General features: G+C 35.7%; 1 protein-coding gene across 1 annotated transcript; it reads left to right on the top strand.

The window, feature by feature from the left end:
* Positions 1 to 21869: 21869 nt before the first annotated feature.
* LOC136042744 (PHD finger protein 14-like) lies at positions 21870 to 49700 on the top strand. Its single transcript, XM_065727708.1, has 6 exons — positions 21870 to 21951; positions 29117 to 29284; positions 37158 to 37246; positions 40126 to 40234; positions 47598 to 47726; positions 49576 to 49700. Exons 1-6 carry the CDS (start codon positions 21870 to 21872, stop codon positions 49698 to 49700), a joined length of 702 nt encoding a protein of 233 aa, XP_065583780.1.
* Positions 49701 to 55463: the final 5763 nt, after the last annotated feature.

Genomic DNA, 55463 nt, shown 5'->3' with positions numbered 1-55463 from the left:
GAAAAAACTGGATCAGGTGACGTCAAAACTGAAAAAACTAAAAAAGGCAAAAACTACAAAAAAAACTAAAAACTAATAAAAAAAATAAAAAAGCTAAAAAACTAAAAAAACTAAAAAAGGCAAAAACTACAAAAAAAACTAAAAACTAATAAAAAAGCTAAAAAACTAAAAAAACTAAAAAAAGGCAAAAACTACAAAAAAAACTAAAAACTAATAAAAAAAATAAAAAAGCTAAAAAACTAAAAAAACTAAAAAAACTAAAAAAAAGGTAAAAAACGAAAAAAACTAAAAACTAAAAAAAACTAAAAAAAAGGAAAAAACTGAAAAATAAGCTAAAATAAAGGTAAAAACCAATAAAAAACTAAAAAAAAACTGAAAAAACTAAAAAAAGGCAAAAACTACAAAAAAAAACTAAAAACTAATAAAAAAAGTAAAAAAGCTAAAAAACTAAAAAAACTAAAAAAACTAAAAAAAAGATAAAAAACTAAAAAAAATAAAAAATAAAAAAAAAAATAAAAAAAAGGAAAAAACTGAAAAATAAGCTAAAATAAAGGTAAAAACCAATAAAAAACTAAAAAGAAAAAAAGGAAAAAACTAAAAAAAAATTTCATCTAAAAAACTAAAAAAGGTAAAAACTAAAAGAACTAAAAAGAAAAAAATAAATGACGAAACTCAAAGAGAAAGCGACCAGGACAAAAGGAATGTTCGATTAGCAATCAACAAAGCACCGGGACACAGGAAGTATAAATGACGACCAGGACATAAGTAAAAAAAAAAAAACTATCTATATATATAAAAATAAGTTGTCTGTGGATCTGTGGATCGTGGATCAGGTGACGTCACCTGAAAAAACTGGATCAGGTGACGTCAAAACTGAAAAAACTAAAAAAAAGGCAAAAACTACAAAAAAACTAAAAACTAATAAAAAAAATAAAAAAGCTAAAAAACTAAAAAAACTAAAAAAGGCAAAAACTACAAAAAAAACTAAAAACTAATAAAAAAGCTAAAAAACTAAAAAAACTAAAAAAAGGCAAAAACTACAAAAAAAAACTAAAAACTAATAAAAAAAATAAAAAAGCTAAAAAACTAAAAAAACTAAAAAAACTAAAAAAAGGTAAAAAACTAAAAAAACTAAAAACTAAAAAAAACTAAAAAAAAGGAAAAAACTGAAAAATAAGCTAAAATAAAGGTAAAAACCAATAAAAAACTAAAAAAAAAACTGAAAAAACTAAAAAAAGGCAAAAACTACAAAAAAACTAAAAACGTAATAAAAAAAGTAAAAAAGCTAAAAAACTAAAAAACTAAAAAAACTAAAAAAACTAAAAAAAGGTAAAAAACTAAAAAAAATAAAAAATAAAAAAAAACTAAAAAAAAAGGAAAAACTGAAAAATAAGCTAACATAAAGGTAAAAACCAATAAAAAACTAAAAAGAAAAAAAGGAAAAAACTAAAAAAAATTTTCATCTAAAAAACTAAAAAAAACTAAAAAAGGTAAAAACTAAAAGAACTAAAAAAGAAAAAAATAAATGACGACACTCAAAGAGAAAGCGACCAGGACAAAAGGAATGTTCGATTAGCAATCAACAAAGCACCGGGACACAGGGAGTATAAATGACGACCAGGACATAAGTAAAAAAAAAATTAACAAAACTAAAAAGAAGTTAAAACTACAAAAAAACTAAAAAGAAAAAAAAAACTAAAAACTAATAAAAAAACTAAAAAATCTAAAAATCTAAATAAACTAAAAAAGAAAAAAAAAGGAAAAAAATAAAGGAGAAAAACAAAACTAAAAAACGAATGTATATACACACCGGTACACCGGGATACAAATGACGACCGGGACACAGGGAATATAAATGACGACCGGGACACAGGGACACAACTACAACGGGGACACCGGGGGAAACAGGGGGATATAAATGACATGTTCAAGAGTCAGTAAACCTTACAATCTATTTATATGCACAGACAATGGGACAGCGAAGAATGTTGTATATTAGCATGTTTTACGTAGTTAAAAACATATATTTATATCTATCTCTATTCACAGGTGGGACACAGGGACACAACTACAATGGCGCGTAACTAATATGGCGCGTAACGACTTACGCGCGCGGGGGAGCTTGGGGGGGCGCGAAGCGCCCCACCAACTAGGTGTTGGGGTGGCGCGAAGCGCCACCCCAACAGCTAGTATATATATATATATATATATATATATATATATATATATATATATATATATATATATATATATATATATATATATATATATATATATATATATATATATATATATATATATATATATATATATATATATATATATATATATATATATATATATGTTTTTAACAACATAAAACTTGCGAAAATACAACATTCTTCACTGTCCTATTGTCTGTATATATAAATAGATTGTTGGGTTTACCAACTCTTTAACATGCAATATGTAATTGTCCATGGGAAAAACAATCCATATTCAGATCTATACCTCATCATTCTAATGATTGCCCTTGAGCTTTGTTGATGGTGATTGCTAATTGAACATTCCCTGTGTCCCCATTATCATTTATATATCCCCCTGTGCCCCCTTGCGTCCCCATTGTAGTTGTGTCCCTGTGTCCCAGTCATCATTTATATTCCCTGTGTCCTGGTCATCAATTTGTGTCCTGGTGCTTTTTTTCTTTTTAGTTTTTTACCTTTTTAAGTTTTTTTCTTTTTAGGTTTTTTCTTTTTTAGCTTTTTTTGCCTCATATTAGTTATGTGCCATTGTAGTTGTGTCCCTGTGTCCCACCTGTGAATATAGATAGATATATATATATATGTTTGTAAAACTTGCAAATATACAACATTCTTTGCTGTCCCATTGTCTGTGCATATAAATATATTGTTGGGTTTACTGACTCTTGAACATGCAATATGTAATTGTCCATGGGAAAAACAATCTGTATTCAGATATATACTTCATCATTCTAATGATTGCTCTTGAGCTTTGTTGATGGTGATTGCTAATTGAACATTCCCTGTGTCCCAGTCGTCATTTATATATCCCCCTGTGCCACCCAGCATCCCTGTTGTAGTTGTGTCCCTGTGTCCCAGTCATCATTTTTATTCCCTGTGTCCTGGTTGTTTTTTGTGTCCTGGTGTCCCAGTCTGTAATTTCCCTTTGAGTGTCCTGGTTGTCATTTGTGTCCCGGTCTGTAATTTCATCAGTCAACAAACAACTTCATGACAACATACAGCTCAATCCTTATAATGATGTCAGTTGACAAACATGACATCAGTCGACACACAAGCATGATGTCACTCAACAGACATAACACACATACAACTTATTTATATATATATAGATATATAGGCCCTATCATGGCATGTGGCAGGCTTCTATTTATGGATTCTCATTGTCCCTTGTGTTCTAACTGCAGACAGTGCTGGGTCAAAGCAGCTTCACTGCTGGGCCCCATCATGGCCTGGCAATGCTATGTCATTTTTGGATTGAATTGATTACATAAATTGGTTTGGTTTTCTGTTTTAAGGTTTTTGATTGCTTTAATCCATTGTCAAAATATATAGAAATATTTATGCAATCCCCAGTTTTTTACATGTTAAGCAATTTAATTATAATTTCTTTTTGACATTAATTGACCCTTTGACAAATTTTCTTTGAGCAGGAAGCATTCTAAACCTCAACAATTTCAGGGGGATATAAATGACGACCGGGACAAAAAAACTAAAAAGAAAAAAAAACTAAAAACTAATAAAAAAACTAAAAAATCTAAAAATCTAAATAAGCTAAAAAAGAAAAAAAAAGGAAAAAAATAAGACCCGGGACACAGGGAATATAAATGACGACCGGGACACAGGGACACAACTCCGGTACACCGGGATACAAATGACGACCGGGACACAGGGAATATAAATGACGACCGGGACACAGGGACACAACTACAACGGGGACACCGGGGGAAACAGGGGGATATAAATGACGACCGGGACAAAAAAACTAAAAAGAAAAAAAAACTAAAAACTAATAAAAAAACTAAAAAATCTAAAAATCTAAATAAGCTAAAAAAGAAAAAAAAAGGAAAAAAATAAAGGAGAAAAACAAAACTAAAAAACGAATGTATATACAGACCGGGACACCGGGATACAAATGACGACCGGGACCCGGGACACAGGGAATATAAATGACGACCGGGACACAGGGACACAACTACAACGGGGACACCGGGGGAAACAGGGGGATGTAAATGACGACCGGGACACCGGGACAGGGAATGGTCGATTAGCAATCACCATCAACAAAGCTCAAGGGCAATCATTAGAATCATGAGGTATAGATCTGAATACAGATTGTTTTCCCATGGACCATTATATGTTGCATGTTCAAGAGTCGGTAAACCTGACAATCTATTTATATGCAAAGACAATGGGACAGCAAAGAATGTTGTATATTCGCAAGTTTTACGTAGTTAAAACCATATATATATATCTATCTATATTCACAGGTGGGACATAGGGACACAACTACAATGGCGCGTAACTATTATGGCGCGTAACGACTTACGCGCGCGGGGGGGCTTGGGGGGGGGCGCGAAGCGCCCCCACCAACTAGGTGTTGGGGTGGCGCGAAGCGCCACCCCAACAGCTAGTATATATATATATATATATATATATATATATATATACTAGCTGTTGGGGTGGCGCTTCGCGCCACCCCAACACCTAGTTGGTGGGGGCGCTTCGCGCCCCCCCCAAGCCCCCCCGCGCGCGTAAGTCGTTACGCGCCATAATAGTTACGCGCCATTGTAGTTGTGTCCCTATGTCCCACCTGTGAATATAGATAGATATATATATATATAATATATATATATATATATATATATATATATATATATATGGTTTTAACTACGTAAAACTTGCGAATATACAACATTCTTTGCTGTCCCATTGTCTTTGCATATAAATAGATTGTCAGGTTTACCGACTCTTGAACATGCAACATATAATGGTCCATGGGAAAACAATCTGTATTCAGATCTATACCTCATGATTCTAATGATTGCCCTTGAGCTTTGTTGATGGTGATTGCTAATCGACCATTCCCTGTCCCGGTGTCCCGGTCGTCATTTATATCCCCCTGTTTCCCCTGGTGTCCCCGTTGTAGTTGTGTCCCTGTGTCCCGGTCGTCATTTATATTCCCTGTGTCCCGGTCGTCATTTGTATCCCGGTGTCCCGGTCTGTATATACATTCGTTTTTTAGTTTATTTTTTCTCCTTTATTTTTTTCCTTTTTTTTTCTTTTTTAGTTTATTTAGATTTTTAGATTTTTTAGTTTTTTTATTAGTTTTTAGTTTTTTTTTCTTTTTAGTTTTTTTGTAGTTTTTACCTTCTTTTTAGTTTTGTTAGTTTTTTTTTTTACTTATGTCCTGGTCGTCATTTATACTCCCTGTGTCCCGGTGCTTTGTTGATTGCTAATCGAACATTCCTTTTGTCCTGGTCGCTTTCTCTTTGAGTGTTGTCATTTATTTTTTTCTTTTTTAGTTCGTTTAGTTTTTACCTTTTTTAGTTTTTTTTAGTTTTTTAGATGAAATTTTTTTTTAGTTTTTTCCTTTTTTTCTTTTTAGTTTTTTATTGGTTTTTACCTTTATTTTAGCTTATTTTTCAGTTTTTTCCTTTTTTTTATTTTTTTTTTATTTTTTATTTTTTTTAGTTTTTTACCTTTTTTTAGTTTTTTTAGTTTTTTTAGTTTTTTAGCTTTTTTACTTTTTTTATTAGTTTTTAGTTTTTTTTGTAGTTTTTGCCTTTTTTTAGTTTTTTCAGTTTTTTTTTTTAGTTTTTTATTGGTTTTTACCTTTATTTTAGCTTATTTTTCAGTTTTTTCCTTATTTTTTAGTTTTTTTTTAGTTTTTAGTTTTTTTAGTTTTTTACCTTTTTTTAGTTTTTTTTGTTTTTTTTAGTTTTTTAGCTTTTTTATTTTTTTTATTAGTTTTTAGTTTTTTTTGTAGTTTTTGCCTTTTTTAGTTTTTTTAGTTTTTTAGCTTTTTTATTAGTTTTTAGTTTTTTTTGTAGTTTTTGCCTTTTTTTAGTTTTTTTCTTTTTAGTTTTTTTGTAGTTTTCACCTTCTTTTTAGTTTTGTTAGTTTTTTTTTTTTACTTATGTCCTGGTCGTCATTTATACTCCCTGTGTCCTGGTGCTTTGTTGATTGCTAATCGAACATTCCTTTTGTCCTGGTCGCTTTCTCTTTGAGTGTCATCATTTATTTTTTTCTTTTTTAGTTCTTTTAGTTTTTACCTTTTTTAGTTTTTTTAGTTTTTTAGATGAAATTTTTTTTTAGTTTTTTCCTTTTTTTCTTTTTAGTTTTTTATTGGTTTTTACCTTTATTTTAGCTTATTTTTCAGTTTTTTCCTTTTTTTTAGTTTTTTTTTATTTTTTATTTTTTTAGTTTTTTACCTTTTTTTAGTTTTTTTAGTTTTTTTAGTTTTTTAGCTTTTTTACTTTTTTTATTAGTTTTTAGTTTTTTTTTGTAGTTTTTGCCTTTTTTTAGTTTTTTCAGTTTTTTTTTTAGTTTTTTATTGGTTTTTACCTTTATTTTAGCTTATTTTTCAGTTTTTTCCTTTTTTTTAGTTTTTAGTTTTTTTAGTTTTTTACCTTTTTTTAGTTTTTTTAGTTTTTTAGCTTTTTTATTTTTTTTATTAGTTTTTAGTTTTTTTTGTAGTTTTTGCCTTTTTTTAGTTTTTTAGTTTTTTAGCTTTTTTATTAGTTTTTAGTTTTTTTTTGTAGTTTTTGCCTTTTTTTTTAGTTTTTTTAGTTTTTTAGCTTTTTTATTTTTTTATTAGTTTTTAGTTTTTTTTGTAGTTTTTGCCTTTTTTTAGTTTTTTCAGTTTTGACGTCACCTGATCCAGTTTTTTCAGGTGACGTCACCTGATCCACAGATCCACACACAGACAACTTATTTTTATATATGTAGATATATATATATATATATATATATATATATATATATATATATATATATATATATATATATATATATATATATATACTAGCTGTTGGGGTGGCGCGAAGCGCCACCCCAACACCTAGTTGGTGGGGCGCTTCGCGCCCCCCCAAGCCCCCCCGCGCGCGTAAGTCGTTACGCGCCATATTAGTTATGCGCCATTGTAGTTGTGTCCCTGTGTCCCACCTGTGAATATAGATAGATTTATATATGTGTTTCAAACTACGCAAAAATTGCGAATAAACAACATTCTTGGCTTTCCCATTGTCTGTGCATATGCAAAGCCGTATGTACTAATAATGACGTAATATACAAACGCTCTTTTTACAAACAAACAAACATGCATCCACATAACTTGTTTTTATATAGATAGATACAATACAAATTAACTGCGTAAAACTTGCGAATAAACAACATTCTTCGCTGTCCAATTGTCGCTGCATATAAATACATTGTCAGGTTTACCGACCCTCGAACATGCAACGTACAATTGTCCATGGGAAAAACAATCAGGATTAAGATCTATACCACATTTTTCTAATGATTGACCTTGAGCTTTGTTAATGGTGATTGCAAATACTAATCGAATTGGGAATTGCAATCTTTTAAATTGAAAAAGCAGATCCGTTGGAATCATGGGAATGCGAGGAATAAGAACAGCCTCACCCTCATAAGGCCCTGTCAAGATTGTGGCCTCTATTAGGTTTTCCATTGTTTTTTTTTTTTTACGGCAAGTCGCGTGCCATTGCAAAGCTTTGGTGGGTTGATATTTCTTAAAAGTATTATTGATAAGCCTATTTTTAGTTGTAGCACGTGTGGTGGAAACCCTGAAGGATCTATGGAATTTAAAAATTCAGATGGATAATTAACCGCTTCATTTGGTTCCAAAACTGTGTTGACTGACTTGTAAAGGACTGCCTGGTCTCGAATCTTGTTCAAAACAATATTGTTGATTTCGTGGACGTCAATGGGGAATTGCAATCTTTTAAATTGAAAAGGCAGATCCGTTGGAATCTTGGGAATGCGAGGAATAAGAACAGCCTCACCCTCAAAAGGCCGTGTCAAGATTGTGGCCTCTATTAGGTTTTCCATTGTTTTTTTTACGGCAGGTCGAGTGCCATAGCAAAGCTTTGGTGGGTTTATATTTCTTAAAAGTATTATTGGTAGGCCTATTTTTAGTTGTAGCACGTGTGGTGGAAACCCTGAGAATAATATCTCGAGGTAAAAACTGATCACCGACCATAACGATGGCCACTTCGTCGATAGTTGGAGCATTGTATCTACGCACATGTTGGCCAGGAGGCGTTTTGTCAGCGGAAATAACAATTTTATGCGTATAAGTAGGCATCAAATCGATGGCTGTTTTGAACAGACGCACTAAATTATTATTTTCGTGGAAAAGATGTTGTAATTGGGAAACGATTGTCCTTTCAATGTTGGGAGAAATTTCGCAACGTGCATTCAATTCAGAATTTCTATCACTGATGAAGTACAATTGTAAAAATTTATGATTCTCGCCTGAGAATGGTAGAAGAGACCCTGCTCTATGATAAATTTGCCCTTTTACTTTGAAAGTAGACATAAATTGATCTGGATTTTCAATTTGGGCTCCAAACGACGTCATTTGGAAACATGAGTTGTATTTTCTGATTCATTTATATTCCTTATGTCCCGGTGTCCCGGTCGTCATTTATATCCCCCTGTTTTATATCCCGCTTATTTTTCAGTTTTTCCTTTTTTTAGTTTTTTTTTTTACTTTTTTAGTTCTTTTAGTTTTTACGTTTTTTAGTTTTTTTTAGTTTTTTAGATGAATTTTTTTTTTTAGTTTTTTACCTTTTTCTCTTTTTAGTTTTTTATTGGTTTTTACCTTTTTTTAGCTTTTTATCTTTTTTTTTTTTTTTTTTTATTTTTAATTTTATTAGTATTCTTTTTCTCTTCTATTTTTCATTTTTCCTTTTTTTTAGTTTTTTTTTAGTTTTTAGTTTTTTAAGTTTTTTCCTTTTTTTAGTTTCTTTAGTTTTTTTAGTTTTTCGGCTTTTTTATTTTTTTATTAGTTTTTAGTTTTTTTTGTAGTTTTTGCCTTTTTTTAGTTTTTTCAGTTTTTTTTTTAGTTTTTAGTTTTTTACCTTTTTTAGCCTAACCAGGATTTGAACCTGGGACCTTCATTCTCCGTTCTGACACCCTCTCTCACCGAGTGACTACTCCAGCATGTTCATTTTGGTGTTTTAAATGGTATATTATTAACCAAATTAATATGTTTTACAATATACTAAGCATCGTCATAACAAAAATGACGGCAACTAATTTCATGACGTCAGCCGAAACATGACGTCACCTGATCCACAGATCCACAGACAGACAGACAACTTATTTTTATATATATAGATATATATAGTACATACTGTGTGTATATACACATCCTTCCTGTGTTTCAGTTTTACTCACATATCAACAGAAAGCTGACTTATAGCTTTCATATATTCAAATATTTAATATTTTGATATAAATAAAAATATTAAATGTATTTTTCTTTTTAATTGCTTGTCAGAACAGAGACCACATTTCAATTTATGTTAACAAATTATTGGTGAAAATTTCACCAAGAAGGCAGGGCTCTTGTTACTAACCTCTCATTGCATGATGCTTTAGTAATATAGAGGTGGTCCAAAAGCCATCCCTATTTTTCTGGAATGCCAAAGAAAAGTGGTCCTTCCCAAAAAGAGGTTTTTTACCCTAGTTCAACATCTCAGTTCAGATTTTCTGAATTTTTCAATTTATTAATCTTAAGCTGTTCTGGAGATAGCCTATTACCTTAATTACCTTAATTTGCACTTCAGAGCAGTAAGGTCCAATGGATCTGTGTTGCTCTGTGAGTGATGATGACTGACATCTGTTACTGATCTTGCCAGCAGTATTTCCAGTTCCTGCATGACCACTTGCTATTCAGTAACTTCTTGAAAGTTATAGGTGAGGTTTGCTGACAGTGTAGACTTAGAGAGGTAATTCTAGTCATTGACAATTTTTTGGAGAAGAAGTTTTGATGCATTCTTGTGTTTACATGGCATTAAGGAAGTTTCTTTGAATGGCCTCTTGTATAGGATTGGTAAGACATATTCAGGTTGAGGATACAAGATGTGTCATTAGAGAGTTTATGGGTAAGCAGCATGTCACCTCGTCTGCAGTGGTACATCAGAGTGGGTAATTTGAGTTTTTTTTTAGTCTTTCATCATAGGGGAGGTCTTTCAGCCCATTTATAACCTTGGTGGCATGCCTCTGCACGCCCTCAAGAACTCTTGATAACCTTTCTCTTTTTTCTTGAAAGAAGCTTGATAACCTTCTCCAATTCTTATCAAAATATTAAAGATTTGCTATTTTGACAACATGGATACAAATAGTGTGCTTTGATTTTGTTTATTGTTCAATTTAGTGTTCCTTGAAAATTTTAACTTAATATCCATTGCCATTCTAGAGACCAATATGGATATGCCCAGATACACCTTTTTGACAAATTGGATGTAATAAGTGTCTTTTAATTTATTGCAACATCCCCTGAAATTTTTAATTCACAATAACCTTAGCAGTACTTCCATAATATCCAGAACATACTCAAGAAGTAAAGTTAGGTTAATCATTATGACATATACCAAAATATGGTTAAAATATACTACTTTAGAAACAAAATTATGGAAAAAACAACAAAGAATAATTGGAAAGCAAGCCACCCATTTGGGTGGCTTGCTTTACCTAGCCATTGGGTAGGTATTTAGTTTATATTAAATACCTACCCATTTCTATATATTAAATATTTAATTAGAATATACCTCCAGCATATTTATTGAAGCTCAAGTTTTGCATGATTTATATTCCTTGCCTGGAAGGGTGTAAGGGGCACAGCATCCTTGGAGGTATAATTGTCAGACATTTTGAACACAATGGCCTTTAGAATTTCTATCAATATTGAGGGGCATCTAAAAGTGCAAGGGCGAATGGTTCTCCCCCAGTCACTCTTCAAGATCCCCCTCTATATGTCACAAAAATTCAAAATACCCTCTGCTATCCCTTAGGTATTGCTGATGCTCCCTCTTGACAACTATTGGGCACATATTGTGTTTTGATTTTGTTTGGCATCCCCCTCAACATTTTCTGGAAGTTTTATCTTGATATGCTGAGTGTTTTTGGAGACCCAGGATCAAGCTTGCCCCCTTTCCCCAGTAACTAACCTTACATATGAACAATGGGTATGTTGCATAACTCACAACCTTTGCCCCAGGGGCTGTAGGGCTTCTGCCTTCTCTAGAGAATTGTTATTTGACCTATAAACTATTTTGGACAATATATCTATTTTAAAAAAATGTGATTAAATGTCTTTGGGGTAGGAAGACTAAAAATTGATCATGGAAGCAGGGGTAGGGGGCTGAATCCCCTCCCACCACTTTTTAACATGCCCTGAAAGATTCAACCTAATAACCTCAGCCACTCTTAAAATAGTACAGATGTGTCTTTTGTTAAACTGGATGTACATAGTGTCTTTTGATTTAGATGATGTACCCATCAATGTCCCCTGAAGTTTCACTTTAATGCCCTTAGCATTTTTGACACACCCAGAATCAGACATTTCACCTTTCCTAGTGATTAATACTGCATGTAAAAATAGACTAGTTGTATAGTCTACAATCCTGCCCCAGAGCTGTAGGGGGTTATTACATCCCTGGAGGCATAGCTATTAGACCTTTCAACTATTTTGAACATAATGGCTCTTTTAAAATTTCCTTAGATTTTGCTGATATGCCTGTCTACCAACATGTTTTGATTAATCAGCACTACCAACATGTACATTTTATGTTTTGATTAAGTCCACCATGATTATGTTTTGTTTACATTTGATTATGTTTAACATGGTTGAATTGTCTCTTGCAAGTAAATGTAGTGCTGATGCTTCTTGACAAATTGTGCTGAGTGAAGTTTCTTATCTGCAGCTCAAATTCAGACAAACGTTAGAGTTGGATGTTTATCATATTGTTCATGCTGAAAAAGACAGAGAGAATAGAGAAAACAATGTCATTGCTTATTTTGTACAACCCTCCCAGGATGACAAAAGAGCTATTCTTTCAATCCTAGAGAATAATTTTGTATAAAATGCAACTCAGTAACCAATGTACAAAGGCTCCTGCCTTTTACCAGATAGGGGTCCATCAGTCATGTTCACAGTTAGTTCCTTTGCACTAAAGCAAGTTTTGCTGAAATCTTTCAAGAAGAAAGGTGGAATACAATCTAGAAACAACATGTCAAAGGAAGACTGTGCCTGCCATAAAACAATTGTAGAAGAGCTTAAAGTCAGAACTGCCACAGTGGAGATAGAGCTAGCCATCTGTGACTTTCAAATTGTGTCAAAAACAGACCAAGCTAAAGGGAAGCACCCTGATTCCAGTTGGTGCCCATGCAGCACTAAACCTGCATAATAGGGGGCTTGTATATAGTCTTATAAATAAAGTGTCTAGTTATAGTGAGTATAGTATAGGACTCAGTGAAAGTGTTAAATACCTATGGCATGTGTATTCTCAAGTGATGATGAGTTATCCCCAACTGCAGCAGATACATCCTTGACATTCGCAACCACCAGTCCTGGTATCATGTTTCAAGAATCTCAACTGGATGCTACCCCCTTTGAGCCAATTGAAGAGAATCAGCCAGTACCAGGTACAAACAGGAGTCAACAGTTAAGTCCAGATTTTTCTATTATCCTATGAAATGCTCACCAACTAACAAACAAATTACAGGAACTTAGGAGTCTGGTGTACCAAAAGGACTATGACCTGGTTTTATTAACAGAAGTGTGTCCTAAGAATTCAAGAACAAGGCTAGAAGATTCTCATAATCATATGCCTGGTTACCAAGTCGTTTCTAACCTTTCTTGTACAGGATGTGAATGTAGTGTTCTAGCTCTGATCAACAATACTCATGCAGTATGTGAGCTGAGCATTGAGGCAAATTCAGCCTCTGTTGAATCTGTATGGTTTGACCTTACTGATGAAGACCAGTGCCAACACTCTCTCAGTGTTGGTTGTATCTATCAAAGCCTGTCTTTACTCTCAGCCATTTAGACTTAGAACACTCTTTCATTAATGTTCTGTCAAGCTATTGAAAACTTTAAAGGCGATTTTATTATTGGAGGTGACTTCAATTTCCCAGAATTGATCTGGAAGGATAGGTACACTTACTACTCTACTGCCAATAGTCCCATTAAAGCTAGACCTTTTATTGAGAATGTACATGACCTTTCTGCCTACCAACTAATTGACCAACTCACTCGGTTTTGCCCTTCCCAACAATCCATGGTATTAGATCTGGTGTTTGTAAACGAAATCAAGGCAATTCAGAAGGTAAACTAGCTCCCACCAATCAGGAAAAGTGACAATCTTGTCATAGAAATAATCACCTCTAGATGTCCAGTGAAAATTAAATGCAAAAGATGTGTTTACACAGAGTATCAGGCAATTAGAAGGGAGCTAAGACTCATCAGTTGGGATGGGCCACTTCAAGGAGATGTCAACAACCAGTGGGAGAAATTTCTGACAGCTGTCACCAAGATTTAGAGTAGAAACTCAACAGAAAGGCTGGTTCCCCTACCAAAGACATTACCAATTATGAACCCCTTGCATTAAAAGGCAAAGAAATTGTAAACTGCACCACTGGAAGAAAAGGGACAAGCCAGGTCACTCTGAAAAGTACATCCAATCTTGGAACAGACTACGAAATGTAACTAAACAACTGTACCAACATTTTGGGCTTGGACTTGCCAATGAATGCAAGTGTAATCCAAAAATTTTTGGAATCATGTGTCCAGTAAAGATCATGCTAGGCGCTGTGTTAAACGCCTCACTACTGATGATCAAAGAGAAGTGACTGACAGCCAGAGACTAGCAAACATACTAAACAACCAGTTGGCTTCCATCTTCACAACAGAGCCAGATAGTGAGTCTCCACCCCAACCTAAATACAACATACCAAGTCCCATGAGTATGGTTTTTATCACTAAACCTATGGTGAAAAAGAGGCTAAAAAACCTTGATACCCATAACTCAGTCAGTCCTGATGAAATCCACCCAAGCTTGCTCAAAGAAACAGCCACCAAGATTTCTCCTGCTTTGTGCCATCTATTTCAGTTTTCTCTTGACAGTAGAATTGTTCCCTCACAATGGAAGACTGCTTATATTATACCCATATTACAAAAAGAGGGATCAATCTAAATCTGAAAATTACAGACCTATAAGCTTGACGTGTGCTGTCGCTAAGGTTTTAGAGAGAATTGTCCAACAATACACTTTCACAATACAAGCATCTTGTTTCCAATAGCATTATCTCAGACAACCAACATAGTTTTCTTTCCAGAAAGTCATTCAAAACCAAAATACTTTTAACTTATGAGCTAATTACTCAGCTTCTTGACAGAGGATTTCCTGTCAGCCTAATTCTGCTAGATATTGCCAAAGCCTTTTACAAAATGCCTCATAGTCATTTGCACTCCAAACTCATAGCTGTGGACATTAACAAAGAGCTGGCTGACTGGCTAATGGACTTCCTTGGTGGCAGAACGCAAAAGGTTTGGCTCTTTACCATGGATGAAGAGAAGGTATATTCAACATCTTGCCAAGTTCTAAGTAGTGTCCCTCCAGGAACTGTTCTTGGACCAGCCTTATTCCTCATCTAAATCAATGACTTGGTAGCTGAAACAAAAAAAAACACCTGACTCTTAACGCTGACGACTCCAAGCTATTTGGTACTGCTGGCAACAGTAGCCTACAAGCTGATCTTAACCAAATTCAAACATTGACAGATAAGTGGCTTCTGTCCTTCAACATCTTAAAGTGCATCACTCTTCATTTTGACCGTGGTAATCTGCAGCACCAGTACACTATGTACGATGGCAAAATATCATTGACAGTCTTGCATCCTACTTCTAGCAATGGTAGAGACCTAGGAGTCCTGTTGAATGACAGTTTAAAATTCCATGTATACACGCCTAAGAAGTTTCGAGAGTAAACGCAAATTTGGGACTCTTGAAAAGAACCGTCAGTAGTCAATCCTCCACAATTTTTCCGAAACTTTACAAAGCTGTGGTCAGGCCAACCCTGGATTTCAGAACATGTCTTGCTGGTCCTTTCTACAAGAGTGACATCCAGCTTATTGAAGGTGTCTAAAAGAGAGCCACTAAATGTATCAACAGTTTGCACAGTCAGCTATACTGCAGCAGATTACAATCTGCTAACCTCCCAACATTTTTTTTTGGGCGTAGGTGTAATGACATGATGCTCATGTACAGGTACCTCCAGTAAACAGACCAGAAACTGTTCACCTTCTCTCCCCACCAAAGACAAACACAAGGACTTTTCAAAAAGCTGTTCAAATCCACCATTAACGCAAAGGTCCGATTAGATTTTTTCAGCCAGCAAGTGGTGAATGATTGGAACCAACTAAGCCAAGAGACAATATCAGCAACCTCACCTGAGGAATTCAAAAAGAGGCTCAACAAGGAATGAGAGGCCAAAACATGGAGATATCAGTGGGAAAACCCCTCCCAGCCCTCACTACCATAACACTCTTGGAAGACAATAGAGAGTCAGCTTGGAGGATGATGCAGATTGTCATACCCAACCATCTCGCACACTCAATCCGAAGTTGCTGCTGTGCGGTGGTGCCAACTCTAAATTGCCAGAGAATGGTTCTTGAACCACACCTACCATGTTACCACTGTTACTGAGTGGGCTTAAATTGCATCATTCCAGCATTCTCTAGTCCTGATGGTTTGTCGCCTGACCTTAACACAATGACCAGAGTATTGGTAATAGCATGCGCATATTGCTTTTGGTCAACTGATCTTCTCCTTTAAGCATTCTCTGAAGGTTCCAACTTGATACCCAAATCTATTCTTGAGACATGGCCTTTTGACAATCTGCATGCACATAGTGTATTCAGTTTCTTTCTGGTGTTTGACATGTAAACATCTATGCTGGGTTAATTTGAAACCCATTTTGGGAGTTATTACAATCCCAAATTCAGTCATTGACATGTTCTGAGCTTTATAATATGGATTATTTGTTTCACTATTATGTCAAGGCCCATAAAACTCACATGTCTAGAGTGCAGAGTTCATGCTGCTAGTGGAACAGTGCAGTGCAGTAGGTGCAAATAGCAGTTTCATCCAAAGTGTGTAGGCATTTCTATTGAGGAGAGAAAATAATGTAGTGAGTGGTTATGTTTAAACTGCCAGTCCTCCCGTTCTCTGAATGATGACCCTGAACCACCTTTAACGCCACTTTCTACCCCCTGGCTCTAAACCACGCTGTATACCCAAGTCTGTCACAAAATCAGCAACCCCAAAGTTAGTTTTAAAAAATCAAGCTTCCCCCTTTGTGTTGACTGTGTTTAATATATCAAACACCTTCCTGATCTCTGAGTTAAATGCAATTCAAAGTTACAGAAGAATTTAAACCATGAAGCAGCCATAGATGGTTTGAAAAAACAAATTTATGTATTTCTTAATGACCAAAAAAAGGGTAACAATATACTCCATGAACGTGATCTGGAAATTAAAAAACTAAGTGTAGATATCAACTCCCATAATTCCTATCACTTTGTAATGGAAGATAAACTTTTAACTCTACAAAACAATCAAGTGACCCTAAATTCAAAATCACAGAGGACTTAACAAACAAAAAAGCAATTATTATTACACTAGGGATCAACTATCAAAGTTCAGTAACTCCAGCATTAACTGCAAAATGTCCCATGAGAACATACAAATGCCCACTTGTAGTATGACTACAGATGAAGCTTCTGAGTTCGTGAATGGTTCAATGACTTCCAGTTTGTTGCATAAATTATCAGGTGATAATGAATCAAACAGTTCGTGGTAACGAACTGTAGTAAGGAGCGACCTGGCTCAATAGTAACCAAAACTCTAAAAAACGGAATTTTTATAACATTAGTTACATCAAAAGAATCACATTTTAATGCTGATTTTAAATATATAAGTTCAAATGAAAGGAATAGCAAGGTTATTGAGAAGTCATTGCCAGATGATGATACAGTTATTATTTTTGAAAAAATTATGAAAGAGAAGAATAAAAGGAAAAGAAATGTTAAAAATGAGCAGAAAGAAAAATGTGATCTGTAATCATTTTAGTAGTGGTTTCTGCAAGTTTTGCAAACAGTGTAAGTTTCAACATATTTGTTGTCATTTAATTTTGGGAATCAGTGTGTCTGATAAGTGTATTTTTAATCATGTTGACCTGTGTTCTGTTTCATCTTGTATTGACAAATCATGTAATATTGCTCATGCCTCATCAAAGGTGGAGGGTAGGTTTAAAACACAACTATTTTAGGGGGAAGCTAGAAGTATTCACGACCCCGTCCTCCCCTAGATCGTGTTCCATTCGACTTTCAGCCTTATCCCCCTGCATACCCAGTGCAGATCAGTATACCCCAGGAATCCATCCCTTGAAACAATTCTCTGCCCCAAGTACTTACGCATGTCCAGTCATCCCAACTCCCAAAATCACTTTACTCAATTCAGACCATCCCCAATCCTTCTTCTCACATTCCTCCCAAAAATCCACTTCCTTTTGACTCCGTTCCTCTCCATGTGTACAAGAAGTTACCGACTGGTTCTGGATTCCACCCATTATTTGCTGAAATAACCAGACCCCTCCCCTCTCAGACACCCTCCACTGTACTTTTCTCTCTTAGCATCATCTTGTCTTCCAATCTTCCCATATGAATAAAACTCCCAATTTCACTTATTTCCGGATCACCAGGAAACCTTTCCCCCATCCCTTGCACTTTACCCCCCCCGGGCTATCCTACGAGTGTGACCCTGATTTGAAAGTTCCTACACGCGAAAATTATCCTGTAATAAATAGTCCACCCCAAAAATTATCTTCTCCATCCCATCACCCAGTTAAAGCTTCACTCTTAAAGTCCAACCATAGACCAGTTAATGCTTCACTGATTAACCGTGATTATTCAGATAAAAGATATAGCTTCCCCTCTTTAATAGAAAAACAAGGGCTAAGAGCTCATACGGCACTTGTGACGAGGCAAGAAGAGCTAACAGCCAAGAGATGATATGGTATGAGCTCTAACAAAATTCTATGAATCAATAGATCGATTTAAAAATGAAAATAAGAGGCTTAATGCAGGTCAAGATTTAAAATAAGAGCTCTGAGTCACAAAGTCCTTCTAAATATCAAAATTCAGAGCTCTGAGTCACAAAGTCCTTCTAAATATCAAAATTCATTAAGATCCAATCACCCACTCGTAAGTTATAAATCCCTAGTTTTTTCTAATTTTTCCTCTCCCTTTTGCCCCCTAGATGGTTGAATCTGGGAAAACGACTTTATCAAGTCAAATTTTGCAGCTCCCTGACACGCCTACCAATTTTCATCGCCCTAGCACGTCGAGAAGCACCGAACTCGCCAAATCACTGAACCCCTACCCCCAACTCCCCCAAAGAGAACGAATCCAGTACGATTCTGTCAATCACGTGTCAAGGACATTTGTTTATTCTATCCACTAAGCTTCATCCTGATTCCTCTACTCCAAGTGTTTTTCCAAGATTTCCCCCTCTAACTCCCCCCAATGTCAAAAGATCTGGTCGGGATTTGAAATAAGAGCTCTGAGACATGAATTCCTTCTAAAAATCAAATTTCATTACGATCCGATCATCTATTCGTAAGATAAAAATACCCCAATTTTTATGTTTTCCAAGAATTCCGGTTTCCTCCTCCAACTCCCCCGAATGTCACAGGATCTGGTCGGAATTTGAAATTAGAAAATTTAAAGCACACGATCCTTCTAAATATCAAATTTCATTAAGAACTGGTCACCCTTTCGTAAGTTACAAATACCTCAATTTTCAAAATTACCCCCCCCCCAGTTTCCACTAAAGAGAGCAGATCCGGTCCAGTTATGTCAGTCACGTATCTTAGACAGGTTTCTATTCTTCCCATCCAGTTTCATCCTGATCTCACCGCTTTAAGTATTTTCTAAGATTTCCGGTCCCCCCAACTGCCCCCCCCCCAATTACGCTTGATTCGGTTGAGATTTAAAATAAGATATCTGAGTTACGAGGTCCTTCTAAATATGAAGTTTCATGAAGATCCGATCACTCCTTCGTAAGTTAAAAATACGTCATTTTTTCTTATTTTTCAGAATTACCCCCCCCCCCCCCCCTCCCCAATTGAACGGATCCGTTCCAATTATGCAAATCACGTATGCAAGACTTCTGCTTATTTTTCCAACCAAGTTTCATCCCAATCCCTCCAATCTAATCGTTTTCCATCATTTTAGGTTTCCCCACCCCAAACTTCCCCCAATGTCACCAGATCCGGTCAGGATTTAAAATAAGAGCTTTGAGACACGATATCCTTCTAGATATCAAATTTCATGGAGATCCAATCACCCGTTCGTAAGTTAAAAATACCTCATTTTTTCTAATTTTTCAGAATTAAACCCCCTCCAACTACCCCAAAGAGAGCGGATCCGTTCTGGTTATGTCAATCATGTATCTAGGACTCGTTTTTTTCCCACCAAGTTTCATCCCGATCCCTCCACTCTAAGTGTTTTCCAAGTTTTAGGTTTCCCCCTCCCAACTCCCCCCCAATGTCACCAGATCCGGTCGGGTTTAAAATAAGAGCTCTGAGCCATGATATCCTTCTAAGTATTAAATTTCATTGAGATCCGATCACCCGTTCGTAAGTTAAAAATACCTCATTTTTTTAATTTTTCAGAAATACCCCCCTCCTCCCAACTACCCCAAAGAGAGCGGATCCGTTCCGTTTATGTCAATCATCTATCTAGGACTTGTGTTTATTTTTCCCACCATGTTTCATCCCGATCCCTCCACTCTAAGTGTTTTCCAAGTTTTAGGTTTCCCCCTCCCAACTCCCCGCCCCCGTCACCAGATCCGGTCGGGATTTAAAATAAGAGCTCTAAGACACGATATCCTTCTAAACATCAAATTTCATTGAGATCCGATCACTCGTTCGTAAGTTGAAAATACCTCATTTTTTCTAATTTTTAAGAATTACCTCCCCCCCCCCAACTACCCCAAAGAGAGCGAATCAGTTCTGATTTTGTCAATCATGTATTTGGGACTTGCGCTTATTTTTCCCATCAAGTTTCATCCCGATCCCTCCACTCTAAGTGTTTTCCAAGATTTTAGGTTCCCCCCCTCCAACTCCCCCCAATGTCATCAGATCCGGTCGGGATCTAAAATAAGAGCTCTGAGACACAATATCATTCCAAACATTAAATTTCATTAAGATCCAATCACCCGCTCATAAGTTAAAAATACTTCATTTTTTCTATTTTTTCCGAATTAACCGGCCCCCTACTCCCCCCCCACCCAGATGGTCAAATCGGGAAAACGACTATTTTTAATTTAATCCGGTCCGGTCCCTGATATGCTTGCCAAATTTCATCGTCCTAGCTTACCTGGAAGTGCCTAAAGTAGCAAAACCGGGACTTTAGGTTTCCCCCCTCCAACTCCCCCCAATGTCATCAGATCCGGTCTGGATTCAAAATAAGAGCTCTGAGACACAATATCATTCCAAACATCAGATATCATTAAGGTCCAATCACCCGCTCATAAGAAAAATACTTCATTTTTTCTATTTTCTGCGAATTAACCGGCCCCCCACTCCCCCCCCAGATGGTCAAATCGGGAAAACGACTATTTCTAATCTGATCTGGTCTGGTCCCTAATACGTTTGCCAAATTTCATCGTCCTAGCTTACCTGGAAGTGCCTAAAGTAGCAAAACCGGGACCGACAGACAGACCGACAGAATTGGCGATTGCTATATGTCACTTGGTTAATACCAAGTGCCATAAAAATTTACAAACGAGCAAAATTTTACCCGCGGCTCTCTCAATTTATCCTCAACTTTTAAAAGTGAACCTCTTCCCCTCCCACTTCAAAACCAGTTTAGTAGTCTCTTGGTCGAGGGTGGTGAGTTTGAGCCTAGCAACGAACCTTCCTACAATACTCTGAAAGATAATATTTCACTTTTAGGGTATGTTCTCCCCACTCCCAGCATTAATTTTAATATTTACACCCTGCCAAAGTTGCCTCAGAATAACGTTTTTATGAAGAAATCTGCTATTAAAGAGTTTAATAAAAAAACGTTATCGTTTCCCCGTTTTCCTCCTTACGAACATCGAGCTTTTGAAGTTTGAAAAGTTAGTTGAGTGAGAAGCAACAGCAAAATTAAACCTTATTGATATAATTGCAGCTACTGAAGTCCAGGCACAAAACCCAGATGTCCTTAAAATGACGGGTTTTCAGGAGTTTATAAAGCTACAGCCGGTTGACCACCCAGTGGAGAAAAAAGGAGGAGGAGTAATGATTTTTGCAAAGAATTGCCTCTCTCCTACTCTTATCCATGTGCAAGAACTAGATGATGGCAATGAAATTATTTGGATGTCTACTAGCGCAAATGCCTACCACGGCCTTACAATAATTCAATAAGTTGCCCATTTTAGTATTCACCCAGATAGAATGATTGTTATTGTCATAATTATCATGACAGGCTGCAAGCAAGTCTTGACTTTGTGACTACAAAGTATGCAAATGCATTTTATAGCAGCAGACGCAAACGAACTAAGTCTTAATTATCTGTGCAAAGATCAGAAGATTGATCAAATTGTTGATTTCCCTACTACAAAAGGTGGAACCAGTTTGGATGTTATTTGCACCAACCTTAAAACCTTTTATAATAGTCCAACTATCCTTTCCCCCTCAGTGGTAGCTATCATTTCATGTTACTTTTGAAATCACTGCTAGTTTTTAAAACAAATTACTCATTTTCTGAATGTATTGGCCAATAACAAGTCAAGGTCTTTTGGACTTTGGATCTTGGATTGGATTTGAGAGTTTGGATGATGTTTTGTCATGTAAAAATCTTAATTCAAAGATTAGTTTGAAAAATCAATGACAAATTATCAAAATTATTTCCCAGAGGTTACCAAGAAGGTATGTTCCTCAGATAAACCTTACATTAATGAAAAAAAAAGGACTAATCCATTTGAAACGAAAACTTTTTCGCCTCGGAAAGAAAGAGGAAGCCTTAACCGTCCATAAACAAATAAAGAAAGAAATACGTCAAGCTGCTTCTGGTTATGTTAAGAATAAATTAAATTACTTAAAATTTTTAAAAATTTTGAAATTTTAAAAATAAAATTATATTCTGTTCTTAGTGTCTTTTGATTTGGTTTGGATTTTAGCCTTAACAGTATTATTATTATAGTAGTAGTGGTAGTAGTAGGAGAAATAGTAGCAGTAATAATTGTAGGAGCAGTCTTAATGACAGTAATAGCATGTACATGCTACTGTTTGGTCAGTTGAAAATCCCTGTCGAGATACCCCAAAATTTTCACCCTGTCACTGTAAACCATTCCAAAAATATTACTGATATGCCCTTTTGACACCCTTTTCATCTTAATAATCTTACCCTTCCAAGTAGTTTTAGTTGAAGTAGTAGTTTGAGTAGTTTAGTAGGAGTAGTATAAGTAGCAATATTAATAGCAGTAAAAGTAGCAGTGATTGTAGTGTTAGCAGTAGAATGCACATATTACCTCATAGTTAATTTGTTTTCCCTTTTAAGCATTCTTTTGAAAGCTCAAATTTAATACCCAAATCCATTCTTCTGATACAAGCTTTTGAAATTCTGCTTGCACATGATGTTTTTAAATTTAGATCGAATTCTCCCTCAATATTCTGTCAAATTTTCACATTCATACACATAGCCTTAATAATACTAGTATTATGGTAGTAGTGGTAGTAGCAGTAGCAGTAATTTTTTGTACTATCGATAATAGCACTACTAATATTATAGTAGTAGTACTACTATACTAATACTGGTATTAGTAGTATTAGTAAAATTAGCAGACATATTGCTAATATGTCTGAATCAGGAATCTGTATGTATTTTGTATGTTTTGATTCAGTTCAACTTTCCCCTCAACGTTTGCTCAGATGTTCATTTCAGTATTCTCAGCCTTGACAGTACCTGCTACAAAAGCAGTAGTTTTAGTGGTAGTAAATGACAGTAGTAACGCAGGTAATGGAAAAGTTGATACAATGGGACGGAGCAGGGCTCTGGTCTTATTGGGTAAACCATCAATTTCGGGCATAGAATAGCCTCTTGGTTAAAATTTATTGTAAAATTGTGGGGTTTTGTGTAAACTCTTTTTCAATGCCTTTAAACTATTTTTGTTGCCTTTACATATTTGTCAGTGGGATGAAAATTAAGTTTTCTATAAGTTATGGCATCCAAAATGATGGTTTTCATTTGTTGTTCTTAATCACGTTCATTTGGATATCCTCAGCCTTGGTATTAATTACTACAGAAGCAGCAATTCTATTGGTAGGTAATACTACTAGTAGTAGTAATAGTTATAGTAGTGGCAGCCGTAGTGGTAGTTGTAGCAGTTGCAGTAGCACGCAAATATTGCCTTTTTGGTGAACTGATCATCTCCCTTATCATTTCCCGAAAGTTTCATATTAATATACTCAGTCATTCCTGGGTTGTACCCTTTTGACAACCCTTTTGCACATAATGTGTTTTAATTTAGTTCAGCATTTTCTGAAAGGCTCATCTGAATTTCCTTTGTCTTATTGGAAAGTAAAGGTTAAACATGCCCACCTTTCTCAATAACATATAGTACATGGAAACAACGAACAAATTTCGTAACTTACAGCCCTGAGGGGTGTGTGGCTGCCTTCCAATAACCTCTGACTTAAAAAGTCAAAAGAGACTTTTTAGTGTCCTAAAAAGGGCACTAGAACTTCTGATTTCCAATTAAATGAGTCATATTAGAAATCTATACAACCACTCATTCCATAAAAACCTTACATATCCCATGCATAACTTGGCTCTGGAAGGTTGTGTCAACAGTTGGGTCATTATGTATGTACTTAGGCCATATATACAAGCCATTTTGAGCAAAATGGCTGTCTCACAATTTTGTTTCTGATGCGTTTAGGGTGTCTAGGGCATCGGCAGTGAGAAGAGGGGCGGGGTAGTTTCCCTCCATCACTTTTGACTCTTAAGACACTAGAGCTTTAAATTTTCAATCTAATGAGCCTCCTCTAAAGTTTATACGACCACCCCTTCCATGATAACCTTATATGCCCCTGAAGCACAATTTACAACCTTTGCCCAAAAGTTCTTGGGGTCGTTTCATACGTAAATGTCTTGTTATATGATATTAGGACTATTTTGAAGAAAATAGTTATCTCAGTATTTCTATCGGATGCATTTGGGGAAAAGAGGGGGTGAGGGGGGCCTAGTTGCCCTCTGATCACTTGAATCTTAAAGAGGACACTATAACCTTTGATTTCTAATTGAATGATCTGCCTGCAATGTTTATACGACCTTCTTCTCCATAAAAACCCTTGTATGTTAATAATGGGCAACTAGTATAACTTATTGTCCTTGCCCTGAGGGATTTGGAGGGGGTGGCTGTCATCCCCAAAGACAAAATTACGGGATCTTTTTGACTATGCTGAACAAAAAGGGTTTCTAAAAGTCTTCAGATGTTCAGGGGAATGATGGTTCAGGGGGGACTGGTTACCCTCCAATCATTTCTGAGTTAAATAGGGCACTAGTATTTTTATTTTCCAAGCGAATAAACCCCTTTCGAAGTTTTTACAACTGCTCTTATATAAAGTGCCTTAGTCAGAAAAAATAAAGCATTTTGCATGATCCTTCTCAACATTTTTTTAAGGTTTTAACTTCATAGCCTGGCCGTTTTTAGTGACCCAGAAGAAACATTTGCGCTTTTGTCAATAAAATATCTGGTATTTAACGATGGGACACCTGCAGAATTTACAGCCCTTGCCCCAAGGTCTATCCTCAATCCAAGAAGCATGCTTATTTGACCTTTGAACTATTTTGATCACAATCGATGTCTCAAATTTTTGATTTGACGTTTATGGGGGGGGGGCAGGGTGGTTGCCCCCGATCATTTTTCCTCTTAAAAGGGACACTTTGCTTTTTAATTGTGGAAAAACTTTATTCTTTTTTAAATGAATGAAAGTATAGAACGGTACTAAGACCTTTTGCACAGAAATTAAATGTATATAAAGTCATATCAAGCACAAAATAGTCAGTAATCACCTATAATAACAATTAAATAAAAAAAACGAGTTTTTTTAACTGAAAGTAAGGAGCGACATTAAAACTTAAAACGCACAGAAATTACTTCGTATATGAAAGAGGCTGCTTCCTCATCAACGCCCCGCTCTTTACGCTAAAGTTTGACTCTTTCTCTCAATTCTTCTTTTTAAAACAGTAAAAAACTTTAGCGTAAAGAGCGGGGCGTTGATGAGGAAGCAGCCTCTTTCATATACGAAGTAATTTCTGTGCGTTTTAAGTTTTAATGTCGCTCCTTACTTTCAGTTAAAAAAACTCGTTTTTTTTATTTAATTTCTGAACATTTTTCAATGCATGTTTTGATTTTGGCTCTCCGCAGAGGAATAATGAAAACGAAATTTTGCATATTTTTTTGGGGGGGGCTAAATGGCTTTCTCATAATTTTGATCGAATGATTTTGAGAAAAAAAGAGCGGGGGCGAAGCCTAGTTGCCCTCCGATTTTTTGGTTAATTAAAAAGGCAACTAGAACTTTTAATTTTTTACGAATCTTTTTATTGGTAAAAGATTTACGTAACTTATAAATTAGCTTACGTAAAGAACTTTTGTATTCTCATGTTTTTATTACATATATGAGGGGATTCGCCCCATCGTCAGTACCTCGCTCTTTACACTAAAGCTTAAATTTTTATCCCAATTCATTAAGAATGACCCCTGAATCACAAAAGCCGTAGAATAAATAGTTGAAATTACTAAAAATACTTTAGCGTAAATAGCTAGGTATCATAAGGAGGTGAGCCCCTTATATGGGTATTAATTTCTGTTTGTTTTAAGTTTTATTGCTGTTCCTTACTTCCAGGTGAAAAAGCTTTTTCACATTTATTTTTTAATTTTTTTTTTAAATAATGCTAGTAAATCCTGCTCTCCCTTCATGGAAGTTTTCTTCTCCCATGACAAATTCTCGATGGAAAGTTCCCCCAGCATATCCCCCTCTTCTCAACCCCTCCCCCCAACCAAAAAAATCCTCCTGAAAACGCCAGTATACTTCCCAATAACCATTACTATATGTAAGCACAGGTCAAAGTTTGTAACTTGTTGCCCCTCCCACGGGGACTGTGGGGGAGTAAGTCGTCCCCAAAGACATAGTTATAAGGTTTTTCGACTACGCTGAATAAAATGGCTATCTAAGAATTTTGATCCGTTGACTTTGGGAAAATAATTAGCGTGGGAGGGGGCCTAGGTGCCCTCCAATTTTTTTGGTCACTTAAAAAGGGCACTAGAACTTTTCATTTCCGTTAGAATGAGCCCTCTTGCAACATTCTAGGACAACTGGGTCGATACGATCACCCCTGGGAAAAAAAAAAAACAACAAAAAAACAAATAAACACGCATCCGTGATCTGCCTTCTGGCAAAAAATGCAAAATTCCACATTTTTGTAGATAGGAGCTCGAAACTTCTACAATAGGGTTCTCTGATACGCTGAATCTGATGGTGTGATTTTCGTTAAGATTCTATGACTTTTAGGGGGTGTTTCCCCCTATTTTCTAAAATAACGCAAATTTTCTCAGGCTCGTAACTTTTGATGGGTAAGACTAAACTTGATGAAACTTATATATTTAAAACCAGCATTAAAATGCGATTCTTTTGATATAGCTATTGGTATCAAAATTCCATTTTTTAGAGTTTTGGTTACTATTGAGCCGGGTCGCTCCTTACTACAGTTCGTTACCACGAACTGTTTGATAGCAATTTATTTATGCCCTCTATACATACATGAATATACACAGGATGGTATACGAAATAAATGAAAAGAAAACGGAAAACTACACAATTACACTTCTGACGAAAAGGCAATAAATAGATTGTAATCCTCTTAATGTCTCATATAATAAATATTATGTAATGTATAGTGACGTTTAGTGACATATGTCACCTATATCATCGCCTATTTATAGTGACCTATAATAAATATCATGTAATGTATATCGACATTTAGTGACATATGTTACCTATGTATATAGTGTCATTTAAGGTAAAGACTTACACAAATATCCACCACAACAGAGGTACTGCTGTCCTATAAACTCCCTCCTCTTGTTAGTAAACTTTAGCCTCTTGGAAAACTTTAGCTATTAAAATGCACTTATCTATCTATCTATAATTTATGGTGACATTCAAGTGACATGTGTCACCTACGTATATAGTGACATTCAAGGTAAAGACGTACACAAATATCCTCCACAACATAGATACTGCTGTCCTATAAACTCCCTGCTCTTGTTAGTAAACTTTATCCTCTTGGGAAACTTTAGCTATTAAAATGGACTTATCTATCTATATATAATGTATGGTGACATTCAAGTGACATATGTCACCTACGTATATAGTTACATTTAAGGTAAAGACGTACACAAATATCCTCCATATCAGAGGTACTGCTGTCCTATAAACTCCCTGCTCTTGTTAGTAAACTTTAGCCTCTTGCCAAACTTTAGCTATTAAAATATACTTACCTATCTATCTATAATGTATGGTGACATTCAAGTGACATATGTCACCTACGTATATAGTGACATTTAAGGTAAAGACGTAAAGAACAGAGGTAAAGAACAGAGGTGCCGCTGTCCTATAAACTCCCTGCTCTTGTTAGTAAACTTTTATTTCTTCTTTAGAGAGAGTAATTGTATAATTGATTTATTTGACAACGGAAATTAGCAACCCAGTTGAATCGATTTCTTTTAGTTTAAAATTATTTCTTGCTTGAAACTAAGCTTAGCATAAAAAGGAGAGAGCAGACAACCTTGTAATTTACGTATTTTTAAGCTTGAATGATCTTCTTCACTTTCATAAAAAAATATTTTCATTTACTAAAATTTAGAGTAATCTACTTGAAATTATGTTTCCATGATTCAGCAAGTAATATCTGGAAGTTATTGCTTGCTTGAATGATAGTTGAATGCAATTGTTGAAAAAGAAATTGCAATAAAGGTTTTCAAGTAAATAATCCTGATATAAATTCAAACTTCTGTTGGAAGTAGGAGCAGAGAAAAAGCGGTAAAGTCAAAATAAATACTAAACGAAATACTGTAAAAAGACAATTTGGCTGATGGGAATGATTCACAGCCGAAAAATTATGTAACACTAGTGATTCAAAATATTCTTGCAATTTATAGGTTTATAGGAGTTAGAATTAGCTGCTATTTTGGGAAGAGATGTCATCCAGGTCATTTGTCTTGTCCAGTAAGAGGAAGGTAGGGAGTTAATTTCCCAAGGCGGTGCAAAATTATTTCATCCAGAATTTTCTTTTGCAAGTCTTTTTTCTCTTTTTTTTTCTTCATCCTCATCTATATGCACATGAAAAAATAGGTTTTTCATGTCATCTTTTTGCCAAATGATAGAAAATATGATGACGTTTTGATGACATAAAGATAACAGTGTAGTATTATTCGCTACCTTTATGAAGTCTGAGCAAACTCAGAATTTTTTTTCGGATATCTTTAGAGGGAGGGCAGCTAAAAAGAGTATGGGGGGAACTGGTTGCCCTCTGATCACTTTCCAATATGCCCTGAGAGTTTCTCACAAATCTTGAGCCTTTCTTTTATTCAGGGCTTTGAGAGTCTGTACACCTAAACCAGTTAATAAGTTCAATGTCAGACCCCCTCCCCCTTTTTTCCTTAAACTTGCAAATAGCAGCCAAAAACATGCAAATACTCCAATATTATGTAATTTTCTCTTTTAAGAAGTTACATTTGCAGCAATACTTTTCTCAGAAAAAAAGGTTTGTCCTGTGCAAACCTTAGTTTATTTTCCCATAGAATATCTTGAAAATATTAAGAAAATGAGTAATACAAAATATCATAAAATCAGACACTATCGGCTACAGAGCACTTTTCACAAAAGTTTTTGTTTTAATCTGTAACAATAAGGATATCCAATAGTTCTAAACGTTGTCTAAATTTGCAGCTGAACGTGACCCTAGTAAAAGAAGAGTAAAAATTGTCAAAAATGCTGAGCTCCTCAACATAATTGATGCAGGTGCGGAATCAGATGACTCAGATTTTCAGCTCGAAGAAGAAGCAGAAAGTGAAGAAGATGACACCTCATCTGAAGCATCTTCAGACAGTGAATCAGGTAAGCAGTGACTTTTAGAAGAATTTTAAAGTCCCAGCTCCCAGTAAATATCCAGTGCTATCGCTTTTTGTTTCGCCTTGACCATAGACTGGTTGAATGAGAGAACAGAACTCTTCTTGAGCTTGAGGCCTGACTTAAAAAAGTCCTATTCCTCTATATTAGTTAAAGAAATTAAGTGTGGTGGTACTAAACCTTCAGGGTCTAAACCGGCGGTACTGACCTCTGTTTTGTGCCCCTCCAGCCAGGAAGTCCAATGGGGGCTGGGGGCCAGCCATCCTGTGCTTTCGCAAACCCTTCCAACTTAACTTCCCCAGATTTCTCCAGGTACTCATTTAGAGCTGGGCTGACTCTGGCTGAGCTTACAGAGTCGAACCACTGACCCACGTCGCAAACCAAATAACCGGCCACGCCAGGGATCGAAATAGTGCCCTCCGGACAAAGGATTCCCAACCCAGCGTGCCAACCACTAAGCCAGGACGGCTGCTATATTAGTTAGAAGGTAAGTCCATTGTTTTTGTCAAACTGAATGGTCGTTTGAGAACTATGTGCTTTAACTTCTTTCTTTGCTTGTAAATAAAAAGAAACATTTCATTGCTCAAAATTTAAAAAAATAAAACACTAATCAATTTTTCTGGGAAAACTGTATATGAAGCCAAAAGTATAGATTACTCTTTGAACCAGCCAAAACTAATGTATTAGTTTCATGTACAGATAGGGAAATAGGAATAAATTTACGAGGAGAGGGTTCAAAACAAAAAGTAAATCTACTAGGCTGCTGTTGGTCAATTTGCTTGGGATCAGCATGCCTCCTCCCCTTTCTTAGATGTGTCAGGCCCTTTTTCCAGACGTCTGTCTACCTGTCTGTCTTTCCAGTTTAGACCTGGAACACATACCAACACATGGTTGTAATAATTTACCCAACTTTTATCGGAAATATGACTATGCACATCAGTATCAGCCCTGTTTGATTGGAATCGCCATCACAGGATGTATGGGTCATTTTTACAATCATTTTACAATTTCTCCACTTGTTGTGCTTGTCTATTCTCGACAGTATGATTGAATTCTTTTTTGGCATACCGAAAGCACTGACAAACCACTCCGGAGCGGGGCTTGTCGCAATCCTTCTACATTGGTACCAGGATTTGGATCTCCTCTTAATGAATTTGACAAGTGGGTTATCGCATCCTTTTTTACGAGTTTAGGGGGGAAACACTTTTGCCACTGACACAGAGGCTGATTCCGCCAACTTCATCAAATGTACGAATTTGGAACAAAAGATATTCAAAGCTATTCTGTCTTCACTTTGACCATGAGCAAGCAGGTGGAACGGTACTTTAATTTTAGCAAGAGGCAAGTCAAAGGTATTTTTGTAAAAGGATTGATCTACTCTTTGCCAATAATTATTTGTGAACCATGGTCGAACGGCGTATCACTTGCGTATCGAAAATCGTACTAATAAGCTACTTCTAAGATGATTGCTATAGTTGTATATTTGATTGTGGATAATTCGCCCTTTTTTCTGTCTTAAAAATTTTTATTTTCGACTGTATATAACATGTTCTTTTTTTTTCTATCCTCTTCTCTGACCATGACGGATAGCACTATTTGTATTTTCTATGTTTGTGTCTAGATTTAAGGTGTAGATTCCGTGAGAAGTTAAAGTATGGGTACTAATATTTTATCACATAAATTTCTTAACTAAGTATGTTTTCTTTAAGACCAAAGAGTGCGTGTTGCTTAAAAGAGTGAGCACTAGCGCTATTGTCGACAAAAATATCCTAAAGGCCATCTAGCATTCAGCTAAACTTAGCATTTTTTTAAGTGAAATAATAAGAATAATTAATTTTATTTGTGGAGTTGCTAAAATTAGTGTTATTTTAAGTGTCTGATCTCGTTTCCCAATTGAAGAACGATTACAAAACTTGAAAAAATACTAAATGTCGCCAAACGCTAGATGGCGTTGATGGTTTTCCCCGAAACCGGTGCCAGTTTTCGCTCTTGTAAGTTACCCATTCTCTTTATTTTAAGACCTTAAAGTACCAAGGGTAGTGAAAACTGGGAACTTACACAACCATTTATCATAGGCAGCGCAGTAGCGTTGCCTAAGTAAGAAACGATGTTGGCACAATGTATTATTTATTTATTTTTTGCTTGTTGTAGACCAAGGTACTTAGTGTAGAAAGAGTGGTTGAAGAAACTTTGACTTTATAATAGTCAAAAGTGATTAAAAAAAGTTAAAGATTAAAAAGCTATTAATACTGCTTCTACTATTGTTACTACGACTACTAATACAGCATTAACACTTCAACTACTTCTCCTACTAAAACTGCAACTACTGTGATACTAGTACTATTAAGACAAATTCTACGAAGGTAAAATTTGAGAGAATATTGATGGCAAATTTGAACAAACAAAAGACACTATGTCCATTTACATTATCGGAGTAGCATATCGTAAGAATTGATTTGTGTATTAAGTTGAAACTCGGAGAATGCTTAAAGGGGAAGATCAATTGAGCAAAAGGCAATATGTGCTCACTACTACTAATACTACTACCGCTGCTACATTTACTATTCCTACTACTACTATTACTGCTGATCCAGCTAATACTTTTATGGCATCTACTTGTAAAACTATGAGCATTAAGATAAAATTTTTCAAAAAGTATATGAAAATACAGATTTTAAAACGGACATATCGACAGTGTCATAGCAATGGCTAGTTGTATTAAGTTGAGCATTAATACAACTGCTGTGACTACTATTACAACTATACCTAAGAGTGTGAAGCTAAAATTTGCAGAGATATTTCTGAAAATTTCTGTTGTAAGAATGACAACCTGCTGTCCTTAGTGAATTTTTAGGGGGAAAGGTAAACTGAATCAAAACGTGCCATCCGTTCGCAGGTTGTCTAATGGGCATATCAGCAATATCTTAGGATCAGGTTTGTGTGTGAAGTTAAAACTTTCAAGGCTTGTTGTGGGAGATATTGAACTGACCAAAAAGACAATATTTGCATCATAATACTACTGTTTCTACTCCTACAACTACTACTACTTCTACTATTATTATTACTGCTACTAAAGCTAACACTACTAGTTCTACTGCTACTGCTATTACTAATGGTGCTACTACTGCTGCTGCTAAAGCTAAGGGTATCAAAGCAAAAATTTTGGGAAATATTGAAACTGTATTGTACTATCGAAACACAATATACCGACATAGGTTGTCAAGAGGACGTTTCATCAATGATTTAGGTACAGTTGAGTGTATTAAGTTGAAACTTTCATCGTGTATTGAAAGGGATGTTGAAGAAAACCAAAGGTGCTAATGTGCATACTGCTACTAATGGTACTACTATTACAATTATTGCTTCTACACAAGCTAAGGGTATTAAAGTGAAGCTTCCAAGGAATATTTAGGCAGATGTTGAGCTAAATCGAAACAAACTATGATCATGTAGATTGTCGAAAGAATGACAAAGCAATATCTCAATACTTGCTTAAACCCTTTTACTTGCTAATATTAAGTTAAACCCTTCAGGGTAAGTTGTGGTGGATTTTGAACTATCCAGAAGACACTACATGAATACTTTCAATACTACTTCTACGGTTATAGTAATTAATGACACTAAGGGCATTAAGTTGAAGCTTTAGGGAACCTTTAGGGGTGGTTTTATTTAAACGAAAAAATTATACGCATGAAGGTATTAAAAGGGCAAATAAGCAATATCATAGGCAGCGCTGTTCTATCATAGCTAGTAATATCATTCAAATTTTATAGAAACTAATTCGATTCAAAATTAGAAGTTCTAGTGCCCTTTTTTAAGAGTCAAAAGGGATTGGAGGGCAATCATCTCCTTAGCTCATAATTTTCCTAACATTTCACATCAAAATTTTTGACAGCCATTTGGTTCAATATAGCTGGACGGTCCAGTAACTATATCTCTCAGGTTATTGGATAGTTCAACCCCCCCCCCAAAGCCTTGCAATTTGCCCATTCTGCTGAACAACTAAATGCTCTCCAAAATTAAATCAAAGCGCGCTGTCTGCATGCTGGTTGCCACCAAGACATCTCAGCAATATCTCAAGTACGACGGAGGATATTAAGTTTAGACTTTTGGGGCTATTTCTGTTGCTACTTTTGCTCTGAAAATTGAACTAAATCAAAAGAGTGCGAGTATTTCCAGGCTATCAAACAGCATAGATAGAATTTTGTGGGGTTGGTATTAAGTTTTATTTTTCACAGTTTTATATTTCTTATTAGTAACAGTACTGTTTGTGTCAAGATTTTAAAAAGTGTGTATGTTGCTGAAAATTGTTGAAAAAGTTTCTCCAGCATATAAATAGCAGACGAAACTATAAATTCGTGCAAAAACAAATTAAGAGATATAAAATGTTAATTGTCTTTTTCCCTGAAAAAGACTATGTCAATATAAAACAAACAGAAACTAGACCTACGTTGCCCAGGCAACGTGAAGTGTTGCGGCAACCTTTGTCCGGCTTTGCCGACGAAAGTGTTGCGAGAGCAATACTGTGGTTTTGTTTCTTCGCTATCGATCAGTAATCACATGATCAAAGGCTATTCCTGAGCGTTGAAAAAACAACAACAAAATGGTATCGAAAGAAGGGACTAAATTGACTTTGCAGCCAGTTGAACTTTATCCTTTTCAATCGTAGACATCGTGACGGATGAAAACTTGGAACAGTATCTTATATAATCTAGTTGGTATTATAAAGCTATCCGTAACTTTTCAGGATAAAAATACCATAGATGACACTAATTATTGCGAAACTACCTTATTGTTTTACGTTATCATTTGTACCCGTTGCGTAAACACTTGATTCTGTCAGATTTAAAGAGATCGAATACAATGTGCACCAATTTGCACATATTTCTAGCCCAAAGTGAATAGATTCTTACTTAAAAGTCCCTCTCCCGTGATAGACATCAAGTTCACCGGAAACAAATAAATGGGTACACCAACTAGGAAAAGTTGCAAACCCCTCATCGCTGAAGATGATTGTAGTCCGACAAGTCCCCTACATGTCTTACCACTGGAACCAAATTGGTTTAACCATCAAATACACCGGAAACAAATAATAGGTACATCAACTAGAAAAAATGGCATACCCCTCATTCCCGAAGATGATTATGAGCTAACAGCTGTTTCTCGCACAAAGTGAACCGATTCTTACTTATAAGTCCCTCTCCCGTGATAGGCATCAAGTTCACCGGAAACAAATAAATGGGTACACCAACTAGGATAGTTGCAAACCCCCCATCGCTGAAGTTGACTGTAGCCTAACAGCAGATTATTACTTATTACTTACAGGTCCCCTACATATCTTACCACTGGAACCAATTTCGTTTTACCATCAAATACACTGGAAACAAATAATAGATACACCAAGTAGCAAAAGTTGCTAACCCCTCATTGCCGAAGGTGATTATTACCTAACAGCCGACTGTTGCTTCCAAGTCCTCTATATTTCTCACAATTTGTATCGGCCTAGATTTCGTTTCACCTAGATTTCGTTTCAGTGTGTACCTTACTACTGAAGTTGTCAACCCATTGAAACTTTCAAACTGGTATACCTCATGAAGAAATTTTTTTTTACCAAAAAATGGATGCCACATCAGCTCATATCACTGGATGCCATAAGACTTTGATCAGCTCATCAACAGCTGTCGATTGCCGTCGAAAACAAAATTCTATCTGTCTTAATTCAAAAGTTGATTTTTTTTTGCCTTTGGCCAACTTTGTAACGTCACCACTCAGAAAGAAGCAAAAGATAAGCTCCAATTCCTTTAGCAATGAGAGAACTTTTAAAGTTTATTAGACGCATCTGATACCATTTCTCTACCGCAATCCCAAGTCCGGATAACCGAATGATAAACTCAGCTGGAATCACGAACAGAATTGGGTAGATACAATAGATGGCAGCACTTTTTGACCCATGGGAAAATGCCACATTTTTGCGTCAGTAAATTATTCTATTTATCACTCAAAGAAGATATATTCGCTGCGGGGCCGGGTAACTGCCGCATATATTTAACACTTATAGATTTTAGTCCATCTTCAATTTGAAAGTGGTGCCTGCCTGCTTGCCTGCTAGAACGGACCTTTCCACTCGAAAGCAGAAACATGGTTTGATGAAATGAAAGCTTGCCTGCACAACTTCAGATACTCCTCTCTGACATAAGCTATATAACTCCACTTCACTTCGCACACCATAGGCTTTGGCTCGTGGACAAGCAAAAACCATTCTTTTTGGCGCCAGACAAGAGTTCTGTGGAGCTTTCCAAAATGTAATATCATATTCGTCAATCTGGTCCACACTTTCCGTAAAAACCCCATAGGTTAGACCCTTGCCAGTTTCCAGGAATAAGCTGAGATCGGCCGCATGGGAAAAAAAAAAAAAAACGGGACAAAACCAAAGTGTTTCTCTCGCAATACAATTAATTTAAAAAACTTTTTTCACAAAATAGGTTTTCAAAGAAAAGCAAAGGACTCCATTGAACTAAAAATGAACGAAAATAAAATAATTCACCATGCGTAAAACTACCACAAATCAGCATCAATAAATAAAAGAAACTAAAAAAGAACAGAAATCAGATTAAATAACCGAGTCAAATTCAACCGAGCAAAAATTAATATAGTAGAGGTAGTAATATATTAGAGTAGGGCTCACAGCCCTTACGCCTTCTCAAGACCAGAAAATAATTCGCACTCTACTGAAAAAGTACAAATGAATGTTTATTGTCAGTTTAATAAATATATGCTGATATTAATTCCTTAAAGTCTTAATAACTTTTGATTTATTGAAGGTAAAAAATCTAAAACACTTAAATGTATTTTTTTCAATGAAGTGCAAATTATTTTCTAGCACTGAGATGGCATAGGGGCTGTAAGCCCTATTGATGTTAATTTGTGCCCCTTTCGAGTTTACGCTTGGTAGATTATTTTATTTTGTCACATTTCTAGTTTAATCGAGTTCTTTACTTTTCTTTGAAAAACTTGTTTTGTGGACTTAAATCAACATCTAAAAAAATTGTGAATTTGCTTTTTAATGAAAAAGACTTCTATATGCAGTTATGCAGTTTTATTAGTAGCAGAAACCAAATTCAAAGAAAAGACAGATGGGTAAAAATCAGCCAAAAATAAGCTAAATCATGCGGTGCCAAACAGCTTAAGAAGGGCTGGATTTCCTTCAAAGATATAGTTATCTTCTTGAATCAAGATATGTCTAATGTCGGTTACTATGGATAAAAAGCATTGTCAGATTTATTTAATTAGTTTTGCTTCATTTATTTTTACAACTCAGTGTGGCAACACTGACAAAAAAGTGGTTCTGCCTTAAAAAGCTTCATAATTTTGAAATAACGTACAAAATAAAATCTTCGGAAATCATAGCTTGGAGGTTATAACTAAGACGGGTTTAGGGGGCAGAGTGAATGTTTTTACTTTGTGGTCTTTGATATGTTAAGCTACTTTTATACCTGTATTTGCTACTATTTTTAATATTTTACGTTTGTGAAGTAAAATGACATAATTTAAGTCGTGAGAATCTTGATCCAACTATTGCAGGGGAGTTTAGCTCCCCTGTATGTGTGAGAGCTGTGTGCTAACTTATATATAGGGATCAATAGTAGGGGAGTTTCTCTCTAATATCAATATAAACCTGGATCAGTCTGTGACGAAAGACCAGAGAAGAAGCACTCATGTCCAAAAATATGCTTTCTCCAAAGGTTTAATCCTCCCCATTATCCCCTCTAGATAAGTCCTATAAATCCTCATCCCTCCTAAGACTCCGGGCTATGTACAGCTATATTCCTGGAAAGGTTTTATAAACTGTTCGTACTTTTAGATGAAGAAGAAGATGAATTGGAAGAAGAAGAAGTAGAACCAATAAAGGAAAAATCTGAAGCGCAGATGAAAGAGAACTCTGAAAAGCTTGTAAGATATTTAGTACATAGATCCTGTTATGTGTTGGGCAAATATACTAGTTCGATCATTTTAAAACTTCAAAAAATATATGTTTAGCTTCCTAATTCGAGTAAGAGGTGTCACAATTCACCCCATGTAAAAATTAAATAAGAATTATGCTACTTGCCGAATGATATAATTTAATATGAACCATAAGCTATTCAAAAAATTTTCCAAAAGAATTGGCTGTTGATTTCAAGATAAATGTAACTGAAGTTTTAATTTTAGGTCTAAAGCTGACTTAAACTATACTCTGAGTTTTGGTCTTGAACTTTGGGATACTTCTATTGGATGCTAATTTCCCAACAATAATCTTCGTAGCCCCTTAGAGAGATCATTTTGAGTGGATTTTAGTTGCAATTCAAAATTCATATTTCTTTTCTCAAAATAACTGGTCGTTTTTTTTTTTTTTTCATTTTTTAAATATAAATATACTTGATTTACTGAAGGTTTATAATCCAACTGGTATTTCCTGAAATATTTCTATGCATAAGTTTCTACAATGCTTTATAAAGCTCATACTTACTCTTATCTCTCGAGCTAGTAATCTTATTTAAGTCAAGTTGTCAAATATTACTTTCTAGTCTTGTTGTTATTTGTATCTTATACACTTAAATCACAGAGAGAAAATATTACATATTATTTTTATATATATAGATTTGTGGTAGCAGTTATAGTTGTCGTTATAAACCTTATGCCGCTCCGAGGTTCATATTGTTTTAGATCTTAACCGTTTTGTTTTTAATTTTATCTTGAAATTTTGATCTGATACTAAACGGGGTCAAAAGGGCATGCAAAAACGAGAAAAGTCCGTTGGTTGCCCTCTCATGGGTTTCGACACTAACAAATTACTTCTGATCTCAGAGTTTTTGGTTAAATGAGATCCCTTGCATCCTTTTTTGATCAACCATTCATTATGACGAAGCCAGGGAAGAAAATTGCGCATTAGTCACTCATAGCTCTTTACTAAGTAATTAGCAAAACATAATGTTAGAAAGAAAGCCAATTTTTTGACAAAACACTGCACCTAAGTATATAAGATCATATTATATTTATATGATGTCATATGTGAGTGATTTTTGTCTACCTCCCTTGGGTTCATCCTTATTACATCAAGCTAAATTTGACTGAGATTTGGTAACCCCTTCTGCTAAATGCCCTAGTGATGCATATTTAGGAGGCCACTTGGCCGAAGGCCAAGACCGAGTCCGTTAAATTTTTAATTAAAATGAAGTTGCCATCAAGCCATGTTAAGTTGGAGAAAAAACCAAGACAGAAAGTCTAAGTGAGAGGCAAATCTGGCATAAGCCTTTATTAGGATTGCATAAAAATGATGTCATTTCTCGTGTTGATAGATAGTCTATCATCCATCCATCCATTCTACGGAAGAAGTAAATGACAGTTCGTTTAGTTTCGCAGCCTTTTTTCTGGAGCTCTGAACCTTATTCCGCTCCTGGGATCATATTGTTTCAGATCTTAACGGTCTTAATTTTAATTTTATCTCGAAATTTTATTCTGATACTATATGGGGCCAAAGGGGCAGGAAAAGACGAGAAAAGTTTGCCGGTTGCAATCCCATGGGTTTTTACACTGACAAGTTACTTTTGATCTCAATTTTTTTTTGTTAAATGAGTTATCTTGCAATTTTTTGATCAGCCATTCATTATGACGAAGCCAGGGAAGAAAATAGTGCATTGGTTTCTCTTAGCTCTTTACTAAATAATTAGAAAAACATAATGTGAGAAATAAAATCAATTTTTTGGCAAAACACTTCACCTTAGTTTACAAGATGATGTTATACTTGTATGATGTCATATTTGAGTGACTGTTGCCTCATTACCTTGGGTTTCTACCTTACTATATCCAGCTAAGTTTGGCTGAGATTTTATAATCCCTTCTGCTAAATGCCGTTATGATGGGTATTCTTTTTCTTCCACTCTTCTTTTTCTCCCCTAAAAAGTTCAGATCCCAAAAACCCTAAGTAATCCATTAGCATGCAAGATGATATTAGTAGCTGCAACCTAGTCTGTTGAGAATCAGATATCAAAAACTCGTATAAATCAATTTTGGTGGAAAATTTTTCAAATGATGTAAAAACTTAATAAATTCAATTAAACTTTATGGGAAGTTGAAACTACTGTCTTAGAAATAAATTCCTTTAAAATGAGCTCTTAAACAACTGTATTATGTTCCAGTATTTTGTGCTACACTGCATACGTTTTGTTATGTTGATCTTTTTTTTCTTGTCTCGTGAAGGATCTCAAAATAAATTATGAAACATTAATAAACTTCCAACAAGAATTTACGACCAAATAGCACAGGAGAAAAAAAAGGAAACAAGAGGTCGCATAAGTGCTCACAATGCAAAATAGTGATATTCCTTGTTGCTCAAGCCAGGAGAACTTAAGTTTCATGCTCAGGGTTTTCAGTCATCAGGATTCCAACGGTGTGCTTTTTATTTCGATCTAATATTGTTTCTAAGTTATTAATTTTGGGTTACAATTGGCTTAGGTTCGTCCTTTACTAGGTTGCAGCTGCCACTGCAATCACGTTATGCCACTTCGTTGACTTAGTTTTTTTCTTATAACTTCCAACAGATGATATCAAACTATGAGACTTCAAATCGACTGGCTACTATGTATGTGAGGTTTTTAATTTTTACCCTTTAAGCATTGGACTCAACTTGTCTTGTCATTTTGTATGGATTCAACCGAAGATGTGCTTCTCTCTATTTTTTTTTTTGAATTGGAGGTATTCTCTCGACTTAAAAGACCAGAGTCGTTTTTTCAGTGTTCCTTTTGATATGGCCTTTCCTTCTTTGTTATTTTTTGTACTTTGTTGAATTTCAGAAGAAAATAGTAGCAGAACAAATGGTTTGCAGTATTTGTCTATCTGGGCAGGCAAACATGGAAAATGAGGTTATCGAATGTGATGGGTGTGGAATCCTAGTACATGAAGGTTTGTTATTTTTAACTTTCTTACACCCTACGCTTCACTAAAAACTTGCTTATTTTGTTACTGCAGGCTGACTGATAAATTCATATTTTGGCAAATTGAAAATTTAGTTTTTAGTTTTTATACGTTATGATTAACAACAACTTACAATCATTTGATGTTATCAGAGAAATATGCTTCATTTGTGTAGATTTAAGCACATTTCTGATTGAGTAGAAAAGTCTGCTTTCTGCTCAACCCTATTTGAATCATTAAGGTAATAGTCAAAATAAATGGAAAGCAATGTCGTAGCCTTAACCAAATTTTAGTTTTATGGTAAGAAGCAGGCGTGTCTTTATGTAGATCTTGAAAAAAAAGAAACGAAAATAAAAATATATTTTTTGGTCACTTAATATAATGACCATTACAATAAAAGTAATAATCATAATTTTCATTGCTATCTATATCTATCTATATATATAAAAATAAATTGTCTGTCTGTTATGTCTGTTACGCCAGATTATATCTTATCTATATATAAAAATAAGTTGTATGTATTTTTGTGTTAAGGGTTTGCATATGACGTCTGAAAAATAAAGAAGAAAAAGCAAACTGAAAAAAGAAAAATGGTAAAAAACTAAAAAAAAAACTAAAAAAAACTAAAAAATAAAAAAAATATAAAAAAAGAAAAAACCTAAAAAGAAAAAGAAAAAAGCGCGTAAGTCGTTACACGCCATATTAGTTACGCGCCATTGTAGTTGTGTCCCTATGTCCCACCTGTGAATATAGATATATATATATATATATATATATATATATATATATATATATATATATATATATATATATATATATATATATATATATATATATATATATATATATTTTTAACTACGTAAAACTTGCGAATATACTACATTCTTGGCTGTCCCATTGTCTGTGCATATAAATAGATTGTCAGGTTTACCAACTCTTGGACATGCAACGTATAATTGTCCATGGGAAAAACAATCTGTATTCAGATCTATACCTCATTATTCTAATGATTGCCCTTGAGCTTTGTTGATGGTGATTGCTAATCGTTCCCTGTGTTCCCGTCGTCATTTATATATCCCCCTGTGCCCCCCGGCATCCCCGTTGTTGTTGTTTCCCTGTGTCCCGGTGTCCCAGTCTGTAATTTCTCTTTGAGTGTCCAGGTCGTCATTTATATTCCCTGTGTCACGGTCGTCATTTTTGTCCCGATCGTCATTTTTGTTCCGGCGTTCCGGTCTGTAATTTCTCTTTGAGTGTCCTGGTCGTCATTTATAATCCCTGTGTCCCGGTCGTCATTTGTGTCCCGGTGCTTTGTTGATGGTGATTGCTAATCGAACATTCCTTGTGTCCCGGTCGCTTTCTCTTTGAGTGTCCCGGTCGTCATTTATATTCCCTATGTCCCGGTCGTCATTTGCGTCTCGATGTCCCGGTCTGTAATTTCGTCAGTCGACAAACATGACGTCAGTCAACACACAAACATGACTTCACTCGACACACAGACAACTTATTTTTATATATCTACTAGCTGTTGGGGTGGCGCTTCGCGCCACCCCAACACCTAGTTGGTGGGGGTGCTTCGCGCCCCCCCCAAGCCCCCCCCGCGCGCGTAAGTCGTTACGCGCCATATTAGTTACGCGCCATTGTAGTTGTGTCCCTATGTCCCACCTGTGAATATATATATATATATATATATATATATATATATATATATATATGTTTTTAACTACGTAAAACTTGCGAATATACAACATTCTTTGCTGTCCCATTGTCTGTGCATATAAATAGATTTTCAGGTTTACCGACTCTTGAACATGCAACAAATAATGGTCCATGGGAAAACAATCCGTATTCAGATCTATACCTCATGATTCTAATGATTGCCCTTGAGCTTTGTTGATGGTGATTGCTAATCGACCATTCCCTGAGTCGCCATCGTCATTTATATATCCCCCTGTGCACCCCGGCGTCCCCTTTGTAGTTATGTCCCTGTGTCCCGGTCGTCATTTATATTCTCTGTGTCCCGGTCGTCATTTGTTCTTTTTATTGATTTGTTTTCTTCAATTTGTCAATATTCATTCTAACATTGACACTTGGAAAAATCTATACGTGCCAAGCATGCTGAAGCTCCAACAATCTATATATATAAAAATAAGTTGTCTGTGGATGTGTCTGTCAGGTGACGTCATGTTTGTGTGTTCATCTGGGATGGGTAAAGTATTGCAGTAATGCAAACTTATTATTTGGGATGAGTGCACAATGGCACACAAAAAATCGCTCGAGGCTCTGGATCAATGCTTGAAAGATTTGCGAGGGAAGTCGAAATCCTTTGGCAGCACATTAATATTGCTTGCGGGAGATTTCAGGCAAACATTACCTATAATACCTAGATCAACTCCTGCAGACGAAATGAATGCTTGCCTAAAAAATTCTAATTTATGGGCACACGTAAAAACATTAAAATTAACTACAAATATGCGTGTCCGATTGCAAAACGATGACTCTGGTCAAACATTTTCAGATCAATTGCTGGCAATATGGAAACGGAAAGCTCCCAGTAGACTCAATTTCAGGACGTATACAACTACCTGCTGATTTCTGTAATTTAGTGACGTCCAAAAATGAATTGATTGAAAAAGTATTTCCGAATATTCTAAAAAATTATAAAAATAATAAATGGCTAAGTGAAAGAGCGATTCTCGCACCCAAAAATATAGACGTCCACGAAATCAACAATATTGTTTTGACCAAGATTCGAGACCAGGCAGTCCTTTACAAGTCAGTCGACACAGTTTTGGAACCAAATGAAGCGGTTAATTATCCATCTGAATTTTTAAATTCCGTGGATCTTTCAGGGTTTCCACCACACGTGCTACAACTAAAAACAGGCGTACCAATAATACTTTTAAGAAATATCAACCCACCAAAGCTTTGCAATGGCACGCGACTTGCCGTAAAAAAAAAACAATGGAAAACCTAATAGAGGCCACAATCTTGACAGGGCCTTTTGAGGGTGAGGCTGTTCTTATTCCTCGCATTCCCATGATTCCAACGGATCTGCCTTTTCAATTTAAAAGATTGCAATTCCCAATTCGATTAGCATTTGCAATTACCATTAACAAAGCTCAAGGTCAAACATTAGAAAAATGTGATATAGATCTTAATACTGATTGTTTTTCCCATGGAGACAAATTGAAGAAAACAAATCAATAAAAAGAAGAAACTAAAAAAAAAAGAAAAACTAAAAAAGAAACTGTATCTATATATAAAAGTTTGTGGGTTTGCATTTGACGTCATTATGAGTATATAAGGCTTTGTATATGACGTCATTATAAGATGACACTACAGATCGGGACACCGGGACACAAATGACGACCGGGACACAGGGAATATAAATGACGACGAAAAATGTGATATAGATCTTAATACTGATTGTTTTTCCCATGGAGACAAATTGAAGAAAACAAATCAATAAAAAGAAGAAACTAAAAAAAAAGAAAAACTAAAAAAGAAACTGTATCTATATATAAAAGTTTGTGGGTTTGCATTTGACGTCATTATGAGTATATAAGGCTTTGTATATGACGTCATTATAAGATGACTCTACAGACCGGGACACCGGGACACAAATGACGACCGGGACAGAGGGAATATAAATGACGACCGGGACACTCAAAGAGAAATTACAGACCGGGACACCGGGACAGAGGGAATATAAATGACGACCGGGACACTCAAACAGAAATTACAGACTGGGATACCTGACACAAATGACGACCGGGACACAGGGGATGTAAATGACGACCAGGACACAACTACAACGGGGACGTCGGGGGCACAGGGGGATATATAAATGACGACGGGGACACAGGGAATGTTCGATTTGCAATCACCATCAACAAAGCTCAAGGGCAATCGTTAGAAAAATGCGGTATAGATCTGAATAGGGATTGTTTTCCCATAAACAATTATTATGTTGTATGTTCAAGACTTGGTAAACCTGACAATCTATTTATATGGACAGACAATGGGACAGCAAAGAATGTTGTATATTCGCAAGTTTTACGTAGTTAAAAATATATATAGATATATCTATCTATATTCACAGGTGGGACACAGGGACACAACTACAATGGCGCGTAACTAATATGGCGCGTAACGACTTACGCGCGCGGGTGGGCCTGTGGGGGGGGGGGGCGAAGCGCCACCCCAACAGCTAGTATACTTATAATATATAATATCGGGAGACCGGGCCCCAGTGCTCGGCATGCAGCAGGTTTGTATATTATTTGATTCTCTCTGTTGCACATCTTCTAACATCAGATAATGCAAACTTCTTCTTTATGTCACGGTGTCACCATAGGCTCGATACCACCACCCTGGAAAAATATGAATTCCAGCAACACGTGGGGTGTCTGTGCCAACAATTATTTCTCCAACGCAATGTCTGTGAGAAGGTTTGAAAACCGAAAATTTGCAGTTGCAGTTACTATAAATGATGATTCTTTGGAACCAACGCCTGAACTACCACATTTTTGTTTTTTAGTTTTTTGTTTTTTTTTAGTTTTTCTGGTGTTTTCTTTTTTCTTTGTTTTTAGTTGTTTTTTTTTTTATTATTTTTTTTGAATTGTTGATCGCTTAAACAAAAATCACAGTAGATTTTTTTGAGAACACAAGGACAGAAGTACAGTAGACTAACATAACTAAGATGCTTTAATCCATTGTCAGAATATGTTCAAATATTTTTGCAATTACCATGTTTTTACTCTTTAAGCAATTTAATATAATTTGATAAGAGCCTCAATTTTTATATCGTAGTTCAAGTAACTTATCTTGTTTTTTAAGCCAATTGATTTTTCTCGTTATTAAGGCCAATGAATGATAATTTTCCTATATAGGGGTTTTGGACACGGCAGTTCTAATAGCGTACTTCTTGTTTTGATCTGACACGACTTTCATGAGTTTTGGGCTATTAATTTTCTTAGTATTGGACGAATCGTTTCTTTTTAGGTTGCTAGCCACCACTGCAACCCGGATAAATTACAAACAGGAAAAAGTCAATAGCTTTTTCTGAATTTGAACAATAAGATACGAACCTCAGAGAATCAACCAGCTAAGTAAGTCAAATATGGTACCGTACCCTAAAAGAGTTTACCGATGATAATACTACCATTAAAGCTAAGGTTACTGCTATTATTTAATACTAGCTGTTGGGGTGGCGCTTCGCGCCACCCCAAAACCTAGTTGGTGGGGGTGCTTCGCGCCCCCCCCAAGCCTCCCCCCGCGCGCTTAAGTCGTTACGTGCCATATTAGTTACGCGCCATTGTAGTTGTGTCCTACGTAAAACTTGCGAATATACAACATTCTTCGCTGTCCCATTGTCTGTACATATAAATAGATTGTCAGGTTTACCGACTCTTGAGCATGCAACATAAAATTGTCCATGGGAAAAATAATCCGTATTCAGATCTATACCTGATTATTCTAATGATTTCCCTTGAGCTTTGTTGATGGTGATTGCTAATCGAACGTTCCCTGTGTCTCCGTCGTCATTTATATATCCCCCTGTGCCCCGGCATCCCCCTTGTAGTTGTGTCCCTGTGTTCCGGTCGTCATTTATATTCCCAGTATCCCGGTCGTCATTTGTGTCCCAGTCTGTAATTTCTCTTTGAGCGTCCCGGTCGTCATTTACATTCCCTGTGTCCCGGTCTGTAATTTATCTTTGAGTGTCCCGGTCGTCATTTATATCTCCTGGTCGTTATTTGTGTCCCAGTGTCCCAGTCTATAATTTCCCTTATAGTGTCCTGGTCGTCATTTATATTCCCTGTGTCCCGGTTTTTAGTTTTCTTTTTCTCCTTTATTTTTAAGTTTTTTTCCTTTTTATTTTTTTTTATTTTTTAGTTTTTTTATTAGTTTTTAGTTTTTTTCTTTTTAGTTTTTTTTGTAGTTTTTACCTTTTTTTAGTTTTTTTCTTTTTTAGTTTTTAGATTTTTACCTTTTTTTTAGTTTTTTAGTTTCTTAGCTTTTTTAATTTTTTTTAGTATTTTCTTTTTAGTTTTTTTGTAGTTTTTACCTTTTTTAGTTTTTTTTTCTTCTTTTGTATTAGTGCTAAAGCCAAGGTTCGAACCTGGAACCTCTCGGACCTGGAACCTGGAACATAACGCTTTACCAACTCAGCTATTATGGCTTGAATACATTCGTTTTTGAATTGGTATATAATGAAACAATTCAGACGTCATATAATGACGTCACTCGACAGACAGACAAACAGACATAACACACATACAACTTATTTTTATATATATAAATAGATTTCAGTTACTATTAGCAACCGTTATTGCTTATTATAAAACTTTATAAAAGATGCTTTTAATAGTGTATAATATAAACATCGACTACAGTGTTGTGGGAAAATGCAGTTTTTAGTGGAGAAATTGATTCTACTTTAAAAATTATTCCTTTTTTTTATTATAAAGTGCACTAGATGTTGCAATTTCCTTTAAAATAAGCAATTAAACAACTCTCTACGATATTCCAGTGCCAAGGTATCTTCGGCGAAAAAGAGCAAGAAAAAAAAAATGTTGTTTATGCAGAATATCGTAGTTGCTGCCACTTTTCTCGATTTCCAAGCCAATATTTTTCCCTTGTTGTTCAAGCCAAGGAACGGTAAGTTTCCTATATAGGGTTTTTGGACAGGGCGGCTCTAATAGTTCACTTTTTCTTTTGATTTTATTTTTAGGCGTTACTGGCTATTAAATTTCTTAGCATTGGACGTATTCGTCTCTTACTAGGTTGCTAGCTACCACTGCAACCCGGATATTAATTCTTCCTTCCTGTTTATGTGCCATAGACTCACACATGGTTAACAAACATATTCTGTCGTTCCATTGTAATTTTGTTATGTCGTCTAACCGCTTGCGGACGCTAAACTAACACGTCCCCTCATTCTGTTATATTGTTTCTTTGTTTTCTAACCGCAAATTTCGTTGAGCAATTTATTTGTTTGCAAATTTGAATTTCTAAATTCTTCTTATCAGACACTCTCAGAAGGGATTGTCAAATCTTTAAGAAAGTATATTAGTTTCTTTATAGTTAAATTTTGTAACGGAAGAACTAATGGTATCTTTAGGCTTTTTGGAGATCAAAGCATGATCTGACTTTTCTAGGTGAGGAAAAAAGAGGGGCCTCCTAAATTTATTTTTAAGGGATTTAGCAGCAAAGGTTATCGAATATGAGCCAAACTTAGTTGGGAAAATTAAAGAATGAGCCAGCTACGCCCTTTGTTCTTTGTCACTACGACGAAGTTGCATTTGCTCTTTCAATTTATCGATGTAACTGGAGCTTATTGTTGTTTCAGGGTGCTACGGTGTCTCAGACACGGAAAGTTTTGACTCCTTTTGCTCAGCTACTTCTATGGAGCCATGGTTCTGTGAGGCGTGTAAAGCTGGCGTAAAGAATCCACACTGCGAATTATGTCCAAGTCAAGGTAGTATTGGGTTGATTTCTTTACTGGAGGCATTACCCAAAGTTCAATTGGAGTTTTAAATTATTATTTAGCTTATAGAGTAGTAAAGTTAAAAACAGTGTCTAACAGAAAAATAACTACTGTAAAATTAGTTTAAGCACTTATTAACAATAATATAAACGCAAAACTGTCAAGATCACATTTTAAAACATACACATCGTCCATTTTGTGCTAAATTTTTTTTTGTGTTGCTTCTAGATGTGTAAGCTCTGTCTGGATGCCTTTTTAAAAAGGCTTGAGCACAGTTTTTTGCCAAATCAGTTCAATGCTATTCGATTTCTTACAGGTCGGTCACTACATGAATCGGTTACCAGAAAAATATCAACACTCCCTTTTTATTTAGAGATTTGTACTGTTCGAAATTTTTTAGTTGAATCGTTTCAAGGGTCATTTGATAATATATTATTAAACTTGTACCATGTTTGGTACAAATATATTAAAAAACTTGTACCATGATACTAGTTTTGTAGTTATTTTAGTCGTCTTGAGGAACTAGAGATTTAATTTTAATTTTTTTTTATTTTAAAGGAATTTTTAAAATAAATTTTATTTAACTTACAAATTATTTTGGATTGTTATAGATTTAGAGAAGGCGAACATTTTTGTTCTATATTGGTTTTTGTTCATTTGTGGGGCTGCTGGCATATTTTTGAGTGACAACAATAAGTTTTTTCTTTGTCTGTTAATGTCGTATTAATTTTCTTATTTTGTTTGATTTATGATGATTACCATATACAAATCTTAGGACAGGTTTTACCTACAACTATTTAATAAATATTCTGTTTCTCCTTTTAGATATATTAATCAAGTTATTTTCTGTCTGAAAATGGAAATCATTACAAACTAAATATTCATTTAAGATCATGGATGTAGTCTGGTATTTCAGCAGTTTTCTCTCATTGGGAAGTGATAACATGCTGAGAACTAATATATTCGAGTATTTTGACAGTTTTTCCGCCATTGAAAACTGGTTAACTGCTGAAGAAGTTTCAAACTAAATAAATATAAATGTTACAAACTAATGCATAAAATGCTGAAAATTGATATATTGATTCATTCACATAAACTAATATTTAAAATATTTAAAACTTCAAATTAATTAACTTCTAATATTTAAAACTTCAAATCATGTTTGTAGTTGGATATTTTGCCAGTTTTCCAACCATTAAAAACTGTTGTAATGATTCAAGGTTGTCCAAGAATGAAGTTGAGTGAGAATAATCGTCAAAAGTCAGCTTTATTCTAATCACACTTCAAAGAGTCAAAACTACAAAAAAAAACGAAGAAAAATACTACTAACAACTCACCGCAGAACCAAGCCGCCTGAGGCTAACACAGCTATGCACCCCCCCCCCTTGATACTTTCTAATCAAAGCCTCTCTCTTTACATCCTCTGAGGAAGTTTCTATTTCCCTTAAGTCTTAATTTGCAACATCCTTCCATCCCAAACGTGGACGATCTCCTTTATGCTTAGCTCTAGACAGTTGGCCAAAAAAGACAATCTTTGGCAATCTGTCACCCTTCATCTGAAGAATGTACCCTAGCCATCTCAACCTTTCTCTCACTATAGTCATAGAAAGCTGGATTAACCCCCGCCCCCAGAAATGATATTATTAGCTTGCAAAAATACGTCATAAAAAACAATTGAAATTGTTATTTTTAACACAGAAGGATAGGACAGTAACATCCTCTCTTTTATTGTTGTGTTCATTTTATATTAAAACGTAATGTCTTTTTGTCTTGTTAAAAAAAATTTGCGAAAATTAATGATTCTAAATAAATTCCTGAACTGTAATTTTGTATTTTGCAGATGGTGTATTCAAACAAACTGTTACTGGAAGATGGGTACATCTTGTGTGCTCGCTATATACTCCTGGGATGTCTTTTGGTGATGTGGACTCCCTCAGTAAAGTATGTATTTTACCTGAAATCTAATACCGACCTTCAAGTTATAACATTAACCTAATACTATCTTCAAATATCACCGTTCTTGAGTTCTCTTATTTTTGTTTGTCCTTGATTGTTTTTTTAAACGAATCGGAAATAGCTTTACTAAAAATCTCGTGAGGGGTTTTGACAAAGGTTGAATGCCCAACGCTATGGAGCCACGCGACAATTTACTGGCTAAATTCTTTGGTTATATCTTGGAGGTAACCAGAGCAGAAGCTTCGAGCTGCGTGAAATGGAAAAGTAGCTTGTTTGGGGTATGTTTTTTTATATTGATGGTCTTAGATTTGTTTAGTTTTAATCGAAAGTAAACGAATCAATTTTCAAACAGCTTACTGAAAGTAGTGACTAAATTTTATTAGACACTCGTAACTATAAGACACATAAAGGCTACTTCAGAATTAGTGCTTACTTTTAAGGTCATTTTAAGACAAAGGATAAGATATAAAATCCTTATCTCAAACAGTAGGCCTATAGAAAAGAAGAATCTGACAAGGAATTTTCTTTTTTACCTAAGGCTTTTTTGTAATAGCTTTTTTGTTCTTTTTTCAGAGAAATTTCGTCAGAGTTTTAAAGATGTTTTAAAACAGTAGGTCTATATGAAAAGAAGAATCTGACAAAGAATTTGGTTTTTTACCAAAAGTTTTTTTGTACTAGCTTTTTTGCTCTTTCTTCTGAGAAATTTTGTCTGAGCGCGTACCCTCTCTGATCTGGTAAAATGGGGGGGGGGGAGTCAAGAAGGTCCATAAAGAAATAAAAAAGAAAAAATAGAAATATATATCTATGTTCTAGACCATTTCAAGGTAAAGGATGAGATGTAAAATCATGATCTCAAGCAGCAAGTCTATAGAAAAGAAGAATCTGACAAGGGATTTTGTTTTTTTTTTTACCAAAGACATTTTTGTAATAGCTTTTTTGTTCTTTTTTTTCTAAGAAGTTTTGTCGTCGTACCCCAGGATATCCAGGGTATCAGGGTAACAGTGTATCTGGTAAAAATCGGGAAAGTGGAAGAAAGAAAAAAACAAGTCAGAATCTTCTCATCATGGTAGATGTCACTTAAGCCGTCGGGCAATAAAACATCTTACCACAGTTTAGCTCTATATTTGTGGGCGAAAGTTTTTTCTTCATAGTGAAAATTATATTGACTTATGCAGCTTTTTCAAATCTATTTTTTAGTACTAGAATCACTCCTGTTGAAGCCGTCCCTGTGCCAAAAACTGACCTAATAAAGTTATGTTTCATTTCCACCGTTTAGCGCCATCTGTCTGGACTACGCTAAATGCATTTCACTTACTGCGAGAAGTTAAAGATGGCTCATTGTCCGCCAGTGGAAACAAACCGACACGAAGGAAACGTGGATGCCGGGAAGGAAAAATGAAAGGAGAAGGCATACAGGGTGTGTTATTTCGGTACTAGTGACAAACCGTGACAATTGTCTTTCGCCGAAACAAGTGTTTGAGCGAAACCTGGTGAAAATCAAGATATCCAGAACATCTAAATACCCAGTCTGAAGAAATTTGACCAAACCCCCGTGTGCCCCATCCGGGACTGCCCGCCTGTTCTTAAGCTGATAGTGTCCCATAGGCCCACCTTGCCTAATTTCTTCTTTGCTAGCTGTCAGTCCCTTTTTGGAACCTCGATGAGACTACAGGACAGATTGCTGGATACTACTCATTTCTAAGTACTTGAAATAGTCGAGGTGACAACAGGCTCGGCGGTGGTGTAGGAATCTATGTGAGGAAAGACATTTCATGTAAACTTTTACCTGGACTAACAAATCCAGATAAGATAAGATAATATTTATGTTCAAAAGACTATCACAAGCTCTATAGAGCCGAATTCGCTTTATATGTCAGTAAAAGCTAAGAAAAAAAAATTCAAAACAATAAATTAAATTAAACACTTAAAATTAAAACGAATTAAAAAAGCAAAATCATCAAAAGATAAAGGGCAAATCAGTAAACTTAACAATTAAATTACAAAAACGTTGCAGTAAATCAAAAAAGAATAAAAACGGCAATAGAGGAAAAGGGGAATTTGGCCAGTACATCATCACGAATTATTATTAAGGTGTTCCAGAATAAAGGGTATAAAACTTTTACGAAACCTTTCTGTAACAGCATAGATCGGAGAGTAAGTTGGGATTGCTAAGGAGGCTGACCGGGGGAGTCGGAGTCTAATGGGATTGTGAAAACCAGGGAGTAAGTCCTCAGTACGGGGATTGGAAATGACTGATTTAGCGAAAAGCAGGCAAATTTTTTCCCTCCTTTCTTTTAAGGTGGTAATGCGTGCAGCTTTAAGGAGGAAGGAGTATGGAATTTTGCCTTCTTTGCAAATGATCCTGAGCGAACGCTTTTGGACCGACTTGATTTTGTCACTAAGTTCATTTGAAAGCTGCGAATGCCAGACCGGACATGCATATTCCAATTTTGGCCTGATAAAGGATAAGTAAACACGGAGGGAGTGTATCTTAGGACAATTAAGTTTGTTTAGCAGCTTAAAAATGGATAGTGAAACATTTGCTTGTTTAACAATGTTGGAAACATGTGTGTCTCACTTAAGATCATTAGAAATTGTAACACCAAGAAGCTTAACATGTTTCACTAGCAATTAGCGTGGGATCGGGTCGCAAAAAGCAGGAGTAGATTTCAAGAAGTTGATCGTCATTATCTGTGATTTAGTGGAATTTACTGTCATATTTGGATTCTTAGATTCATCCGAACATTGGGTTAGGATTTCAACGGGGTCACTTTTAATATTCATATGACATAATTCAAGGATCGACAAGTCATCCACATATTTCCATCTTTGGGGGAATTCCTTGCCAATATCGTTAATCATGACAAGAAATAATAGTGGTCCCAATAAGGTTCCTTGAGGTATTCCACAGTACCTAGGGAGGGGGTTAGAGAAGGTATTTTTGTATTTTACAACTTGTGATCTGTCTGAAAGGAAGGATGTAACAATATTTACTAAAAGTGGGTCAATTTCAAAGTTATCATGTAGTAAATGAATTAGGATAGTGTGGTCAACTAAGTCAAACGCTTTTTGGAAATCGAATAAAACCAGGTTTAGCCAAACATTTGGTTTCTCTAGTTCACTTAGGATCGTGTGAATCAAGTGGACAAGGTAATGGGTGGTGGAGGTTTTTCTTAAATTACAAAACTGTCGGATGTCAATGCGTGGTATAATTTTAATTTTAAGCCAGTCACAAAGGAACCCTTCATAAAGCTTAGAAAAAACTGGAGTGAGTGTAATAGGACGCATGTTGGTTATAGTCAGACTGGAAGATTTCTTCGGGATGGGTGTTATAAAACCTAGTTTCCACCAACTTGGGAATTTACCAGACTTTGTAATTTGGTTAAAAATATCAGATAATGGTCCAGCAATTGTGTCTGAAAAGGCTTTAATCAAGTCAATTGGGATGTCTAATGGGCAAGCACTTGATTTTTTGAGCTTTCGGATTTTATTTATAACATCAGAGGGGGAAATTTGGGGGAAAGAGGTGGAGGGAGGAACAGTTTGACCTGAGCCAGTGAAAGGGGGGAGACTTTGTACTATGGACGCAAGATGCAGGTTCAAATCGTTGGCTATCTTGTAAGGGGGCTCAGGGAGATGAAAATTAACTTCAACAGGGTTTTTTCCGCAAATATCTTTAATTTTCCTGTACCATTGTTTGGGTTTGTTAGAATACAAATCATTAACCTTACTATTGTAATACTCAGAAGCTGCCTTTCTCAATTTTCTCGTCAGGAACTTTCTTTGTATATTACCCTGATAGCGCACAAAACAGGCGTGGCCTAGTTTTCTACCTCCAAACAACGATTGATACACTTAGAAGCCGATATAGCAATCCTGCTTTTATAATTGCTGGTGATTTTAACCAGACAAGGAAAGCTTAGCTAGCCTCCAGTCTTTCTCTCAATCAGATTGTGAACATTTCCACTCACTCGTCTGAAAGTACCCTCAATGTGATTCTTAAAAACACTGAACACCTATATCACCCCCCGAAATTGCTTCAACCAGTCGGCTTGTCTGATCACTACGCCCTATTTCTCAAAGCCAAAAGTTCTGTGAGAAAACCCAAGCTCTCACGGATCATTACTAGACCTATAACTGACTCTGCAATCCGTGAATATGGCAGGTGGATTGCCGAATATGACTTCCCATAGGTTTCAACGGGCGTTTCTGTTGAGCAAAGGGTGTGTACTTACAGTGAAATATTGCCTTTAAATATCGCCTTTATTCGAGCGGCAAGGGAAATCAAGGAGCGACCAAAAGAAACCTAATAGTTAACATGATCAGAAATGACAAATGGAAGTATGGTGTTGAAAACGTTTACCCCCTACTCAACACTGAACCTGCAAAGTGGCATCGCTCGGTCAAAGACATGATTGGAAATTTTTCGAAAACCAGTGTCAAGATATCTGACGATAATGGGCGAATACTGGGGTCTAGTGACGTTAATGCATTTCTCGTCTCCATTTGCAACACTTTCAGCCGTTACCCCCAGGAGAAAGCCTCGCTTCTTGATGATTGTCCCAACGAAGGCACAATAGCACACAGCGAATTTGAGGTGTATAGTGGAATCAGGAAAGTAAAGACAAACGTCTCTCCTTTCCCAGGCAAAATCCCTGCAATGCTCATGCTTGAATTTGCTTTATTCCTAGCCATACCATTCTTGGTTCTTATAAACCAGTTCTTTGCATCTGGGACCTTCCCTAGATTGTGGAAAAAGACCCACATCCGTGCAACTCCCAAAGTCAACCCAACCAAGTCGTGTGATGATTTATGACCAATATTCCTAACGCCATGCCTAGCAAAAGTGACAGAATCGTTCGTCTTGCGGCGGCTACTATAGCAAGTAAGACAGACTATCGACAAATACCAATATGGCGGACTCCCAAAATAAGGGACGTCTATATTGATAGTCAGAATGTACGATCGGATCCTGAAATTGCTTGAAAAGCAAGGCTGTTTTGTAGACATAGCAGCCATAGACTTTCGCAAAGCTTTTGTTCTCCTATTACACCCAGTGGCCTGCCAAAACCTAAAACAAATGGGTGCTAAACGCCAAACGCTAGCCATTGTGCTCGATTTCCTGTCTGAAAGACAGCAAAAAGTATTTGCTTTACACGAAGAGGACTGTGACTCAGAGTGGAGTAAAATAACCTGTGATGCCCCGAAAGGGACGAAACTGGCAGGAAGAACGTTTCTTGCCATCATCAACTACTTGCTGGTAGAACATACCGACAAATACAAATTTGTCGTCGATTTGTCGCTCATACTCCCCTATCTTCCTTATGGTAATGTCCGCACCAAACAATTCCCCGAAATCACTTTTGATCTACTTAGTTCACAGTGCTCTGATACGAAATTCACTATTAACTCTGTTAAGTCAAAAATACTTAGACTGAACCCGCTAGAGAGAGACTTCGTCCCCCCTGAAGTTCTTCCTTTCCCTGTTGTGAGTGAGATGAAATACTAGATGTCATTTTCTCACGTGGTTGCACCTTTACTACCCATACTAATAGTATGATCCGTAAAGCAAACGCATCTCTGCAAACCCTTTCAAAAATGTGTTACTTCAGTTGCAACGCCCATAGTCTCTACGGGCATACCTGTGCTACGTACGCCCCATACTTGAATACGCCTGTCCCGCCTGGGGCCCGTCAGTATTAAGAACTGTCCATCTAATGCAGGAACTGGAGTCAGTTCAAAAACGGGCAACCAGTATCATCCTGAGTAATA

This window comes from Artemia franciscana, unplaced genomic scaffold, assembly GCF_032884065.1.
Source record: "Artemia franciscana unplaced genomic scaffold, ASM3288406v1 Scaffold_1895, whole genome shotgun sequence".
In the NCBI taxonomy this organism is placed as follows: domain Eukaryota; kingdom Metazoa; phylum Arthropoda; class Branchiopoda; order Anostraca; family Artemiidae; genus Artemia; species Artemia franciscana.
This window is presented reverse-complemented; position numbering and strand designations above follow the sequence as displayed.

Coding starts and splice junctions, on each gene's coding strand:
- LOC136042744 (XM_065727708.1), top strand. CDS start 21,870: ATGTATTGGCCAATAACAAGTCAAGGTCTTTTGGACTTTGGATCTTGG. Junction 40,235..47,597: donor TGGAATCCTAGTACATGAAG/GTTTGTTATTTT, acceptor TTGTTGTTTCAG/GGTGCTACGGTGTCTCAGAC. Junction 47,727..49,575: donor CGAATTATGTCCAAGTCAAG/GTAGTATTGGGT, acceptor TGTATTTTGCAG/ATGGTGTATTCAAACAAACT.